Consider the following 67873-nt stretch of genomic DNA (forward strand, 5'->3'; position numbering starts at 1 on the left):
TACAGGATGTATAAAGTTGCCTTGTCCTTCACACGTGCGTCTTTCAACACTTTCAACTGGCCATTTGACCAACCTGTAGTGTTGGCTGGTTCATAGAAACCATCTTCAACCACCTCCCAATTTTCTTGGGATCCAAGAAAGGCCTTCATTTTGAGACTCCAATTGTCATAGTTGACAGCTTTTGTCAACTTGGGCAGGGAAACACTGTTTGTAAGACTGGCCATCTCACTCTCTTTGTTCTCAAACACTTAGGTCTCTAGCTCTCTTTTCTCAAACACTAAAACTCTTTAGCTCTCTCTTTTTTCCACTTGGACACTCAAGCTAACTAACTCTTGATACCACTTTGTTAGCACCTTTTAGACAACAACTCTCTAGCTTGTGAAAAAACTTTATTCACCTCTTTCTGTTGTTGTTCATTCATATAATACATAATACAATTTATAAACTCACATTTCCTGACTGTTGTACTCTCAACGACTATAAACGGCTAACTTACTAATTATCTAAACTCTAACAGCTAGTGCATTAACCACTCATAACGACTAGTTTCTTAGTTACCCATAATAGTTAATACATTTAAATTTATTAAAAATCCAAGCTACACGCTTTTAAACAAACCCTTTTGGAGAACCCAATCTTCGATCATAGCTTGAGAATGAAGAGGTTGGTCGGTGGGAAGAAGATGACCAGCTCCTAAAACGACAACATTGGTGAGAGAGGTCCAACTCTGCACATACCCAGCAAGCTCTCCATTGACCTTCCATATCTTCCTTTCAGCATTGAGAAAGTGTGGTATCCCTTCCCATTTCATCGTCTTCACCCACACCTCTGTTTGGACAACTCCATCCCTCAAATCATACTCACCTTGATACAGCAACACCCTGCTCTTCCTCACCAGGTATTCCACCATCTCTTTCACACTTTTCATCACATCACCATGTAATGCCTCCCCGACAACATCACTGCATATCTCATACACAAACGATTCCTTCACCCCCAGTGCCTTCTTCACCTCCGCAATGTTCAAGAACCGTTCAACCAGATCATCCTCGTACGGAATCTTCCTTCTATAGTCGTACAAAGTAGCCAACCCTGTCATGTCTTGCAACATTCCCAACACCTTGTTTCTCGCATCTGCTGCTTCACTCCAATTCCTCTTCTGGATCAACCCAACTGCTTCCAGTTGAGCTTTTTCCAACTCATTCTTCTGCCTCTCGTTGATCAATCCAGCATAGTAAGCATTCACAGCATGAGACAGAACTTGAGTTTCGGGGTCTGTTAACCCATCCCCAATAGCTACACCGGCCAGATTCACTCTTTCTGAACCCTCCAAGTCTGCATTTTTCTTCAATATATAGTACCCAATTGCAGGCACATACTTGCCGGCATAGCTTTCTCCAGTAATATAAATAGGGCGATGGTTGAAAAGAGGATCGAGCTGAAGAAAGTTGGTTATGGCAGCAAAGAGGTGTTTGGCAACGGTGTTTTGATCTCTTGGGATCTCTTGTGGGGTTGAGGCCACACTGAAGCCAGATCCAATGGGACTATCAAGAAAAAGAAGGCCAAAAATTCTGTTCCAAGAACCAGGGTTGAGGTGAAGGGTGAGGGATTGGGTGACTCGCCATGGTCCAAGCTCGTAGAAGTTGCCAAGCATGGAGGAGCAGCCAGGACCACCTTGGAGCCAAATCAGAAGTGGGGTTTGTGAGAGTGGCAAAGTGGTGTTTTGGGCTTCATAGAAAGCGTAGAAAATCGCAGAAGCAGATGTAGGACTGATTGGTAGGTAACCATACCTGCTGGGGAGGGCTTCTTTCGGGAATGAATCGCTTGATTGTGAAGCAGAGAGGCATAGAAATAAGCCGAAGAAGAGGAGGAGGAGAAGATTGTTTTTGACGATGTGGGACTTGTGGGTTGCTGACTCCATCATCTGGTGGCGTATATTTCAATGTGCAGTGATAGAGTTGGCAATGTACTAATAATAGCAATGGAAAAAACGTTGGTTTTGGATACGGACAGAAAGCAAAACAGAACAGAAGAAGAGAGAGATAGATAGTGGCTTCATCAAATTGCAGGCTCACAAGAAGAGTTTGGAATGACATGAGATTTTGAGTCTCTTAAACCTCTTTAGCTACACTACATAACTTGGAGTACGCGCAGATCAACAACAGGGTGAGACATAGTTTGTATAGCTCATATAAATTTAAATTACAAAATAATTATATATTTTAATATTAAATAGGAAAACAAATATTTCCATGAAACAAAAGTGATTTGTAATATTTATGTGTGTATAACAATAAAGGTGATTAATTAAACATTAACATAAATAGTAAATCTAACTATTATGATTAATAATATTCATAATTTTAATAATTAGTTTGTTTTGAATAAATATTTTATTAATTATATTTAAACTACATCTTTTTTATTCTTTAGACACAGTTTGTTAATTCAAAATAAAAAAATAAATAATTTTTCTGTAGTAATTATAATAATTCTGTTGAAACAAAGACATTAATGTAGCCTAATGCCAAAAAGGTTCCTTGCTATTTGAAGATATGAGAGAGGATAATCATAAAATGTCTTATTATTGCATCTCTAAAGAAATTGTCCAAGTTTAAAACAATTTGGTGATTGTACTTCTCCTTCATTCAAATTGGAAAATAATATTAAATAAATATATTCTCATAATATTATATATATATATATATATATATATATATAAATTAAATGGAGTATAATTTGTCAATCAATAATATTATCAATTAAATACCTTAACTGTTCATACCTACTTATAGATATGATGCATATTCTCATTTTCAATCTCATATACTCTTCTATAGACATATATTTTTATGCTCTAACTGGCTTGAGCCTTAGAGAATCTTATATAGGTCTTGACACATTGGTGATAGAAGATGTTGGAAAGATTCTTCTAATGACATACTCACCATGAAACATGCCTATGAGCTGGTTTCTGATCAATATTATCAAATGAATCCAAAATTTGTACTCCAATAGAATGTGGAAGCGTACTTGAATTTGCTATTGAAAATTATGTGGATTGTCATATTAACAATAGATATGTGATCTTCCAAATGTAGAGGGCATTAGGTATTTTATCTTGGTTGCACTAGTGTAGAATTCTCATTTTACCTCGCCTTATATGCCTCGGTTGGCCAGGAACCAAAGCATATAATGGCGCGGTGGCATTTTTGTAATTAGAGCCAAGTTTTAGGCCTCGGTTCTCCAAATACCCGAAGCCAAAAAGGGGTATAGGCCCCAGTTCGCCCAAAACCGGTGCCAAATAGTGGTATAGGCCTCGGTCCAGTAAGACCCGAAGCCAAAAAGTGGCTGGACGTTAGCTGTTTGGCCTCAGTCCAAGGAGACCCGGTGCCAAAACGGGGTCTATGGCTTCGGTTCCCCTAACAACCGAAGCCATAAGGTTTATTTAGGGTTTAAATTTCGCGAACCATTCTTCTTCCCCGCCGCTTCCGAAGCCTAGTGGCGTAAGAGAGAGTGGCGTGGCAGAGGTTCTTCGAGTCGCAGGAAGCAAGTATGGGAAAATCTCGGGTCTGAATCATGCAGGTTGACGAAGAGCACGGGATTGACGAGTAGGTGGAGGAGGCATTCGGGTTGAAAAATGGGTCGGGCATGAGTCGGTTTGTGTTTGTGTGGTTGTTGCAGTGGAGCCATGAGAGTTCGCTCCCAGTGTCAATGACCATAGAGACGTTATGTGGGGGTGTGCCAACAGTGATGGAGATTGTGAGGCTAACATTGTGGTTGAATCGTAGCTTGTTGGGTGGTCTTGGGAGATACCCAGATGGAATCACTTGTGAGTTTAGTGGCAAAGTTAGAGTCTTGGCCTCACACATGCTAAGGGAGGTTCGATTCTAATAAAACACAAACCCCATTCAGAAGTTGGGTGCCATGAATCTGCTGCAATCCCATTCAGAAGAAAGGTTTGAGGGTCCAAGAACGCGCTGCAGCACTACGTAGAACAGGCCTCGGTTCAAGCGTGACCTGAGGCAGAAAAACGCTTTACGGCTTCGGTCCACACCCGAGGCCAAAAGCCATCCCTTTTGGCCTCGCCCCAATATGCTTCGGTTCTGGAACCGGGGCAGAATATAAAAAACAACCGGGACCAAAGACCCTTATTGTACTGGTGTTGGTAGGAATTTAGAAATTTTTTTCATAAATTAAAAAGCCTAGTATAAAGGCAGAATATGTAGAACAAGATGATATAGTAATCAAACAATTTGGATCAGAAAAATACTAACACATATAAATATGAAACATAAAGTCTCATGCAAGTAATCAAGTTGCAATTGGAATAACAAATAAGCTTGTTTTAAATTAAACTAGTTTATTGCAAGACCAAAGAACAAGCATTTTTTTTTTTTACTTTTGTTTTTGTCTTAGTTATTGTGTTGTACTTCATATAATATAAGTAACAAAAAATCACAAAAGATATTATCAAATGTAAAAAATAAATAGTGCAATAATTTCATTCATTATGGTTACTCATTTATTTGATACAAAGGGATATAGGACGAGTTTCACCAAGCTCCACGATGAACACCAAATATTCTTACCAAAGGAGTGTTGGTCTTCTGAGGTGACATGAATAGTCTGGATTGTTTATATGTGAATAAAATTGGAAAAATATCCATCGAAAAAGAGCATGGGACCTCTGAGATGATGTGGAGAGATTAGATCTTTAATCTGTGAATGAAACTAGAGGAATATCTACATGTAGAAGATTTTCTGACATTCGAATCAGTACAAACATTAAAAAATATAAATATAAAAAAGTATATGAAATTGAAAGTTAATAAGTGTCATATTTATAAATAAGTGTAAATCCTTAAAGTAATTAATTGATAATATTATTTATCGACTAATTACACCTTATAATATTTTATATATATATATATATATATAATCAGATTTAATGAGATTTGTTATTGTAACATATTATGTTCAAATTGTATTTATTATGTTAATATTTTATAATATATTACAATTGTATTTATTACAAAAATAATATATATTGTAGAATATTATAAAAATATTATATTTATTTAATATTACTTTCTAGCCGGAGAACTACAGTGACATTGCTGACATAATACATATGTTATATGAGTTGAAGATGTTATGTAGAATTAAGTTTGCTTCGAAGACATTACACCTTCTTAGATTCCAATAAGCAGAAGTCCCATCACATTCCTTCTAGCCTTGTACTCAGATTTTTTTTATTTTTATTATTTGTAGTCGTAATATAAAAAATGCTATTTTATTGTGTTCTTAAAAAAAATTAAACCTGAAATTGCATTTTGAGTTATGTGATTTTGGCCCACTCATTCATAGAAATATATGTTGACTTTGCTTTTATATGTTAATCCATTTATTCATGGTTTGTTCACTGGAACCTTCAAATAGCATAATGTGTGAAATTTTTCTGGAGGGAATCGTGAATGACTTGATCTTTGAATTAATGAAGGGGAGTGAATCTAGAAGAAACAGAAGACAAAGGTGATTGCAGGCTGGACCCAATATTTATACTATATTAATCTTACATCTCAAATACATTTAAATATTAAGTACCCTATCAAGTGTTGCAGGCCTTGTGTGCTGATTCTACTACTACTTCGTTCAGTTATTTTAATGGACTATATTCCTAAAGAGAAATGATACAATGATACATTTTTTTTATCACTTCTCATATCACCTGATGTGGCGTGAAATATGTAATTTTTAACTTTTTTTAATTTAATTAAAAAATAAAATCACAATGCAGATGGTTAAAGTGTTCACTCACGCGCGTTGGACACTTACCATTCATCACAGAACCCTCCTCTCTTTTCATTTTTCTTTTCAAAAAACCTCTCTCCTCTGAACCAACTCTTCCCCAAAGCTGCCCAGAAAACCCTCTCCGCACACACCTCTCCTCCACCGTGAAAAATGAAAGACCCCTCTCTCCTTTCAATGTTGAAACCCCCAACCAGTATCAGTTATTCGAAAAAGCATATCTCCTTTTAATCCTGTAACCCCAATTCATCACAGAACCTTCCTTTTCCAAACCCCTATTTCCATTTTGATTTTTCAGAAAACCTTTCTCCTTTGAACCAACTCTTCCCCAAACCTCCCCAGAAAACCCTCCCCGCACACACCTCTCCTTTCAATGTTGAAACCCCCAACCCGTATCAGTTCTTCGAAAAACCATATCTCCTTTTAATCTTCAAACCCCAAATCCCTTTCACTTCATCACAAAAACCCTTTCCCCAAACCCCTTTCTCCGTTTTATTTTTGAAATCTCCCATACCTTCAATCTCGAACCCCCTGCAAGAAGGGCGATTTTGGAACCTACTGTAATCAAGAAGCACTCGTTTGTCCTTTCTCCTCGACGTCGTTCTGTCGATGAAGGCGACATAAATCGCGAAGAGCAAAGATTCGCACCTGCAAGAGTCGCGAAACCCACCGAACAACCATCCCATAAAGAAGCAAACACGAAAGGGTAACATTTTCTCCATTATCGGTTATGGTTTATCTGTGTGGATTTACTGGTTTGAAGACGTTCGATTGCTTGTCAATTTTGTGTTTATGGATAATTTTATTGCTTGTTGTTCTATTTTTCTTTGTTTGTTCTATTTGTCTTTGTCTATTCTATTTGTCTTTGTCGATATTGTGATTTTTGTGACTTGATGGTTGTCGGTGAACATACAATGTACAAGGAATTGAGCTACCATATGGTGTTAATTTCTCCATGTTCCAATTTTATTTTTGTTCATCTATTTCAACAGTGGCGCAAGTAATATGTTAATCAATTTGTGAAGCTAAACCGTGATGGTTGGGTAAAATAAGTTGTTTCGTTGACTATTATTACAAATTGTATATTTGTGGTTAATCGCGAAGTATTATTATGTATGTTGGAGAATTATTACCATTAAATGAATTATTTGATTTATATTTATTTTTGTGAAGTGAAGATCTGATTTGGGAATGATGAGTGATGCTAGTGAAGATGATGGTTGTACAACTGAGAAAAAGGTATGACTTTGGAAATATTTATATCAGCTTGTTCAATATATTTATTAAATAATGACTTTATGTGGTTTTTTTATGGTGGATGCAGATTTATTTCAGACATTCATGTCGGACGCAATATGTTGGTTCTTTGAATAAGAGCTTAACACCAGAACAAAGTATGAGAGGATAAATATTTCCCTCCATAATACATATATAATCAAAAGTCAAATGTTTGAATGACAACTGTCATATTCCTATCATATTTTACAATTGTTGCCAACAAAAACTATTTACTTTTATATACATCTAAAACTTAGAGCAAGTAATTCCGATGAATATTTTCGGGGTCCATAAACCAATCACATATGTAATGTTGTCTGAGTTCTTGAAATTGCTCCTGCGATATGGAATAAAGTAAATAAAATTATAACGAATGAATACCATGAGAGAAGAACGAAATTCAATAAAAGCCACTTATAGAAGTGTATGCGGGGAAGTTTTTTTCATCAAACATTGTTTCACCATCCCACAACTCAATATATCTCAAGGCCATCATGCCACAATCATATCTCAAAATATGTCAACATAAATTAAGTCAGAATATCATATCACTATACTAATATTGGATAAAATGTAAAACAAAAATTGGTACTTACAAATTGGGTTGTAGGGGGTCTTGGGTAAGGACTTCAAATTTAGGTTTATCAGCATCAAAATGATTTAAAAGGAAACCAAATAAAATCTCCATGTTACGGGCCTTAAAAAAAGCCAATACAAAATATCAACATACATTTTACACATCAATAACTGAACTTTCCAACTACGGCATTTATATTAAGAAGTAACTTACAATCGCATTGTCTATTCTTTTTCTTGCATGTCGTGTCCTCCCAAGAGAGTCAAGGACAAAAAATTGGCGTGTGCGACAGTTGATTGCATAACACCACCAATGTTGCTCATGGATTATAGGAGCAAATACCTTCCAAAAGAAAAAACAAAACACTCATTAAACATCAATAATTACTATTTAATAAATAAAACTACAAATCTTCATTCTTACAAAATCTGTTGTCAATATATCGTGTACTGAAACTAGTCCACGTGTCAAGAAATTGTTGTAGTCCCCTAAGATCCATTGACGTCTCTTTGCTTTTACCTTTCTACTATCTTCTACAACTACGCTCTATATTCAAAATATCACAATTACATTTTCATAAACCATCATCAAAAAAATCCATCAAATATAAAAACTTAAAAAATAATAAGAATTATAATATCGTATACAAAGGACCAAACACAACTCTCTTGATCAACCCATTCAATTTTCTTTGTCTATACATGAAGTTGTTGCAAGCAAACAAAATGGCCTGACAAAATTTGAAAGCAACAATGTCATTTCAGTAGGCAAAATAACAAGTTTATAAATATACATGACTTAATGCCATTACCATGTTGCAAAGTTTCCACGAGGACGAAATCCCTAACACTCAACTATGGTTAGTATTTGGTGATTTATGTCAACCACAACTTTCCTGAAAAGTGCAAATTTAGAATTAACTCTATATAACCGTGAAAATACAATAATGAAATTTATATCCACAACAGTAACCTACCTATCATTTTGTGACACAAGAATGTGATACAGTTAAGTTAAGTCTACATACAAAGAAATACCAACATTAGGACATGGGCCACATGATGATCCAGCAACAGATGTTTCAGAAGTGTCCTCATGGTAAGTAGTTGTCACAACTTTAGGTGGAGGGACCAGCTTCTTCAGTATATCGTCAACATCAAGATATTCTCCTGGGTTGTTTCGCACAACGGGCAAAGAAGCTTCAACTTCATGGTCAGTTGGTGGACTTATGTCATTCCTGAATACTTATTAATAATGAATTGAATATGAGTTCCTAATTTAAATATAAAAATCATTAAAAAGTATAAATATAAATGTAATAAAAGAAATTTACCTTCACAATGTTACAAATGGTGATGTTCAGGTAAGGAGGCACCCATGGGTTGTGACCATAAACTGAAACCTGATGAATCATATTTAAGATTTTAGATTTATATTTCATAAAAATTATGAAAACCAAATGAGGTCAAAACGCATGAGGCGGTGAAAATACATTTTTCAAAATCATGGATGCTCCAACAGCAATATGGAAACCAAACTCAGGATCCATGACAGCTTTTCTATGGACGCTTGCCTTTGTTGTAGTTGAAGGGTCCTGAACCAATTAAAGAACAAAATATGAGATGCATTTCAAAATAATTACACACAACCCTTAATGGCATTTTACCTTAATTACTATGGACATGTCACCCAACCCGTTGGGGTAACATTCTTTCACCATACAGACAACCAAAGGTATCTTTTCCATTGATTTCCTAGAAGAGAGTAAAATCATATTTTTGATGTCCCCTTCAGCAACTAAACCTGAAAGCATGGATGATTATTATTTTTAAATGTAATGATGTGTTTAATGTAACCCTACTATTAGTGGTCCACATGCTTACCATGGTATTGAACAAACCTGCAAGCCCATTTCCAAGCATTTGAGTTGAAGTCTCGTGCATCACCTGCAGCAGTCATTTCCTTCATTAATTGTTGTGTATTTTGAGGTTCGTCCGATTCTCTGTTTAGCATAAGTACTTGTGTATTTCCTGCAGGGCCGGGAATGAATTCTGTGTTGGAATTGCATCTTTGGATGAATACATCACGTCAAACTCATCAATGTCAAGGCCCTCCCACGCTTCCATTAGTTCAACCTACATATTTGTTGTAGCCGGAAAAAAATTTCATGAGATTGAAAAAATGTTAGAGAAAGTGAACAAAGTAGTTGAAAATAATTAGTAGTGGGTATAAGAACATAGAAAAAGTCGTACACACCAAAAAATTGGATTGGGGATAAGTAGAAAGCACAACGTGATTAGGCGGACAAAGACGAAGTTTGCTTTGGTTGAGGTAAAGGTTTAGACCTTTAGGTTTAATTTATAATTGAAAAAAGTTGCAACTAACTATCTAATTAATTTCCCTGTTACATTGGAAGGCACAATCTACTTTTCCATCACCAACCAAATCTCATTCATTTAATGCAATTGATGGCTTAAACCAACCCATCCTCCATGGACAACGTCTCTTTTTTCTCCGCGCACAACGCATACACGATTACTCTTTAGGAATCGACCTACTTTGCTTAGTGGTGCATTCATCAAGTAAGTTGAGTAATAAATGGTTTCATTGATTATCCATTCAACTTATATGCAGCATTAATGGCTACCTCCAGCATGTGTGTTATTGTACTTTAAGTTTTAGGGTTTCTTAACTTTTCAATAAAATGCGAAATTAATTTGTCTTGGATTCTTATCGTTAACGACAGTAAAATGTTCATTGCATATTAATTTTGTTCACAAAGCAACAGACGTCCTTACCCATATAAATGTATTATAGGCGTTATTTTATTTTGTTCAACATTGTATTTACAGTAAGACTTATGAACTGCATTGAATGTTTATACAAGGAAAAAACATGGAAGAAACACATGCTCTGGGTTTGGATAGCATTACTCTAGTGGAAGATGATATCCCTGAAAACAACTGTAACACCATTGGCTCTATTTCAACCAACATCGACTCTGTTGAATCCCACTTGGGTTTCTTTCCAAAGGTGGGGATGACTTTTGAAAATGTGGATGAACTAAAGAAATTTTATAAACAACATGCAATCATAAGTGGTTTCGGTGTCCGAATCAGAACATCAAAGAAAGACGATGATAATGAGTTGTGCTACGTCAAACCATGTGTCCAACATCCCCCTAGAAAGAAAAATAATCCCGACACAAAGAAAGGCTTGCCCTGCACGTGTTACTGCTGTTAAAAAGGAATGTGAATGGTTGATTAAAAGTGTGGTGGAGGAACATAATCACCATTAAGTCCACACAAATCAAGGCTTGTGCGCGGTAATAGGAAGATAAATATGCAGGCAAAAAGAGTAATCGATATCAATGATCAAGCGGGAATATGTTTGAACAAAAGTTTTTGGTCTTTGGTATTTGATGCTGAGGTTATGAAAACTTGGATTTTTTGGAAAGTGATGTCAGGAACTATATTGTTCAGCAGAGACAAGTGCTGGTTAAGGATGACGATTGGCAAGCATTGTTTAATCATTTCTCGAGGTTGAGGGAATTAAATAAGGATTTCTTCTGTGAAATCAACTTCGATAAGGAGAACATAATTACTAATGTGTTTTGGGCGGATAGTAGGAGTAGAGCGGCATGTGTAGATTTTGGGGATGTGGTGTCATTTGACACAACATACTTGACTAATAAGTATGACATGCCTTTTGCCTCATTTGTAGGTGTAAATCATCATGGTCAATCCATTTTATTAGGTTGTGGGTTGTTATCATCAGAGGACACTAGAACATTTATATGACTATTTACATGCTAGTTGCATTGCATGTCAAATAAGGCACCACTTGGAATCGTGACCGACCAATGCAAGGCCATGAAAAATGCAATTGAAATTGTCTTTCCCAATACAAGACACAGATGGTGCCTTTGGCACATCATGAAAAAAGTGCCTGAGAAGTTGCAAAGGTATTCAAGTTACAAGCAAATTAAGCATGACATGAAGCAGTTGGTGTATGAGTTAGTGAGTGTTGATGGTTTTGTGTGTGGTTGGGATAAGTTCATCACAGAAAATGGATTACATGAAAATGAATGGCTTATAACACTTTATGAAGATAGACATCGCTGGGTACCATGTTATTTGAAGAATAACTTTTGGGCTGGCATGTCGACTACACAACGAAGTGAGAGCATGAACGCATTCTTCGACGGTTTCATCAATTCGACAACCACATTGCAACAATTCGTGGTTCAATACGATAATGCCATTAGGCAAAAGGCTGAGAAGGAGTGTGAAGCTGACTTTGCATCCTTGAATACCACTATTCCTTATGGGTCACACTCCATTATTGAGAGACAATTTTAGGCTGAATACACTCATGCTAAGTTTGTTGAGGTTCAACACAAATTTAGGTGTAAAATTAATTGTATGATTAAACACGTTTTAGTTGAAGCGGGAACCTCAAAATACCATGTTAAGGAAGAATTTATGTGGAAAGGTCAATGCGCAGACAAGTATCATGATTTATTGTTTGATCATCACACGCTTGACATACAATGCACTTGCCTTCTCTTTAAGTTCAGAGGAATACTTTGTAGGCACTACTTAGTCGTGTATGGGCAAGAGGGCGTTAAAAGTGTGCCAGACAAATATGTTTTAGAAAGATGGAGCAAGTTGATGCGTAGAAGGCACACGTAGATAAGGGTTGCATGCAATTCTGAAAAGGAAAAAACTAATTTCAAAAGGTATGATGCACTTTGTAAGCGTTTCTATGAGATTGTCGAGGTGGCATGCGAGTCAGACAACGGAACAGAATGTTTGTTTAAGAAATTGGACTCCATTGCATATGATCATGGATTGTCATATTTTGATAATCCGAAAAAGGGGGTTGAATTCGTGACTGAAAATCATTGTCCTCTACAGACCGTGTCATCCAACAAAAGTGTCCACAATCCTATTTCTATTAAGAGAAAGGGAAGACCCTGATCGACGAGATTGAAATCCATTGTGGAGAAGGTTTGTTAAAGGTGAAACTCTACGGGTGCTAAAAATAAAGACTGTAGGGCTGAAATGGTATGTGCAATTAATGAAATTCAATAACTCAAAATTTGAATTCAATTTTTTTTTACAATATGATCACAATTTTTTTTATTTTTTGTTATCCTTTATAGGGATGCACTTTGGATACGGATTTAATCTCATCTACGGATTTATTCTCTCTTGCATTATCATTTAAAGTTTGAAGAATTTGGATTTAAACCATCTTTTTTATATTCTTGAGTATTTTGGTGGCATCTGCAACATTGAGCATGTTTGTATAACTCATTGCAACCTGTCTTGATTGATCTTTTACATTGCTCTTGCTTTAAATCACAAATTTGCATTTCTGTATTTTTCCCAGTATTTTAGTTGACTATTTTTATGATTCAATCGATTGATTATACCAGTACAAAATCTGTTTAGTAAAATCAATCGACTAACTCTATTTTTGATTGGTTGAAAGTGTGTTGTCTAGAGGTGTTTGCATCTAAACTTGGTGATCGAATTGATTTAATTTAAAACAGTTTTAAACCTTCAAAAGACATCCTATTTTTTAACTAGCCAATTCAACCCCCTCGTCTTCTTGCCATTTCAACCATTTCAAAACTTTTATTCTCAACCCTCAAGTCTACACATATACATGTGACTTTACATCTTCATGTAATAAGTTCAGAACTTCCTTTGCTAAGAGTCTTCTAGTGAATGCCTCGAGGAATACCACTCGTCTACTAGCTTGAGGTCATCAAACAGACTTAGATTGACTAATAGCCTGAGGTCATCAGGTACCCCACTGGACAATTACTCATGTAAAAGTTGCAGGTCGTCTAATCGACCAAGGTTGCATGGTAGGAACATCGTCTAGTACCCCTTTGGACTACCACTCGTCTAGTAGACTACTCATCTAATCGTAAGGTATTTGGTTTGGTTTCACTCACTAGTCTTGGACTCACCCAATCTCTTTCTCTCTAGTATTCCCCTTAAAACCCTACCTTGCGGATTTTGACTAGAACCATCCATAGCTCACCATTGTGACTCAAAATCACCAGTGCATAACATGGTGGTAACCATGATCCATGTTCATCTCATCCACAATATTAACATTCAAGCAACATGATGACAAATGCCCCAACCTTGGCCTAGTGCAGACAAGAAAAGTGGGTCTCAATTGCTAAGGGGGCCCAAAGTCTTATCTTTTAGACCAACATTTAAATATATTACACTAGGGTTTAATTTTGGGCTCTATATTCCAGGCCTAGTAGTATAGGATTTTCTTTGGGTAATGTAATTGGACCAAGATGGGTTTGTGGGCCTAAGAAGTCTTTTGGACCAAAAAGAGACGGTCCTTGGAGTGGAACACATAAGAATTAGGGTTTTAACACTAAAACCAAGCTTGGAGATCAAGCTTCTCCTTATGGGCACCAAGGCAAGGAGCATGTGACTTGTTTTGGTGGCAAGTCACCTTGTGCATGTACTCTTTTTGGCTCCAAATACAACATTTTAGACCATTTTTCCCTTCCAATTTTGGAGACACATAACTCTCATTTTCTCGTATAAATAGAACACATTGGTCATGTAAAATCATTCAAGAATATATTAGAGAAACTATGTTGAGAAGACTCTAGACACTTCTTTTGTGAATTAAATTAGGCTAGAGTTCGCCCCAGTGGCTTCCTCTAGCCTCCTTGCTTGATTGTTGGCTTAACCTTACTTGAGAGCCTCTCTAATTCACCATCACCGAACCATATACTCTCCATTTCTCCTTGCTTCCGCGCCTTCAACCTCCATAAACTCTCTCATCGTATGTGCATTGCTTTATGGCTTGAAAATCAAAGTTCTTGACTACGTTAATGCTTATTAGTGGAGACCGTTTACAACTTGATCATATTCTAGCACTTGATAATTCTCGTCGATTGCAAGGAACTTATAGGTCTATCCTCCTTAGACCAAAGACAAAGCCTTTGAAATTTTCAAAATTTGTAAATGTCTAGTGGAGAACCTGTTGAGACGAGACAAGCACTTTTAAGATGAAGGTATGAAAGTGTTTTGATAATAACAAAACATCAGACAATAATGGATAGACAAAACAAATCATTAAACGATATAAGATACAATGTTAAAATACACTAATTAGATGATATACGAAGTGATTACATCTGGTGTATATATATAATTAAACTCTTGTTGAATTATATGAATTTGAAACTTGTTGAATTTAATTAAACTCTTGTTGCACTTCCTATGATGATTATAATTTATGTACTTCCTTTTAAATTTGTTGAAAAATAAAGAGTTTAAAATTTGAATTAGTTTAAAAAAACTTGTTACGACTTTACTATTGGCTTACTTGAAGCCTTAAATTAATTTTTGTAGACATTGTGTTATTTTCTTGATGAAATTGACACTTTAAAATTATAATGAATTTTTTTTTTCAAAAATTTAACCCAATCCAACTTGCTCAATAATGTATCGGTTTGGATTGGATTTAACATAAGTGCAAAAATCCAATTTGACTTGATATTTTTAGGTGGGTTGGGTAATGGATTTGTCCAAATCCTATCTCACCCAGCCTACAAACACATTTATTTATTAATCTCTAATACCCAACAAATTGGTATGAAAGTTCTAATTTTGATTTGTTTCAAAGCTTTAATTTTGATTTGTTTCACATTCATAAATGGTCAATTCTTAATCAAGATTAGTCCCATTTATTTGTATTTGTTCCTTTATCGTGAGGGATATTTTCAATAACAATTTAAGGAAGATGGTTAGCACAATCTAGATTGAGAAGTTTAAGGAAAAGAACAAATTCAATATGGAATATCGAGATGGTTATCAAAACAAGATTACAGAAGAAAATGGAAGATGATTTTCTTGCCGACAATATGATTATTTACATTGAAAAAGAAATAATTAAAATTTTTAGTTATGATTCAATTTTGATGAGTTCAAGAATCTAAAGGAACGAATGACGATTCTTTATATATGTGTGTTTTTTTTATAATTACAATTATACTAAACTATGAACTCATTTTTATTGTAATAGTGACAATAATTAAATATATAAATTTTGAGTGTATTAGTTTGGCTGCCTCAAAAATATTAGTCAAGATCCACCCTTGTAGATATGTTTAAATGGTCTCATCTCCAAACTCTTACTAGTGCAAATATATGCTTTCATTGACAATCCATTTCAATTTGAATGGATGATGTATCAAACGGTTTCTCTAGCATGTAGATAGTTACATCACCTACCTCCACTTATTGGCCCTTTACTTCAGACTTACTTAAACTCCCTTTATATTTTAAAGGGAATTGCTTTTTCTTTTCTTTTATTTTTTATCAGAAGTTACATTACTAGCTAAAATCACTAATCTTGTATGGGACAACATGTTTCTTGCTCTATCAAGTTAGGCTCTTTTTTTCATCCATTTAGCCATCTTATTCCTTCCTTTCTTGTTCTTTTTTCCTCTTTGCACCAATATGCATCTTAAATTTTGAAGAAAGTAATCTCTCTCTTACTTTTCTCATACACATTGAATATATATATATATATATATATATATAAATCCTTCTGAACAATTTTAAAAATAAAAGTAAAATACAGATAATTTAAACCCAATAAAAGCATAATTATAATTAATAAAAATAATATAAAAGAGTTCCTAAAATATCTCAATAAGAATCAAATCTAAAACTTCCTAAAATATCTTAACACTCCCTTAGTGAATATGTGTTTTGCGTTTCCATCTTGGATATAACTCTCTTAAAGTTTATCGTCATTTGGTTCGCTATTATTATTTTTTAATTGAAGAACATACATGTGTTACTAATTTATGAAAGCATTGGATTCCATAACCATGCCATGATCATGAAGTCTTCTTCATCTCGTGACTTGAGTTTAGTATCATCTTCCACAAGGGCGTCATTAATTAAATGGCTAGCCTTTCCTTTTCCTCTCAAAATGGTCCTATTGAGTTGTGATTACTTGAGATAATTTTTCCCATTCAACAAATTGGTTGAATGAACATTCTACAATTCTCCTACATTGTGGGGCTTGTCTCTATTTTCTGTTTCAGCCATTACAAATATATGCAATTAAGGCACAAAGAGAGAAGAATGAATCTGGACACATAATGGACTTGGATGAAAAATAAATCTGGACATGGATCACAATAAATCTAGACATAAAATGAATTTTGATGCAAGATGAATCTGGACATAAAATGAATAGTGTGGTAATGGAAGTTGAAATATAGCAATAAAGATTGTGTTGACACTTATTTTTCTATATTTTTCTCTTTTAAAATAATATTTTTTGAGTTGTTTAATTTCTATATTCCTCTAATTAGAGTAATTTTCGGTTTTAGATACAAAAGTAGAGTTATGTAGAGATTGTTGTAAAAATTGTGTTTTTAAATAATAATTGTGTCTAATAAATAAAATGTTTTCTTTTCTTTAAGAAATTTTAATTAAAAAGGGTATATGAATCCCTTCTAGCAATCACTTATGTAGAGCTTGACGAGTGGAACATGGTAATGTATAGGGAATATGAATGCCTTCTAAGAATGAAACTTAGAATTAGGTGGAGCTACCTAAAGACATAGGATTATAGGATACAAGTGAGTCTATAAGAAAAACTTCAGAGTTTTGTAAACTCCACTCGTAAGTTCAAATCATAAACTCATAAAATTTTACTTCATATTAAAAAATATATATTTAAGTACCTATAAATGGCATAATAATTCAACATTTTAATCCATAATAAACAAACTAGTTACAAATTACATTTAAATAATTTGAAACTACACCAAATTAGAATAAAATATAAATCTTTCTTAATGGCATAAGGTCATACCTTTGAATAAAAAAGTGAGATTTACACGTATTGTGACAAAACTTAATGTTAATCACACATGTACAAAATATAAATATGAAGCAAAGTTTAATTAATTTAACATGCATAAGTGGAAGTATGAGCAAGGAATAAAAGAATTTATAAGATTCGCGTAACATATCAAGTTTATGCAATTTTGAACGTACAACTCATTTATTTATTGGACAACACGAAAATTGAAACTCAAACATACATCACAACTTCTTGGTTATGGGGAAACAAATACATTTAGTATCATATAGTATCATATATTCATAATTTGAGATAACCAAACTAAACTTTACAATTATTTAAATGAATTAAACCACATTGTTTCATAGTTTTAAAGAAATGAATTAAATTAAATTACTCTAAATGATTTGAAGTAAATGAATTGTTTGAATTATTACCAATGAATATCTAATTTTAAAATATATTCTCCAATATTATAAGTTATAATTCAATTCGAGTAGTCCTATGTAGGAGTAATTTAATTTTTAAATACTAAATTAATATACCAATTCAATGTAGATATTTTAACAACTTAACCTTTTATACAATTCAAGCTCAATCTAATTAGTTCAAATATTTTTTTTTCAATCCCAAAATATATTCCATACATGAACACATTATTTTGTGATTTTACTCCATGCAAAAAAAAAAAACTACAAATACTTTGTTTAAATAGTAAATGAATGAAAATATCTTTTTGCATTTATTACAATAGATAAAGTTATATAATTCTATGTTAACTGGTTTTTTAGTGCCTATTCTATATATATCATTTCGAAGACTTACTTTTATATGCAATTTAATGTATTAATTATATTTTATTATTAAATTGTAGTGTAAAAATAATGTAAGTTTTGCTTTCAATTACGGTAAACATTCATTTAAGTCAAATATATAAAATATACGACGACAGATATAAGAAATATGTTACAAAAAGAAAAATTTATTATATATATATATATATATATATATATATATATATATATATATATATATACACACGTGTGTCAAGTGACTTAACGAAATTTTTTTCTGAAAATAAAATCACAAAATTATTCATCTAATAATTTTTCATTTTTAAATGGTTTTAGACAAGATGCAAAATTAAATGAAACAAATGTTTAATGTACTATATGTGATCTTTTGGACTTTATAATTGATTAGTTTAATTTTTTTCAATACATTTTTTTCCTTTTTACAACAATTAATCATTGCAATCCTTGTTGAGAATTATTTTTTATACTTTTACATAAGACAATTTTGTGTTATAAAAGAATATAAAATAAAACTAGTATTAAATAAATAGTAGAAAACAATAATGATCATGACAACCATTTTAATATCGTCTTATAGAAAATTGATTAAAAAAAAGACATAATGTAAATGACATTTCACATTTCAACATCTACTTTTGTGTTCCTCATGTAACATGACATTTGACATTTCAACGTCTACTTTTGTGTTCCTCATGTAACATGTTCAAAATTGTCATTGAAAACCTCTTCCCAATAACAAGCTCAAACCATTGTTAAGGAATTTTTAACTATCTTCAAAATCTCATTTTCTGGCGGTGGATAAAAATGAAAAACAATAAAATAAAATACACCGATTATGTAGATTTTCCTGTGTCAGGAGATAGAAACCACCCAGGATGAATAATAACATTTCAAAAACTCCTGAGAATTAATGGAATACATCATCAATCAGGACTCCTGAGAATTAATGGAATACATCATCAATCAAAACACATCTTACTATTGATGGAATACTTTAGTATGAGGGAGGGGTCTACAAGTAGAAGGCAAAATTCATTTATACAAAACAAAATTTAGCATGCTCCTACAACCACACGATCTTGTGACTGCCCATCAAAACACGTACCTATCTTTTTGTCAATAAGACTCCTCATCAGCTTTATTGTTCTCCATAACAAATAGGGGAATTATCGTGTTTGTAGATAGATAGGTTCATCCAAAAGCCAAAGAACTGGTATGACATGATATAGAGACAGATGTTTAAAAATATTACTCCCATTATCATAGACATAGAGAAGAGAGAAACAGAAAGACTTGCATCTATCATGGGTTAAATTACCTGGTTTTTTATGCTTCCCTTAGCATTGAGGAAGTAGAGTGAATTAGGAGACCCTGTACTCATGCATGCTTCCAGTAATAATACTCTCTATTTCTGAGATTGACTAAGTGGCCAGCATCCATCAATACCTTGAACTTTACGTTGGACTGGCATTAACCGCCATGGGTTATCTTTTTCTTCCCCTTTTGACCGGGAAACCTCACCCGACCCATATTTTGGTTCCGATTCTTGCCTTAGTTCATCAGGTGACTTTGCCTCTTCTGAGGCTAATTCATGACTTTGGTTATCAGCTTGAGATTGCAATTGGTCCTCACATACATTTGTATGTTGATTTGGTTTAGGAAGCCATCCACGGCCTCTAGCTCGAACATGCCGTTCTTTATGCTGACGTTGATCGTCTTGCTTTTCATATGGGATTGGATTTTCATTCAGTTTTGGTGGCCTGCCACGACGACCTCTACCTCTACCTCTACCCCTCCCTCTATTTCGATGGGTAGATTGTCCATGTTGTAACTGCTCATCACATTGCTCATCACATTGATTAGCTTTTCTACTTAATGTAGGAGGTCTGCCCCTACCTCTCCCTTGACCAAATCTCCCTAAACCTCTGCTCCCGCCGCCGCCGCCATACTGATCCTGCTTCTTCATTTCGTTTATATTTGGCTTATGTTCGTGAAGATTGCCATCATCTGAAGGCAACAATGACACTACTGGACAATTTGCTACCGTCTGTAATTTTCGAGGCCTTCCTCTGAGACGTTTTGGAGGCCTCTGCTCAAAATCCCAGGACATAGTGTCCTCGTCTTGGGTCCCTTTAGATCTTTCTTCAGTATAATGCTGGAGTTCATCGTGAACATTTACTAAAGTTGATGAAGCTTTTCTTCTGGACAATCTACCTAAATCAATATCTGAAGAAACTTCATGTTGCATCTGTGTTGGAGGTAACTTTATTTCTGTTGATACTGTGCCATCCGGAACCGACAATTGACCACACTCCAATTCTTTTGGCGGCGGGGAGGAACAAGTTGTATCCATTTGCAAACTGCAATCCTGTTTTGACATTAACAATTTTAGAATGTATTAATTTATAATACAGAATCAAATAGAACGGACAAAGATTCAACAAAAAAAATTAATAAAAATTAATAAAGTATTGACATCAATGAAACACGATTACGAGGAAGCATAACATGGAATATGTTTTAGGAGGCATTTTCTCTTAATTTGTGTTTATTATATCATGACTGTTAGCTAGCCATTATAGCAAGCCAGTATAGCAAGCTCGCCATTATAGCAAGCTCGCCATTATAACTTAAGTAGCTAAATTGAGTAAAATAGATTGAAAACTGAAAAAAAGATATGGAGAGGGTTTGAAACAAAGGTTTATTGACATGTGATGGACCATGTAGGGACAAAAAGTCAAGAGTTTCAAATCCTCAATCTGTCTACTACTACTCATAAGGTCAACAAGTACTAAAAGATTATCATTTGAGAGTCTACCATTCATGTCATAAACACAGAGTAGGTCAAACTGTAAACCCTCCCAATACAAACAAAACAACCACATCAAAATCAAGATTTTACCAAATGTTGCATCACCTGATTTTTTGACTCTACAAAACCCCTTTGCGGTTCTACTTCCTGGTGTTGTTGACTTTGTTTTCCAAGCTCTAGTACCCGTCCCTTTTTGCATTCTTCTTCAGCACTCTCTGCCTCGCCACGTTTATTACTTCTCCGTTTGCCCCTCTTCTTCTTCTCGCTACCCTCACATTGTTCCTTCACTTCATCCTCAGCCTTTAGCACATACCTCCAACCGGAAACGCGGGCAATCTCCCCTATCTCACAAAGCTTCTCCAATTGCAGACCTAGAATCCTGTCATGAGCCCACGGTAAATCACTGTACTCCTTCTTAATGAACTCCGATATCGCTTCTTCCGTCGACCCCGCCTCATCCTCTAACCCTAATATCGCACTACGTATCATCTACAAAACAAAAAAGAAAAAAATAAAACACCGCACGCATACATACAATAACGTAAATGCACAGCATTACGAATCCAAAATCCGAAAAACAAAACGAAAAAAGAAACGATAACGATACCAAGGCATAAGGAGGGTGCGTGGGGGTGATGAACGCGGGAAAAAGGTCGCGGAGGCGGTGTTCGATGAGGGAGGAGTGGCGCGCGTGGAGGGAAAGCGAAGGGTCGACATTTTTGAGTTGAGAAACGAGAGAGTCTCTGAGGTGAGCCATGACGCGCGTGGTTCTGGAACCTTCTTGGTGGTCTGGTCGGGGATTTGTTCGCGTCCTCATGAGTGTCTCCTTCGAGAATTGTGTTGGTCCCAAGTTTCGGTGACACTTCACGTAAAGTGGCTTGCAGGTGCAATATATCTTCAGCTGAAAAGGCACATTTTCAACGCGACTTCTACGAAGACGTTCCAAAATAAGTGGTACAGCCGCGGTGGTGGACCACTAGCGTATGACGGCGCATTGGAATTCGTAGGTTTTGCAGATACTACCCTCACTTCTTCGGTGCTATGTTCATTTCTCATGCTTCTTTTATAAATTATTTCATTATAAATCATTTTTAAATTAAACAAATAATAACTAAAATATTACCCTAACACCTACACGACTTTTATCTATTATCTCTAAAAAAAACGTAATGTAAATAAGAAGTAATACATTATGTACCAGAAGTGGAAGTTTAATGTTTATATGTTGTGTCTTTAAACTATGATGCTGATTTTAAAATATATTAATTTTTTTTTAAGTACTAGCATTAACATCAATGTATTTTATAAAAGAAACTAATTATTTAAAAAACAAAATTTTGATAAATAAACCCTTGACAAACTCTCTTCCTTGACTTTCACTTTCGAAACTTTTGTAGGTCTCGTTGTGTCGCCATTCCTTCTCAAGCTCTTTTTGGTGTCTTGTTGCTTCTCCTCCATAATTTGTTGCTGCATACGTTCATCTCAATCCTTCTCTCGGAAGGTTGCTTCCATATTTAGGGTTTGGTACGTTCTTATTTGCACATTGCTTTCATCCTCATTGTTTATGTTTTCGTTTCCATTACTTTTGTTGTTCCAGCGTTGAAGTTCGACGACATTGTAGGTAAGTTTTCCATCTTCCTGTATTTTGTTATTTTCGAGGTCTTGTTATTTTTCTTTTTCTGGGTTTAGATTTTTCTTTTTCTGGGTTTAGGATTTTTTTTAAGCCTATGTGTTTGCATCCCTACTCTCCATCCCCTATTTTCGTGTGCTATGTGTTGTTGAATGTTTTCATTTTGTAGTTTTGGAGATATTTTTTATATTTTGGGAAAAGTAATCATTTTTCTCTTAAATGGTGATCTTGAGACAATAATGATTCCATAACAATAAACTTAAATGACGTCGGGTTATTATTTGAAATATTTTAATATAATTAAAATATTATTCTACAGTTATTAATATTTTTATTAATATTTTTATGGATTTTTACTTTTATAATAAATGTTAGTTAATTTATATTTTTTTTGTTACAAATTAATATTTTATTTAATCGTGTTTATCTTTTATCAATTTTCCACCCAACTTAAAAGGACTTTTTTATTTTTTACTTTCATTATTATTAACTTTTAAGTCATTTTTATACTATTTGTAATTATTTTGTATCTCCACAAACTAGTAATACATACATCTTCTTTCGTTGTTATCCATTTGATATATCTAACCTTAATACTACAATCACAAAATCAAAATTATAAATCATTTCTTGCCTAATGTTAGAGGTCATTCTAGTACCGAATACCAACAAAGCATACCACAACTTTATATTTAATTCAACAAATACAACTTCATAACTACTAATGTGCACGTAACGTTTACCATATATGTTGTAAACACATTACTATAATCTTATGAGCTATGTTCATTACCAAATTCATTAGAAGATACAATATATTCCATATCAACATCATCTTCACTCGCAGACACCTTAACACCATCAAAATCATTTTCAATAAGAATTCATCCATTTTTTTTTTGCCTTAAAATTTTTAGGAAAATACAAAACAAATATTTTTTTATTTTCATAAAATAATTTCTAAAATAAGGGTGTGTTCTAGAAAAAGCAATCTAGAAGCATAAATGTACTTTTCAAAAAGACCATTCCAGAAATGTCAAATTTAATTCTAAACAAAGAATTTTGAAATGAAGAATTTTACACTTTTGAAACGAACTTCCTAGAAAGCACATTTATGCATCTGAATTACTTTTTTTTTTTTAAAAAAAAGGTTAAATATGTTTTGAGTCTCTCAAGTTTTGGTGAATTTTGGAATTAGTCCCTCTTCGAAATTTTGTATGAATTTAGTCCTTCGTCTTTAGAAATGTGTGGATTTAGTGCTTCTTACCAAATTTTGTTAAGTTTATTTGATATTTTAAACGCATTTTATGATAATATTTGAGTTAGCAGCGAGAAAATGTGTCAAACAGTGTAAATGATTCAAATACTATCATGAAATGCGCTTGAAATGTCAGATAAACTTAAAAAAATTTGGTTAAAAGGACTAAATTCACGTATTTTTAAAGATGAAGGACTAAATTGGTCAAAAGTTTTGAAGAGGGACTAATTCCAAATTTCACTAAAACTTGAGTGATCAAAAACATATTTAACCAAGAAAAAAAACACACTACCCTTATTTTGAAACTATTTTTCCATAACATAAATTCAACCCTACTATAACAAAATTATATTTTCAAAAGTGTTATGGTTTTTTCATCTACTACTTCCAAAATGATATCTCCATATTGCTACATTACTCGTTTGGAAACACGAATCTTGAAGCATATTTCCCACCTTTCACACCAATTTTGGATTATGTTTTCTAGAAGGATAATGATACTTTAACCCACTTTTTTTGACCAATTTTTAATCCATCACTCTTATCACCATTAGATCATCACATCACTACAAAAAATTAAAATAGATGACCTAAGGGTGATGAGAATGGTGGGTTAAAAGTGGGTCAAAAAAAGTATGTTAAAATATCATTATCCTTTCTGGAAACGTGTGTCTGACTTTCCATAACTTCAACTTCACCATTTTACCCTCTACCTATCTATCTATACATTACAAAAACCACATTCTACATCCTAATGTACCTACCAGGGTCCGTCTAAGTTTCACAAATTAGCAACAAACATTTCTTCTTGCACCCCCAATTTTTTTTCCTACACCTCCATAAAATATTATAAAATATATGGATTAAATATGTTTTTATTAATGGTCATTCTGGATTGCCTAATCTGTAATATAGTACCAAATTCCATTGTGCATTCCGAATTGCTGATTTCTGGATTGGCTAATAAAAATATATTGTGTGTTCCGGTCTCAAATCTAAGGGAGACGAAAACCAAGAACAAATTACTCCTCTAGCTCTTATATTGATAGATATACGTTTTCCCTTTTCTAGAGTTCATTAGTTCTGGTTCCAGAAAGGTCCTCTATCTCTTCCTCTCTTCTCCTTTATATAGGACTCCTACCTACCTTATTCGTAGGAAGACGTGTTAGTGTGGCAAAATATTAGTAACTAATTCCTATTTTTCCGCTGGATATTAAATTTCTTCCTTTTAGGAATGAACTAACCACCTTGGCCCAAATCTTGTTCGACCCACATTGTACTTGGTCCAAATCCTGCTCGTCACCTCGGCCACCTTGGCCACCTCGGCCCAAGTGCTCGTCACCTCGGCCCAAATGCTCGTCACCTCGGCCCAAATGTTTGTGACCTCGGCCTGTGACTGAAACTCGTTGTTTTATGATAAATATTTATCGAGTCGGAATCCAAATGAGCATGTTGAAGTCGACCATTTCTTGGACCGACCATTCCCTGAACGGTACACTATGGGATTCGAGAATGCATTCCAAATTAATCAATTTGAAATTCATGTGTGATTTCTGAAATAAGCCATTATGTATTGAATCAAGAGTAGTTTCATTTTCTTCTTTTTCATGCAGGGATACAGCTCTTCTCCCCCAATTTCTTCTCCTTCAGCAACCAACACAAACCCACTTCACTCAACACTCATGTAGAGAGGAGTGACACAAGGAGCAACACCACACGCACCAGTCTCGCTCAAAAGGGCAAAAAATCTTCCCATCCCCATTCGTGCTCAGTACCAAGGGCCATTTTCTTCTCTAGCAGCAACCATAAGATTCATGCATCACCCACTTCATCTTTAATCTCTAGTTCTGGCTGTTAGTAATTTTAGGTCATGCATATATATGACACATAATTAAATGTGTTACGGCCATTATTTATTAAGCCAAATCATAAAGTGGTATGACTAAATTAAAGTTTTGGCTAAAGGCATATGTCATGAAAATAAATATTGTGTAAAGACCATAAAGTAATTTCTAATTTGATGAAGGGCCAAATTAGAAATACTAAAACTTAAGTAATTAACAGTTTATAAATGGTCGTGGTATGTAAGACCCGGGATAATTAATTAATTAATGTGGGTAGAAGGAACCTTTATGGCATTAATTGTTGTTTGATGTGATGTGGAAAAGTACTTGCTCAAATGGTTGAAAGAACTTTGATTGTGTGAGAGGACTTGGGTTTGAGTCCTATGTATGCCAATTATGTGTTGTTGTTTTATGATTTATTTTAATAATTAGTAAGAGTGTGGAATTTGAAATGTAAACATATGTTGATTGTGTATATCACCAAATGTGAATTGGCATGGTGGTGGTGCTTGGCATTGTGGGTGGAAAGTCACGGGTTCAAACCGTGATGAGAGTAAATTAATCTCTTTATTTTTGCTATAATGCTTGTGGTCTGAATGTGAAAGGGTGGGAAAGCCCTAGAGAAAGCGGGCAACCAAGGGAGTTGGAAAAACGGTAAATTTCGAGTTGAGGTATCTCTAATGGGCATAATGCATGTTATATGAGTTTAGTGTTGCATTAGAGTGAAGGGGAATGTTATACATTGTTTTGGAATGCTCTCGCCTAAGCGAGTTCTCGAAGTGTGTTCTTGTGTGTTTTGTTGAATACTCGTCCAAGCAAGGTTTTGTTGTGGTTTTGGGCAAACGTGTGGCTCGCCTAGGCGAGCACATCTCGTCTAAGTGAGATAACTTGATGATATTGTTGTTTAAAACTCGCTCAGGCGAGGTGTGCTAGCTTAAGCGAGGCTGAGGGCTTAACCTGGGCGAGGGGTCCCTAGCTTAAGCGAGTTTAAGTGGATTGCTATGTTTTTCATGCCTTTAAGAGTGCGTTGGCTATTTTATGCTAAGGATAGGATGTGTTTGCATGTGATTGGTGTTTGGGCTTGAAGGACTAAGTCCAATAGGGGTCTGGGATGTGCTCGGTGGTTGGACACATGATGGGCATGGAACTGGTTGAGTTCCCGTCGGTTAATATTGGGCGAGGAGTCCTTAGTATGGTGATTGCATGTGTCGAGCGCACGATGGGCAAGGAACTGTGATGTTCCCGTCGGCTACTATTGGGCGAGGAGTCCATAGTATGGTGATTGCGTGCGTGCCAGGGTCCAAGTGTGAGACTTGGATGTTTATACTATAGGCGAGGATTCTGTAGGGCAGGACTATGAGCGGGATAGGCTCATAGGGTTGGACCACGGATGAGTCAGTTTCGTGGGAGCACAGGGAAGTCCTAAAACCTAGTTCATGCATATGACTCATGAAGGACTATGAGGTCATGGTTGAGTGATTTGGAAATTGTGGGTTTTGTACTTATATGATTTGGGTAGGGAAGCATATTTATTTCAGATATATCTGTTTATGTTTTATTGTGCATAGCTCACCCTATCTGTGTGTGTGGCGATGATCAGATATCTTGTTATCCGGGAGCAGATGATTTGACAGGTGAGCCAGGAGACGCTTAGACTCGGAGCATGGGCTAGCTTGGGGATTTTTGTACATGTATTATTATCTTGGTTTTTGAGAGAATTATGTAATCATTTCGGGAGCCATTGGATTTTATTTCAGTTTTATATGTATGGACTCCTGGTTTATGACAGTTATTTTAAAGTTTTAAATTTCCCGCGTTTTTAGGAAATAGTTATAATCAATGCGGTATTTATTTTGATTGGAATTTTATTTATAAAAAAAAATTAGTAATATTCCTTAAGGATGTTACAATTGGTATCAGAGCAAAAGTTTTGAAAATATTTTTAAAATATTTTGGGGTTAGTGGGGAGTGAGCTTATCGATGTATTGTTTGTGGTATGCTGTGTGTTCAATGTGAAAGGTGTGTGATTTTGTTTGACTAAATGACTGATTTTTAACAATTGTAATGTGGCGTATCCAGGCTATGGCTGCTAACAGGAGGAGGAGGAGTAGTGACGCTGATGACATCGCGGAGGCGATTCACCGCATGGTGGATGCGATGTAGCCACCCGTAGCCGCACAGCCTAGGACAACGATTGCACCAGTCAGGGTGCCGACTGTGGAGGACTTCTTGCGCCACAAGCCAGCTGAGTTCACTGGCAAGGTCTCCCGTGATGAAGCGGATGCATGGCTCCGCAAGTGTGAGAAGATTTTCAGGGTGATGAACTGTGAGGATGAGCAGAAGCTGCTCTTTGTTACCTATCTGCTGAATGAGGATGCAGAGTATTGGTGGACAGGTATGCAACAACAGATGGAGACTCGGGAGGAGCCGGCTACCTGGGAAAACTTCAGGATTCGTTTCTTGGAGAAATATTTTCCAGATACTGCTAGACAGGATCGGGAGGCAGAGTTCCTTGCGCTGCAGTAGGGAGATATGTCGGTACAGGAGTACGTCAACAAATTTGAACACTTGGCGAGATGTTCCTCACAAAATATGACTGAGGAGTGGAGGTGCTTGAAGTTTGAGCGAGGACTCAAACATGAGTTGAAGAAGGTGGTGACACCTCTGGGAGAGAGGAGATTCTCGGTCTTAGTGGAACAGGCCAAGAGTGCTGAACATTTAGAGAAGGGCCTTGGTCCTATGGTGAGCCGACATCAAAATAATGTCGCGGAGGCTAGGCAGATGAAAAAGCCGTATAGCCGACCTCAAACATCTCAGGGTCCCAGTTGCTACCAGTGTGGCGGATCCCACCTGAAGAGGAACTGCCCTCAGTTGGCAGGCGGAGTAGGAGGTTCAGGCGACCGTCGCAAATGCTTCATATGCGACAAACCGGGGCACTTCGCCAATAACTGCCAAGAAAAGAAGAGTATTGGCACGAAAGAAACCTGCAGCATCGCCAGCAGAGCGAGTTAGGGCAGTGGGCAGAGTCTTTGCCTTGACCACCACAGAGGCTACACGGTCGGGTAATCTTATCCTTGAACCTTGTATATTGTTTGGTAATGTAGTGCTTGTGTTGTTTGATTCCGGGGCAACCCATTCTTTTATTTCTAATGTGTGCGTGGGGAGATTGCAATTGGTGACACGTGATTTGGGATGTGAGTTGCTTGTTTCAACTCCCTCCTCAGGTCAAGTGGTTACTAGTTCAGTTTGCGTTGGGTGTTCTATGGAGGTGGCAGGTCGCAGATTCAAGGTGAACCTGGTGTGCTTGCCTTTGGAGGGACTGGACGTAATCTTGGGGATGGACTGGCTGGCTAACAATCACGTCATAATTGATTGTGGACGGCGCAATTTGGTATTCCCAGAGCATGAAGGACTAGAGTTAATCTCGGCTCAAAGGGCGATAAACGAAGTAGAAGCCGGAGCTACCTGCTTTATGATAGTGGCTCATGCAGAAAAGAATAGTACCGCCGAGAAGATCAGTGTGATTCCAGTCGTGGAGGAGTATGTCGACGTATTTCCAGATGAAATACCCGAGTTGCCACCGAGTAGGGATGTGGATTTCTCCATTGATCTCATCCTTGGGGCTGGCCCAGTATCCATGACGCCTTATAGAATGGCACCCGCAGAGTTGGTAGAGTTGAAGAAGCAAATAGAAGATTTGCTTGAGAAGAAGTTCATTCGGTCGAGCGCATCACCTTGGGGAGCACCGGTACTGCTAGTGAAGAAAAAGGATAGCAGTTCGAGGTTGTGTGTTGACTACTGTCAGTTGAATAAGCTGACCATAAAGAATAAGTATCCGCTGCCGAGGATAAATGATTTGTTGGATCAACTGAGGGGAGCCGCAGTGTTCTCTAAGATTGACTTGAGGTCTGGATACCATCAGATCTTAGTCAAACCGGAGGATGTGTAGAAGACGGCGTTCAGGTCACGATACGGCCATTACGAGTATGTAGTGATGCCGTTTGGGGTGACCAATGCTCTTGCTATTTTCATGGACTACATGAACAGAATATTTCGACCGTACCTTGATCAGTTTGTTGTCGTGTTTATTGACGACATATTGATATACTCGGAGGATCGGGATGTACATGCAGATCATCTGAGAGTGGTGCTAGGAATTCTCAGAGAGCATAAACTATATGGGAAGCTGTCAAAGTGTGAGTTTTGGCTGGATAAGGTACAATTTTTGGGTCATGTCATCTCAGCTCAAGGTATAGCGGTGGATCCAACAAAGATTGAAACAGTGGTGAAGTGGGAAAGGCCACAGACTGTGACTGAGGTGAGGAGTTTCTTGGGCTTGGCAGGTTATTATAGACGGTTTGTGGAGGGGTTCTCGAAGCTGGTGAGTCTCTTAACTCAACTTACTAGGAAGGACCAGTCTTTCTCTTGGACTGAAGAGTGTGAGGCCTGCTTTGAGGATATAAAGAGGAGATTGACTACTGCACCCATATTGGCTATTCCTGACACTGCCAAGACATTTGAGGTATACTGTGATGCTTCATACCAGGGTCTGGGTTGTGTGTTGATGCAGGAGAAACGGCTCATTGCTTATGCATCTCATCAGCTGAAGGTGCATGAGAAAAACTATCCTACACATGATTTAGAATTGGCGGCGGTGGTTTTTGCCCTCAAAACATGGAGGCACTACTTGTATGGGGCACAGTTTCAGGTATTTAGTGATCATAATAGCTTGAAATACTTGTTTGATCAGAAGGAATTGAATATGAGGCAGAAGCGCTGGATGGAATACCTGAAGGACTATGACTTTGAGCTATTATACCACCCTGGTAAGGCTAATGTTGTAGTAGACGCTTTGAGCAGAAAGAAATCTCATGTGTCGGCCATGATGATTAAGGAGTTAGAGTTAATCGAGAAGCTGCGAGATATGAATCTGAGATTGGATATGGAGACAGATCACATACGGTGCAGCATGTTGAGGATCACTAATGAATTCTTGGATGAGGTTCGGGTGGAACAGGGCAAGGACTAGGAATTGCAGCATATCATTAGTGAGTTGGGCACAGAGAAGAGGAAAGACTTCAGGATGGGTAGAGATGGCATCCTGCGATTCAGAGAGAGGGTGTGTATACCCAGCAGTCGGGTATTGAGGAAAATGCTCTTGGATGAAGGGCATAAGAGTCGTCTTAGCATACACCCAGGTATGACTAAGATGTACAAGGACTTGAAGGCGACTTTCTGGTGGACTGGTATGAAAATTGATGTGGCAAACTATGTGGCATCTTGTCTAGTGTGTCAGAAAGTGAAAATAGAGCATCCGAGGCCAGATGGTATGTTAGAGCCTCTTGAGATTCCCCAGTGGAAATGGGACAGCATTTCCATGGATTTTGTTACTCATCTACCGAGGTCAGTGAGGGGGCATGATTCTATATGGGTAATAGTGGATCGACTGACGAAGTGCGCTCACTTTCTACCTATTAATCAGAAGATGTCCCTAGATAAGCTGGTAGAGTTGTACGTCAGGGAGATAGTCAGATTACATGGTGTGCCTGAGAGTATCATATCGGATAGAGATCCGAGGTTTACCTCGAGGTTCTGGCAATCGTTGCAGAACACTTTGGGTACTCAGTTGAAGATGAGCTCGACATATCATCCTCAGACGGATGGCCAGTCTGAGAGAACCATACAGTCTCTGGAGGACTTATTGAGAACGTGTGTTCTGGATCACCTAGGGACTTGGAGTGATGTGCTACCACTAGTGGAGTTCACTTATAATAACAGCTACCATTCCAGCATCGGGATGGCACCGTACGAGGCCTTGTATGGCAAGAGGTGTCGAACACCTTTGTGTTGGCAGCAGGATGGGGAAGCTGTGGTACTTGGTCCAGAGTTCTTACAACAGACCATTGAGAAGGTAAGGGTAATACAGGAACGGATGCGTGCAACTCAGAGTCGGCAGAAATCTTACGCAGATAAGAGGAGGAGGCCACTCGAGTTTGAGGCTGGTGACCACGTATTTCTCAGAGTTACACCTACAGCATGTATTGGGAGAGCATTGAAGTCGAGGAAGTTGACCCCTCGATTCATCGGTCCATATCAGATTACGAGACAAATTGGACCGGTGGCGTATGAGATTGCATTGCCACCTCACTTGGGAAACTTGCAAAATATTTTCCACGTATCACAGTTGAGGAAGTACGTGACGGATCCTACTCATGTGCTGGAGCATGATGATGTTCAGGTACGCGAGAACCTGACTCTTGGAGTCGGACCGGTGAGGATTCTGGATTCTCAAGTCAAACAGCTCAGAGGGAAGGAGATACGGACCGTGAAGGTTCTCTAGGATGAGGCAACCCAAGAGATGACTTGGGAGATGGAAGATCTCATGAGGAAGTCCTATCCTCACCTCTTTACTGGTAAGTTTTATTTTCAAGGACGAAAACTTTTAAAGGTGGAGGAATTGTAAGACTCGGAAAAATTAATTAATTAATTAATAAATGCGGGTAGAAGGCGTCTTTATGGCATTAATTGCTGTTTGATGTGATGTGGAAAAGTACTAGCTCAAATGGTTGAGAGTACTTTGATTGTGTGAGAGGACTTGGGTTCGAGTCCTATGTATGCCAATTATGTGTTGTTGTTTTATGATTTATTTTAATAATATGTAAGAGTGTAGAATTTGAAATGTAAACATATGTTGATTGTGTATATCACCAAATGTGAATTAGCATGGTGGTGGTGATTAGCATTGTGGGTGGAAGGTCACGGGTTCAAACCGTGATGAGAGTAAATTAATCTCTTTATTTTTGCTATAATGCTTGTGGTCTGAATGTGAAAGGGTGGGAAAGCCCACTAGAGAAAGTGGGCAGCCAAGGGAGTTGGAAAAATAGTCCATAATAGCTTATGAAAGTTAATAATAGGCATTAAAAAGGTCAATTTTCGTTTTATTCTTTTTACCACAATTGGGAGTCATATAAAAAGGGAGAATTAGGCCATTAGAAGGGTTTTGGAAGTCTAAAAATTGGAGTGAGAAAGGATTACGAGTTGCGAAAGCTAAGCGGGATTGAGAGCAAAGCGGTGGTGGTTGAGAGAGCAAAAAGGGAGGGTTCTAGCAATCACAAAGTCAAGGATTAGGCGACCTTTGGAAGCAAAGATTCACAGGTTAGGGGTGCTGAAATTAATTGTATATGAATTTTTTGTGTGTTCCCGAATTGCTGTGGTCAAATGAATACTCTGTGGTATGAATTGATCTTATACGTGTATTGAGATTGAGAATTTGATACTTGATGTTGTTATCGAGTCCTTATTGTTTAGCAAGTGTTGGATGAGGGTTTTGGGGTATGGTGTGGTTCGTTTGGGTAAATTTTGAGTTGAGGTATCTCTAATGGGCACAATGCATGTTATATAAGTTTAGTGTTGCATTAGAGTGAAGGGGAATGTTATACATTATTTTGGAATGCTTGTACTGTGTTTTGGTATGGTTGTGCAATATTAGAGTGAACTGTGCGCGTGATCAGACTTGAAACCCTGCAAGTCTCGCCCAAGCGGGTCCATCTCGCCTAAGCGAGAGTTGTAGAGTCACACATTGAGTTTTGGTTCGTGATTCTCGTCTAGGCGACCAAGGAGGGGTTTGAGCGACATGGTCTCTCACTTAGGCGAGAGGCTTTGGAGTTTTGAGCGATTGACACTCTCGCCTAGGCGAGAGTGGCTCGCCTAAGCGAGTTCTCGAAGTGTGTTCTTGTGTGTTTTGTTGAATACTCGTCTAGGCGAGGTTTTGTTGTGGTTTTGGGCAAACGTGTGGCTCGCCCAGGCGAGCGCATCTCGCCTAAGCGAGATAACTTGATGTTATTATTGTTTAAAACTCGCTCAGCCTGGGCGAGGGGTCCCTAGCTTAAGCGAGTTTAAGTGGATTGCTATGTTTTTCATGCCTTTAAGAGTGTGTTGGCTGTTTTATGCTAAGGATAGGATGTGTTTGCATGTGATTGGTGTTTGGGCTTGAAGGACTAAGTCCAATAGGGGTCTGGGATGTGCTCGGTGGTTGGACACATGATGGGCATGGAACTAGTTGAGTTCCCGTCGGCTAATATTGGGCGAGGAGTCCTTAGTATGGTGATTGCATGTGTCGGGCGCACGATTGGCAAGGAACTGTGATGTTCCCGTCGGCTACTATTGGGAGAGGAGTCCATAGTATGATGATTGTGCGCGTGCTAGGGTCCAAGTGTGAGACTTGGATGTTTATACTACAGGCGAGGAGTCTGTAGGGCAAGACTATGAGCCGGATAGGCTCATAGGGTTGGACCACAGATGAGTCAGTTTTGTGGGAGCACAGGGAAGTCCTAAGACCTAGTTCATGCATATGACTCATGAAGGACTATGAAGTCATGGTTGAGTGATTTGGAAATTGTGGGTTTTGTACTTATATGATTTGGGTGGGGAAGCATATTTATTTCAGATATATCTATTTATGTTTTATTGTGCATAGCTCACCCTATTTGTGTGTGTGTGGCGATGATCAGATATCTTGTTATCCGGGAGCAGATGATTTGACAGGTGAGCCAGGAGACGCTTAGACTCGGAGCGTGGGCTAGCTTGGGGATTTTTGTACATGTATTATTATCTTGGTTTTTGAGAGAATTATGTAATCATTTCGGGAGCCATTGGATTTTATTTCAGTTTTATATGTATGGACTCCTGGTTTATGACAGTTATTTTAAAGTTTTAAATTTCTCGCGTTTTTGGGAAATAGTTATAATCAATGCGGTATTTATTTTGATTGGAATTTTATTTATAAAAAAAATTAGTAATATTCCTTAAGGATGTTACATGGTCCCCTTTTGAGAGTACACAGAGTCATAACGTACTTTTCAAGTTCCTGTTCCTTTCTCTCTTTCCCCATCAAGAGAGAAAACTAAAGGGAAATAAAGGTGCTCTACAGGAGGAAGATCACTGGATCAGTAGTGCTCTAAAGAAGGAACATCATCGTTATGGCTAATTCAGGTACGCTTTTGTTTACTATTTACAACATGATTATGAGTATGGGATATTGTTTATGATTGATTGTTAGAATCAATATTAGGATCATATTCTGCTTATGCTAACATTTGGTATCAAAGCTACCCATACTTGATTCATGTTTGTCTTTGGGAATTATTTTTATAGATTCAGATTCTTTTTATTTTAAAGAACTCTTAATCCCAATTATGTGAAATTAAATCCTAATTTTGTCGATCCCCAAATCTGTTTTTCGAGGGTTTCAAAAAAACCCTAAATTCCCAATTTCTTAACCTCCCGTCTCTTGCGTGGGTTTCAAACCCTCTTCTTCATCAAACACGGCCAATCACAAGGAAGAAGATTGAACCCCTTTCTTGAAGTTGCATTCTTGTCTAGGGCGTTATTGTTGGGTTCTTCTTGTGTTTGGAACGACAATGCATCACGGCGGTTCATGATGGTTTCCGTTTGCGTTTGTTTGGCCAATGTTTCCTCCGTTGTTTGCGCGCACCAGGGTCTTGAAGGAAGAGCGTCGGAGGAGACGACTGTTGCGCGAGGGTTTCGCGCTTTGGTTCTTGTTCTGGTGGTGGCGAGGTGCCTGTGACGCTGATCTGGCTCGCGACAACCTCATGGTGATGGTTCACGGCTGCAGCGGAGGTGGTTCACGTGGGATGAGGGGTTTATGGTTGTTTTCACAGTGGCTGCGTGGTGGCCAGCGTTGATCTGGTTAACGACGGCGGCTTCACAGGTCATGGCGGCTAGGGTTCAGGGTTCCCATATGGTTCTCTGTGTGTGAGGAGAAGGAGATCGAATAAAAAACCCTAATTGAAGTAATTTCAATTAATTTGAATTTTGGGTTCAAATATAATAATTAATTAAGATATTTGAACATAAGTATTTATATTTGGAATATAAATAATTTTATTTATTTTATATATTTTTTGGTTGTTTAATATATAAAATAAATATATTTGGTTTTGGAATAAATAAATAATCAAATTCTGGTTTCATTTAACATTTTAAATGAGTTAATTGAATCAAGAAGTCACCAAAGTGACCTCTCTTAAGTAGATAGTTCATGAAAAATGTTAAATGTTGGTGTTTATGTACGTTCATGCAGGTATTGATCGGTCCAAAAGAAGATTAATATTTGATTGGATTGCATACACACTTATGATGATAAACATGTGATAATTATAAGGATTTGCTTTGTCGATGATAAATTAATCCAAAGATTAGTTTGTTGTTGGACGTGCTTTATTATCAATGTTTGATCATTACAACAAGATACCCCTTGCAGTTAATATTACTGTCCAAAAACTTTATATTAATGATGCATTGGGTGTTTTGGGATGGGTTAAACCATTATTTGAATATATTTATAATGACTATATTTTATTATGTGAGCATAATAAGTTAATTCCTCTTGTTTTATATACAGCTACAATTGCTTCTGTATCTGCCAATGTGAATTTTGTTCCGATCCTCAATGGAACAAATTTTAAGGACTAGAAGGAGAACATTGAGATTATCATTGGCTGCATGGATCTGGATCTTGCGTTAAGGACTGAGCAACCCCCTACTCCTACGGCGTCTAGTATTCCTGAAGATAGGAGGGATCATGAGAAGTGGGTTCGTTTAAACTGCATGAGCATAATGATCATTAAGCGTGGCATCCCAGAGGTGTTTAGGGGCACTGTTTCTGAAGACATTACAATTGCCAAAGAATTCCTTGCTGAGATTGAGAAGCGCTTTGCAAAAAGCGAAAAGGCGGAGGCAAGCACTCTTCTTCAGAACTTGATCTCCATGAAATATCAGGGCAAAGGAAATATCAGGGAATACATTATGAGCATGTCTAATATTATTTTCAAACTCAAGGCACTAAAGCTTGAAATCTTAGAAGACTTACTCATTCATTTGATGCTGATTTCTCTTCGTGCACAGTTTAATCAATTTAAAGTATCTTATAACTGTTAGAAGGATAAATGGTCTCTTAATGAGCTCATTTCATACTGTGTGCAAGAAGAGGAAAGACTAAAGCAAGACAAGACAGAAAGTGCTCATTTTGCAAGCACCTCAAAGGCTAAGGGCAAAAGAAAGAGATTGGAGGATCCCAAGAAGGAATCTACTAAGGGTCCAGAACAAAAGAAACAATTTCAGAAAAGCAAATGTTTCTTTTGCAATAAGACTGGACACATAAAGAAGAAATGTGCCAAATATCATGCTTGACGTGCAAAGAAAGGTATGTTTCTTACTTTGGTATGTTCTGAGGTCAATTTAGCGTCAGTACCTAGTAACACTTGGTGGTTAGACTCAGGTGCAACTACTAACATCAGTGTTTCTGTGAAGGGTTGCCTAAATTACCGGAAGCCAACTGATTCTAAAAGATGGATATACGTTGGAGATGGCAAATCGGTGGATGTGGAGGTTATTGGGCATTTTAGATTATTGTTATGTAATGGTTTTTATTTGGATTTGAAAGACACTTTTGTTGTGTCGTCATTTAGACGAAATTTAATTTCAGTTTCTTATTTGGACAAATCAGGTTATTCTTGTTCATTTGGAAACAATGAATTCAATTTGTCTTTTAATTCAAATATTGTTGGAACTGGTTCACTTTTGGCTTATGATAATCTATATTTGCTTAATACTGTGACCACCTATAATGAAACCCTCAATACAGAATCTCATGGTACTAAATGTAAAATTGACAATACTCAATCAAGAGCATTCTGGCACAAGCACTTAAGTCACATCTCTAAAATTAGAGTTGAACGACTTGTGTCAAATGAAATCTTAGAGTCCATTGACTTCACAAACTTTGATGTTTGTGTTGAATGCATTAAGGGCAAACAGACCAAAGCGAAGAGATTAGGTGCATATAGAGCTTCAGACGTCTTAGAGTTGATACATACGGATATTTGTGGGTCATTTCCTACACCTTCTTGGAATGGTCAACAATACTTTATATCATTCATAGATGGTTACTCAAGATATGCATACTTATTTCTTATACATGAAAAGTCACAGTCTTTGGATGTGTTCAAATCTTTTAAAGTTGAAGTTGAAAATCAACTCAACAAAAGAATTAAGTCTGTTAGATCTAATCGTGGTGGTGAGTACTATGGCAGATATGATGGATCAGGTAAACATCGTCCAGGACCTTTTGCCAGGTACCTAGAAGAGTGTAGAATTGTCCCACAATACACCATGTTGGGATCACCCAGTATGAATGGTGTAGCTGAGAGACGAAACCAGACTCATAAGGATATGGTAAGGAGTATGATTTGTCATTCCACCTTACCAGAGTACCAACTAAAGCAGCTATCAAAACACCTTATGAGCTTTCGATTGAGCGAAAGCCTAGTCTAAAGCATTTCCATATGTGGGGTTGTCTAGCTGAGGCAAGGCCTTATAAGCCAAATGAAAAGAAATTGGACTCCCGAACAGTAAGTAGTTACTTTAATAGTTATTCTGAGAGATCCAGGGGATATAAATTTTATGATCCCATATTAAAGACAATTTTTGAGACAGAGACTGCTACATTCTTTGAGGATATTAAGTTTCGGGGGGAAGAATAAGATTAGGAAATTTGTTTTGGAGGAAGAATCGGTAAAAATTCCAGAACCGATTCAAACAGTTACTTTTGATGAAGTAAGTTCGGAACCTCCACAAAACATTGCTGATGAACCCCATACTCAAGGTGATTTGGGTTGTTTGTGAAGAACAAACTCAAGATCCTCAACCACCTATGCTTCATGAGCCATCACCTTTGCGGAGATCCATGAGAGAAAGGAGAAGTGTCATGTTAGATGATTATGTTGTATTTCTCCAAGAAAATGAAGATCCTAACAATGGTGTGATGGAAGATGACCCAATCACCGTCCGTCAAGCCATACATGATCCTAATTCAGAAAAATGGATTGAAGTAATGAGGGAAGAGTATAAATCCATGCAAGACAATAAGGTTTGAGAACTTGTCCCATTACCAGAAGGTGTGAAACCCATTGGTTGTAAATGGTTATTCAAGACCAAACGGAATTCTAGAGGTAATGTGGAGAGGTATAAGGCTCGTCTTGTAGCTAAAGATTTACTCAAAAAGAAGGGATTGACTTTAAAAAGACTTTTTCTTCAGTTTCATCAAAAGACTCTTTTAGGACAATTATGACTCTTGTTGCACATTATGATTTGGAGCTTCATCAAATGGATGTCAAAACAGCGTTTCTCAATGGTGACATTGACAAGACGATCTATATGGTGCAACCAGAAAATTGTGTCAGGAGACCCAAAGAATATGGTTTGCAAATTGACTAAATCCATTTATGGACTAAAACAAGCATCTCGTCAATGGTACCATAAATTTCATCAAGTAATTCTCTCATTTGACTTTGAGGTGAATCTTGTTGATGATTATATGTATCACAAGTTTAAGGGGAGCACGTTTATTTTCCTGATCTTGTATGTTGATGACATTCTGCTTGCCACTAATGATATAGGCATATTGCACGAAACCAAGAAATTTTTGTCAAAGAATTTTGAAATGAAAGATCTTGGTGACGCCTCCTTTGTATTAGGAATTCAGATACACTGAGATCGATCTCGGGGTATTCTAGGATTATCACAAAGGAGCTATATCGATAAAATTCTTAAAAGGTTTAGCATGCATGAATGTAAATATGGGATACTCCAGTTGCTAAGGGAGACAAGTTCAGTCTTAATCAGTGCCCAAAGGGGAATTTGGAAATTGAGGAAATGTAGAAGATTCCTTATGCGTCAGCTATAGAAAGTTTGATGTATGCCCAAGTATGTATGCGTCCAGACATAGCATACATAGTTGGGGTTCTAGGCAGATACTTAAGCAATCCAGGTATGTACCATTGGAAAGCAGCAAAGAGGGTCATGAGATATTTAAAGAGAACAAAAGGTTATATGCTCACATACAGGAGGTCAAACCAGTTGGCGATCACTAGGTTTTCTGACTCGGATTTTGCAGGATGTCAAGATAGCTTAAAATCTACTTCAGGTTACATTTTTTATGTTGGCTGGTGGTGTGGTTTCTTGGCGCAGTGTCAAGCAAACCCTTATAGCTTCATCCACCATGGCAGCAGAATTTGTAGCATGCTCTGAGGCATCTAATCACGGAATATGGCTGAGAAATTTTGTCACAGGGCTGAAAATTGTGAAAGGCATCGAAAGACCACTTAAGTTATATTGTGACAACAAATCAGTTGTATTGTATTCCAACAACAATAGGAGCTCGACTAAGTCAAAGCACATCGACATTAAGTTCCTAGTTGTTAAAGAAAGAGTACAGAGTGGGCAGATTTCCATAGAACATTTAGGGACAAACTCCATGATTGCAGATCCTCTAACCAAAGGACTTCCACCCAAGGTCTTTCATGAGCATGTTGCTCACATGGGTGTTGTACAGTTTGAGGAATCTGATGTTTAGTGGGAGATAATCATTTTCATATGTTTTATGTTCTATGTTTAATTTCTTGTATGCATACATTGAACTTTCAGACATATTTGATTATTTATATATATATGTGGTTTTAATTATTATACTTTGTACCTTAAGATTATTATATCGATCTCATTAAGTTAAAAGTTTGGGCCAGTTGAAAATAGATATGTGTGTACAGATCACCTTCACATTTTTTATGCTACACATTTCATGATGAATCCATGTCATTTGGTTGTGTGAGGATTAGTGATCATTGCTGGTTTTAGTTGCGATTGATGCAATGAAAAACTAGTTTGGTTCTACATGCTGATATAATCAATGGACAGGACTTTTGGAGTATGCTCGAGTAATATAATGGCAATTTTGAGCTCATAAAGTCTAACACATTTATAAGGTTGTAAGGACGTATATATTTGTGACTGGTGGGAGATTGTTAGTAATTTTGGGTCATGCATATATATGACACATAATTAAATGTGTTAGGGCCATTATTTCTTAAGCAAAATAATAAAGTGATCTGACTAAATTAAAGTTTTGGCTAAAGGCATATGTCATGAAAATAAATATTGTGTAAAGACTAGTAATTTCTAATTTGATGAGGGGCCAAATTAGAAATACTAAAACATAAGTAATTAACAGTTTATAAAATGGTCGTGGTCCCCTTTTGAGAGTACACAAAGTCATAATGTACTTTTCAAGTTCCTGTTCCTTTTTCTCTATCCCCATCAAGAGAGAAAACTAAAGGAAAATAAAGGTGTTCTACCGGAGGAAAATCACTGGATCAGTAGTGCTCTAAAGAAGGGAACATCATTCTTATGGCTAATTCAAGTACGCTTCCGTTTACTGTTTATAGCATAATTATAAGTATGAAATATTGTTTATAATTGATTGTTAAAATCAATATTAAGATCATATTCTGCTTATGCTAACCCTGGCAAGCTTCGTCCCCTTACGATTCACACCTTCCAACATCGGTGAAGCTCTCTCTTTCTCTGATTCTAGAGAGAGGACCGAAACCCCATCACCGACATCAACAAGAATCACCGCTGGCCATTCTGCCTTCCATCTTGATCCTACCCCAGCCTAGAGACGGAAAACCTTCGATGCATGCAACAGGTTGTGCATTGCGTTCAAGGCCCTGGGTGTGACTATCTAGGAGCGTGAGGATGGAGCATGAGCCTGGGGAAGGAGAATAAATTATAGGGATAAAATGGAAATATTGAAAATTATGAGAGTGCAGTAAGGAAAATGGGGGTGGAGGAAGAAATGGCTCCACCGATACTTATAGGAGTAACCACACCAAATCAGTCTCCAAGAAGGAGACAACTTTCAAATAAAACAACCGAGGGCAAAGTTGAAATTCGAGTAGATGAAGCACAGGAATTAATGGACTCCCTAAAACAATTGTCGAAATTTTATTATGCTATAGAAAAAAAATTCCCTTTTCCGTTATTCTTATAGTGATAAATAAACAAAATATTAGAGAGAAATATGTTTTAAAATGCATTTGCGTACTACTTATACATTTTTCAATAACTTATGAACTATAAAAAGCCATCTCTAATATAACTATTTACTGATTATTTATAGAAGATCTCAGCTTAAGCAACATCGTTTAACAGACTTTATTTCTAAAACAAAGACATTGTTCATGCAACCATTGCTTAAGAAAATCTTTCTTTGAATAAGAGAAATAAATAGAACGAGTGTTTTAAGCATTTATCCAAGAGGTTAATCTTAAAATTTATAAAATCAATTAAATTAATTATTCACAAATTTGTGAATTTTTTTTACAAATTAAATAACATTATAAAACTTACAAGTTCAAGTACAATAAAAAAGTTCCGTTATTTATTTTTCTTTGCATCCGTTTCTTTATCAAAGGAACCGTGAAAGAGAAAATAAAGCAAAAGAGGACAAAGAAACGAATCAGAAAGAAAAAAAAAAATAAAAAAACAAACAAGCATGTTGTTGAGACGCGAGTGAAGCAAGAACATAAAACTGAATTTTTCAGCAAGTGCAGTGAAAATAAAAATTAAAAAAAAGCGTGCACGAAGGGAAAGACGTGCATTAGGTGAGAACTGGGTGGTGCAAGGCACATACACCCACTCTCACGAAAACTGAAAATTCCAAATTAATTGTATATTTTTATTTTTCCGGCACCAACCGAAAAACAATAACAATAAAAATAAGAATTCGTATTCTCCTTTTCCGATAGATTCCATCGCAATACACACTCCACCGTACCAAAGATTGATTCCTCTCTCTCACACTCACAAGCAGCAAGCTGCCGAAAGAAAGAGACAGGGTTGTTGATTGATCGAGAACAGAACGAAAATGGATGATGAAGTTGTTCAGCGAGTGTTCCATGAAGGAGGACGCGATTACTTCCAACAACAGCCTTCGACTTCTTCGTCTTCCATCCTCCAATCTCTCCCTCTCCATGTGGTATATGTAGCATGCAGCAATCTCATCTCCTTTTTTATTCTTGCTTTCTCCATTTTCTCTCTCATTATAGCTTTTGTTCGAAATTGTTTGCAATTTGGATTAACCGAGTTTGGCGTATGCATATTTGTCCCTTGAAATTTATGTTTTCCCTCCCTGACATAATTTTAGGGTTCGAAACTTCATTTTTTAGGCTGTGTTTTTTATTTTTAATCACCTGATAGTTTTAGTATCAGCAAACACATAAGTGCTGAAAAGTAGAATTGGTATCATTTTTACATAATCACTCCACTTCACTGTCATCTTATTTTAGACGAGACAGAAAGACAGAGTTTTGCTTATTATTGTGACGAAATTTATATTTTGAATGGTATTGGTGTTAATGTGTGTTGAACTTTTACATATCGGTGAGGATGCATTGGTAAAATTGATTTTAATGATGGTACCAGTTTACTGTTATCATGTGTTTATTTATTGTTTGTAACATTTGAAGTTTGAATGGTATTGCTATTCATGTATATTGAGCTTTTTTTGCGTGCTTAATTTTTCATGATTAATGAAATTTGTGGTAAGTGTTGCTAATACGTGGATGTGGTGCAGTCTTTTGATCATGGATGTTATTTGTTGGTAAAATCTATTCAAGAACTCCGAGAGAAAAAGGATGGCCTTGTTACTGTTGGCATTGGTGGTCCAAGTGGATCTGGTAAAACAAGGTAAGGTGTTGATAGTGTTGTCAATGCATTATTTTGAATATGTTTTGCTAAAGTATGTATGCTCAGCTGCCTTAGTTATCCTCATTTGTTTTTTCGATTTTGTGGTTCCTGAAGCTTAGCAGAAAAGGTGGCATCTGTTATTGGTTGTACCGTTATTTCAATGGGGAATTACCGTCATGGGGTTGATGAAGGGAATGATGTGGATTCTATAGATTTTGATACGCTGATCAAGAATCTTGAGGTTTGAATTTGCTTCTGTTACTTTACCATGCCTTAAATGCTGATCTGGCTATCCTTTATATACTTGAGAAAAATGTAAAGAGAGAAAATATATTTCAGAGTGCTTTTCAAGACTCTCTTAGGTTCTCACATTTATATGTATAATTTGTAGATTAATTTGAGATACAATGAGAGAGAAAACAGTAGAAAACAAGTAAAAACACATCTAGGACCCTAGGTACAGACAGGTACAACGTAGAACAACATTTAAGTAAGCCTATTCTAACAGGTCCTGATGTGTTTGCAAGGCCGATCTTATGATGGCTTTGAATGCTTTACTTTTTGGCCTTTTGTAGCTTTATATGTTGGTAAAATTCAGCAGTCCTATGAGCTGATTCTGACTGAAACAAAGAACACCAAAAGATGAAAAAAAAAAAATAAAGATTGTTGGTTAAGTAATTATTTTCATGTTTGTCTTTTTGGAATGAAACAAATTAGATCATGTGTCAATATAACATGTACTGCCCAGGATTAGCTTATGGTTTTGGTAAGCAATGCAAACGAGTCTTGTTTGTTGCTTTTGTTTATTTTTTTTTTCTTTTTATTTCATGGTTTGTTAATGAGCTTCTGTTATAATTAGGATTTGACTAAAGGCAAGGATACATTAATCCCAAAGTTTGACTATCAGCAAAAGAAGCGTGTTGGCTATAAAGCAATAAAGAGCGCTTCATCTGGGGTGGTAGCCTATGCTAATTGAAGTTTTGGAGGAGTTCCGTGTTTCACTTTTTTATTCCTTTTTATACAATTGGTTTCAGGTAATAGTTGACGGCACATATGCATTGCATGCAAAACTGCGGTCTTTACTGGACATTCGAGTTGCTGTGGTAAGTTGTTCTTTTCTTTTCTTAATATTGCAATGACTTTGTTCCCATCATTATGTTATCAATTGCTTAGAAGTTTCAAAATAATACAGAGCATGCATTTCTGATAAATCAGGTTGGTGGTGTACATTTTAGCTTGCTTTCTAAAGTTCGCTACGACATTGGAGATTCTTGTTCACTGGATTACCTTATAGATAGCATTTTTCCACTGTTTAGGAAACACATTGAGCCAGATCTTCATCATGCACAGGTTAGTCCTGTTTTTATTCTCAACTCTAGATTTCATCGCTAATATTTTAATTTCCTCTGCCCTTCTTTGGCAGATCAGAATTAATAACAGCTTTGTCTCATCATTCAGAGAGGCAATCTACAAGGTCAAATGCAGAAGTGAGGTGTGTCTGTGACCTATACATTAGTACTAATGATTATAATTCCTACAAGTGGACTTTATTTTCCATTAGTTGTCTATTGCTAAAGGTTCAAACAAGTCTGTCTAGCTAAGTTGAGCACTTGAAGCTCAAGTTTGGTTTGTTCATGCTTAATTCATTTAAATGAGCTAAATTAAAAATTTGAGCATGACCTGTTTAAATAATATGAAATTTTAAGCTTTACTCTTTCATGGCTTGAATATTTTTTTCCCTTTATCAAATTTCTTCTTGAATTAGTTTTTAAAGTTTAATAAAATGAATGAAAAGGATAGTTTTTCTTTTTTTGAAATTTTTACACAATAACAAAAATAACTTTATCTTACTTGGTGAGGTCAGTTAAATGAAATTCCTTTTAATTATTTTCTCCAATGTCCATGCTCTCTTGTTTCCTACACTTTTCACAACATTAGAAACGATGCAGTGTATTCTTTTCACTTGTGCATCTGGTGATCTTCCTTGCACATGTCCAAAACATCTGAATTGATTTCCTGTCATCTTTTGTGGATAGATAACACATTAATATTTCCCCAACTACATTAATTCCGTATCTTGTCCTTTGTAGTGTGATGATGCATCTTTCTTAACATTCTCATTTATGCTGCTTGTACTATTTTCTCGTCCCTTTAAAGCCTAACATTCGAAATCTGAGTATAATTGGTTATTTGGTAGTAAAATAATATACCCTTTGAGCATGATGTTATTTTTTTTTTTTTTTTATCAAATATAACTTTTTCTTCCTTCTCCATTTTAACCACCCAACAGTATAAATAAGTCAGATTTCTTCTTAAAACCAATTGGCGTTAAGTGAAGTTGTTCAACACAAGCATGCGCACATCCACACACACAAGTTGCACCCCAAGATTTATGTAGGCGATGTGGGACTTTGCAACACTCCCTCCATAGATGTTTTCTAGAATAGATAAGTCTACCAGAATAGGTGACTGACTAAGAGGAACTACAGGCTTTGATATAATGTTAAATTTCATCGCAACCAATTAGCATCAAGTGAAGTTTTCCAACAAGTACATAAGCTACACCCTACCCCTCCATAGGTATTTGCCAAACAGATGGGCCTACCAGAATAGGTGATTTACCATGATGAGGCTTAGGCTCTGATATCAAGTTAGATTTCATTTCAAAACCAATTGGCCTTAACCAAAGTTGTCCAACAAATATATAAGCTACACCCCAAGATCTGAGGTAGGGGGTGTGAGACTTCTCAACAGTATATCTTAGAATGGTCATCCTTTGGCTGTTAAGTCTATGCTATTCATTCTTTGCCTCTCCATTGTCTGTTATTAGATTATCTGCTTTGCTTTTCTGGTTTTTTTCACTGGTTATTGTGTCACAAACTCATAATTTTGCATGTTAGATTATTAGAGATCAGTAAAAAAAGGGAATGTTTAACTTAGAGTTCCCTGATAGTTGTTAATATAAAGCAAGCATGGATGCATCTGCGTGTCCTTTTATTGTTAATATAATCTCCTGTCTCAATTTAGAATAACTTTTGCAAATATCTTTTCAGTCTTATTTTTCTAGTATTTGTGTGTCCACCTTTGTGTTTGACTCAAAGACTCGTTTTTAACTTAAATGTTTTGTGACAGTCTACAGATGGACATTCAGGTTCCGCTTTTCAAGGAAATGAAGCCCAAACAGACAAGTTAGTATTTTGATTGTGGAAAGAATGAGTTTGGTGGTAACTGGTTAATTTTATATTTAGATGTTTCTAACAACTGTTCTAATATGTGGGACTTAAAATTTTTTCACTGGAAATTTGCGTTGTTTTCAGTTTTATTGAAATGTACCTTAGACCGCCTTCATCTAGTGAAGAAGCAAGGATAAATGATTGGATCAAAGTGCGGCAGTCTGGAATTAGATATTATCTATCACTTGGTGACCAGAGGATTGTCGACAAGAATTTCATTATCAGGCCTAAAGCTGAATTTGAGGTATGGATGTTTTCCGTTTCCTTTCTAATGAAAACAAAATATTAGCAAGATGAGTGAGATGTGCCCTTCAAGCTCGATAGGCAACATTAAAACAGTTAGCAGTTGACATGTTGTTAGGAACCAATAATTGAATGAGAAAGAAAAGAAATATTTTATTAAGAAGAACAGAACAGGAAATAGGAGAGAAATATCGTGCAAGGATTTCCTCTTTACGAATGATTTTTCCTTTCAAAAAGAGCCAATGCTCAATCTACAAATGAACATATATCCATCCCCCTTTCCCTTTACTTCCTCCTATATATTTAACTCATTAACTCCTCCTTGCCCATGACTTAGATGCTGCCCCTTTCAATAATTCTAGGAAGTTTGAACTTCAATCCTTCCTAAAGAGCACTATTTAGAATTTAAATTTTGGATAACTTCTTCGTTTTGTACCAATATATCAATGTTATGACTGCAATTTGAATAGTGAGGAAAAGGCAAAACATAATGGTATACCGTTTCAGTTTTCCAAGATATATTTGTTCTGTCAAGCTGAAGTTACAAGATATACATGATACTAATTGATCCTGATTACCAAAGATAATTGCTGACACTTCTTTTGACATTTTATTCCTTTAAACTTGTTATCCATCATGAAAAAAATGAACTTACTCCTTTTAGCTGATATTTTTTTGCTTTTTATGATTTTATATTGAAAAAGGTTGGTCGAATGACATTGGGTGGGCTGTTGGCTCTTGGGTATACTGTTGTGGTTAGTTATAAGCGTGCATCGACAACTGTCAATAATGGCAAGGTTACCATCTCTTTTGAGACCATTGATGTTCTTGGTGAGACATTTATGGTGATGAGAGGAACTAATAGAAAGGTATAGTTTTTTCTGATCCCATTAGACATGTTCTATGTAAAATGCAATCGTTTTGAGGACTCACCAGTCACCATGTATTTTATGTAAAGCATCTTATTGTAGATTTCATTATACTTATTGTTGTTTCTTTTTTTTTATCAAGGGTCTAGTCATAGTAGTATAAATAAGGGTTAATCCTTATATCACATTTAAAATACCTTGTTTTCTCATTTTTGAGGATTTTTTATCCTTGCACTGTGAACTCTTTTTTGTTTTTACAATTTCTTATATGAAAGACTTTCCATGGTTTCTTCCATTTTGTTAAATAGTATTTTTTTTTTTTTTTACTTTCTGCTCAGTCTGATTAAGCCTTGTCTGGTTGATAATATGGTGAGTTACTTATCTGAAAAATGGAAAAAAAAATCTCAGACTGTTGGAACGGAAGCATCAAGGATGGGTATTGATGGACCTTGGATTACCAAATCATATCTGGAAATGATTCTGGAGAGAAAAGGTAGGGATTGGGATGCTCTCCCTTTAATATAGTTTATGCACATTTAGTTAATTCAGTTGTTTTCCTTACAAGTGATGATAACTGCTACAACATGAAAATAGTGTTTTGAAGAGTGTGAGGACAACATATGGCCAATTACCTTCATGACTACTTGAATTGTTTATTTCCAGTAGATTATCTTAATTGTCTAGACTAGTGCAAAGACAGGAACATCTGTACACATATGTAATCTTTTTTAAAACAGTTCAATATAATTAATTTGACAAGAGGCTATAAAAGAAGCAAATATTGTGCAGTGAATGGTTTAGAGAATTGTCAAAGCATAAAGGGTCCAATAAAATGTGGAGAGCAGAAAGGGATATTCGCTTTGTTGTAGTTATAGATTTACATTATAGATATATTATAGTTATAGATTACAAATTGGAGAGAAGTTGCATTTACTTGTATTCAACTTCTCACTTCCATTTGCAGGTGTACCTCGTCTTAGTACTCCACCACTTGTGTCTAATACTACTGTGGCTGGTAGTCAAGAAACAGCGATCATTGCCCCAAAGCCAATCCGCGTTACTCCTAATGTTGTTACTGGGCTTGAGGATTTACCCCAGCCATGGACTCGATCCCCAACAAAATCTAAAATGGAACCTGTTGTGGCTGCATGGCAGTTCATATCTTCAGATTCCTCCCAGCCTGACAATTCAGTCCTAGGTATTTTTCCTTGAATTGGAGGATGCAAATAATTTTGTAGATAATTTTCTACATGTTTATTTAAAATTTCCTTTATATTAAGACTTCTCTCATGAAGCAACCACAGATCCTTCATCTTTCAGGGATAGTATTAGGCTTGCTCCAATGCCTGATTCATTTGACTTGGACAGGGGATTGCTTTTGGCTGTTCAAGCAATACAAGTAAGGAGCAAAAGGCTTGGAAATTTCTTCTTTGTCTTATGTTTTGAAGATTACAATTCCATAGGACATTCATATTTATGTGTTTGATGGAATCCTATTTGCTTATTTTCCAGGCATTGTTGGAGAATAAAGGTTTCCCAGTCATAGTTGGAATTGGTAATATGGACATTTCTTGATACAGCGTCCTCCTTCGGTTGTTTGTAGTTGTTGCCTATCCCCATTAGCGCACAAATATTTAAGAGGAAAAGACTTCACACTGATATAATTTATATAAGGAGGCATTTAAAGATAAATGAAAGTCACTTTAGCTATTATCGTTTTAGAAATACCAGGTTGGTTCTTCACATGCTTGCTGATAAAGCTGGAAACTAATTGAGCTGAATCAAAATATTGCTATCTCAAATTTCTTAACAGGAAATGGAGTCGATAACTTGACTCAAGTGCAGATCACCTTAAGCCCCATGTCCCACTCCTGTTTCATAAGCCAAAATTGAGCCTTTTATTAATAAATATTTTAGTCTAATGATTTCGACATGAATGTGGATGTAAAAGTCATATCGGGCCTTTTCTTTTGATTACTGCTGTACTGAATAATGCTGAATCAATTTTGCTTCATCTCAGTCTCAGCATGCATTTTTAACAGCAGTAGTTCTGATAGAATCACTTATCATGGAGAAGTTGTGCTTTTCAGGAGGTCCAAGTGGGTCTGGGAAGACTAGTTTGGCTCATAAAATGGCAAATATAATTGGTTGTGAAGTAGTTTCCCTGGAAAGCTATTATAAACAAGTAAAGGATTTTAAATATGATGACTTCAACGCACTTGATTTATCTTTGCTATCTAAGGTAAGGTAATTGAGCAGTTTAGATGCATTTGATTGGGTCACTCTGCATAATATTGATTGATGTCACACGTTCACACACATTACTTTTTATGAATAAAAATGGTTTTATTTCTTCTGAGGAATCGATCTCTTTTAGTAATTATTTTTACCATGATATGTTAATTTAGTGTCACTATTTTTAGTTCCCATTAATTACCCTACTTCATGGTTTGAAGTAATGAACAACTTAATATGAAGCATTTGCTTTAGAAGATGTAAACCTTTGCATGGTTGGGGACAAACTCTCGTTAGACTTGATCTACTTATGAGCTTTGTGTGTGTAATTTGACAGAGTCTACATGTCGTAGCGATTGCTCCAAAACTTGTCCTGTCAATTGCCCAAAACTCTTATCCCCGAATAATATAACAATCCAACTCTGTAATACAATGCCATTAATTACATCTAAAAATCAGTGGAAGTTAAGGATTTGAAGCAAAGGAAAGACTCTTTTTAAAAAAGTTGTTTTTTAATTTTGAATAATTTTCTCACTGTTTATTTTATATTTGTAAGTTTGAAACCTTATATAAATATTTGATTGATACTTAGTGCTAATTTGGAGTTATTAAGGTTCATAGAGTTTCAGAGAATTGAAGCTTGATTTTACTCCTGGGGGAAAGAATTATTACAACAACATTGATTGTTGTAATATAGATATATATAGCTAAGAAAGGAAACTAACTCCCAGGAGACTTCAAACAACTACCACTCATAGCTTTCAGTTAGATAGATGAACAGCCAACTGACTTAAAAACTGAAAATACAGAGATTCTAAGAAAAACTACAGGGGGTAAAACTCTATACTCTAGTAAGAGTACCACATCATTTGAGATAAGCATTTTAGTCGTGACTTCCTTCATGGTTGCATTACACTGATAAAAATTGTGGCATTAGAAAGGATCTGCTAGTTGTAGGATAGAAATTATGGTCCCTGTCTGCTATCCTTGTTCTTCTGCTGTAGTTATAACAGTGAAGCTTTATCCCACTAGAAGTGAGCAAACTATATGGATAAAAATTTACACTGTTCTATTAAAAATAAAATTTCTAATAAATTCATTACTATGAAATTTTATTGTGGTCCAAGGTCAAGAATGACAAGTGTTATAAAAAGGCTCCATTTTTCATCTACAAAGCACAAGAATGACACATATACTTTATAATATATAGCGCAAAATTGGATGGACATGAGTACATAGCAAAATAAAAATACATAAGACATGAGAACACGACACACACATGTGTGTGTATGTATATGACAACAAGATTATATGTTGATATGGTAATAACTAAGTCTAAATTACTAAGGTATCACATTTCATCAGTTGGCATCTGTTTGTGGTATTGAAATCAAAATAAGACTCCTTTAAACTAATAAAAAAAGTCATAAAACTATGGAGAGGCAGTGGAAGGGAAATAAAATAAAATAATTCAATTGGAGTGCAGCGAGAGGATAAAAATGAAAGTTGATTACAGGAGTGGAGAGAAAAGGCGTCACAATAAACACTACAATTGTCACCACGAAGCACTGTTTGGCTGTGTGGAATTGCTCACTACTTGCCAGGATGGAATGGTGTGAATCATTTTGGTTTCTTTCTTGCGTGAAGGTGAAGAGGGAAGAGAGAATGTTTCTCTCTTTTCTTTCTTTTTGTAACATGATTTATTTATTTTTTTTTGTAAAAACCAAATGAGGGACGGTCCTGTCATTGGTGTTTCCCGTGAGTCGGCAATGCTGAGGTTTGGTGGGCTGTGTTGGGCACTGCTGGCATGCCACATTTGCATCCTACTGGGTTCTCACACATGGAACCGCCTATTCTGGGCCACATTTGAGCTTCACAGTTTATAAATCATGGGCACAAGGTGATGATAAACCAAGGGTAGGACCGGTCTGATATTTAGTTTCGAGAAGGATTTTGACGTCACATTCAAGAAAAATGAGAATGTGAGTGATAAGTCATGGGATTAATCACCACAAGTTACCTTGATAAGATCAAAATTAGGGTTCTTATAACTCATATCTCCAAATGGTTTTCCCAAAGAGAAACCTCATTTTACTGATAAATTCATATATCTCCATATATTACAAATGCATCCTTTTATAGGATGACTTAGGCAAGACTCGAATTTCACATTAATTCTCAATAACTAATATTTAATACCCTCTAATACTGCATTTAATCTCCATTATATAAATTATTATTTTCTATATTTAATAAAAGATAAAAACTACAAAGAAAATTTAAAAGACTCTTCAAGATCGTATCACAAGGATATGACAAATGTGAATCTTCTATGATGCAACACAGTTATTGTGCATTCTATTAAATAACATGAAATAAATCTTAAATTAAAAGAGAGAATTGATGTTTTAGAACTTGGCATGATTCAATGTAGACACAATAAAATGCCACAGGTTATCTAATTATTGCGATATTCTGATATTTGTTGGTATAGAAGTTCAATCATTATAAGTTAAATTTTATCAATGAAGCTCGGAGAGTCTAACATGAATGTGAAGCTAGGGGTTTCTAATATGAATGTGTCTAACAATGGGTATGATTGTCATTTTACATTGCTTCTACTGCTTTCTTGTTTCCATACACTAAAAATATTTTCTTCTAAAATAACTACAAAGAATCTTTATCCTAGTAAATTTAGATAAATTTCCTTACAAACACTTGAAAATAATAATATTTTAAGTTAAAATGAAAAATAAATCAAACTTCTTCCCAAAGATAAAATCAACTTGCACAACTTTTATTTTATCTTATAGAAATGCTCAATTCAATTTACTTTCTTATTTTCTTCACCTATAAGTGTTCATAGACAAATTTATTCATATGGACACCTGAATGAAGCTAGTGTTTGGATGAAAAGGTATTTTGGAGCACTATCAAAAACCAAAACTATAATAAATTCATTTAGTGATTAAAGTGTTATTCTCGTGCAGAGGCTCTATTTGTCACTGTCCAAAAACTTTTTGGACGTCTCTTTTGTTATTCCTGCTTCAAAGTTTGTTGTTAGTAGTTACTTATTTCCTAATTGTGTCTTGAAACTGTTTAACATTTTTTTTTTGCATTATTGAAAAATTCTTTATTTCTTTGCTTTCTCCATTTGTTGCCCAAATAAGATGGTGGTAATATCTATATTCACCAGGAAAGAAGTTGATGGTAATATCTCTTTGCCTTAAACTTACTAAACTTTCTTGTTCTCGGTTCCCTTGCAGAACATTGATGACATAAGAAATGGCCAAAGAACAAAAGTACCTATATTTGATTTGGAAAGTGGTGCTCGGAATGGTTTCAAGGAGCTTGAGGTTTCTGAAGATTGTGGAGTGGTCAGTTATTAACTAGCGCCCCAAGGGCCTAAGATTTTGTCTCTGTACTGACTTTTCTTGTGAGATTTAATTATATAGCCTAAAGTTGAAAAGTAATTTCTTCATTGCACTTTTTGTTTTCATGAAAAGATATCTTAGTAGATTTTGAATTAAGTGCTCCTTGACCTTAAAGTTCGAACAAAATGAAAGCTTGCTTAAACCTTTTGCTGATATATATTTTATGTAGAACACTGGAAAGCAAAATTTTAACTTCAGATCACTTGGTCAGAGAAGTTTATGTCAATAGCTGCTAAGGAGTTTCCATATGGTGTTAGCGCTTAACGCTTCATAGCTTGCAGGCTTTTGTGCTTGTGCTAAAAGTGCCTCCGTAGAATGAAGTCACTATTGATCTGGTAAATGGAGTCATTCACCATAGTACTGACTGCAGTACAGTGTGCTTTCTGCTTCTTTTACATCCCACGTCAAACTGGGGTAGGGGATATAGCAATTGATTTGCCCACCATTTACACTTCATATACAAAGTTGTCTCCCCCCACTACCCACTTTTACTTGTTTCTTAGTTTTTTCAGAAATCAAGGACACCAAAAACATGTATGTATGATAGCTTGACATTATATATAGTTTATCTGTATGCTGAAATCCTGATATAGTTTGCTAGTCCTGTTATGGTAGTTCTTTATGTAATTGTTTCAATGTGGTTCTTGAGAGTCCATTTGTTAATTTTGACCAGATTATATTTGAAGGCGTCTTTGCTTTGCATCCTGATATCCGAATATCGCTTGACTTGTGGATTGCTGTTGTAAGAATGAGTCCTCGATGAAGGCCCTTTTCTGTTTCATTTATATTTTATTATTGTGGAGCTAAGAAGGCCTCTTACTTTGATTTTCTTATTTGGAACAGGTTGGAGGTGTTCATTCACATTTGATTTCCCGAGTTCAAAGGGATAAGAGTAGAGTGGGATGCTTTATTTCTCAAAATGAGATCATGATGACAGTGTTTCCCATGTTCCAGCAGCTTATCGAACCTCATCTTGTTCATGCACATGTTAGTGGATCGTATGCATTTCCCCCGATATTTTAAAACTGCTTTTGAACTAATGGTTAAACCATTATCGATTTCATGTAAACTGACAAGTTTTTATATTTTAAAGCCTTGGTTATTTTAGATTTTTCAGTTTAACCATCAACGTTTCCATGTAAACAAGAAGTACACTTCCTTGCCTTTTACAATGCTCTCTAACTATGCCTACTTAAAAAATTTGTATCTCTGTTAATTTTGTGAAAAACTTCGGCTTCATCCATGATGACTGTCCTGTCTCCCTATATGTATATGTGAATAATAATGTATAGGTTGGTTATTTTAATTGATATTTGCAGTCCACTCTTTCTATTTGCTGCACTCACCAGTCACCCTTTTGTTGTAGTAGTGTCTCAGTTTTCATTTTATCATGATTAGCGAATTGTTTCCTTTTGGATAATCGATAAGTATATGACACGTTATTTAATGTTGTCTTGTTGCAGCTTAAAATTCGAAATGATTTTGACCCTGTGCTTTCTCCTGAGAGTTCATTATTTGTATTAAAGAGTAACAAAAAAGTAAGTTTTAACTCTACACACACATATATTGTGTGACAAGGTTTTGTTCAATATGTTTGCTGAAAATATAGTAATAAATTACAGGTAGCATATCAAGATATTGTTGCAATTCTTGATTCAGCAAAATTTTGCAGTTCGGTGCAGAAATTTATTGACATCTATATTAGGCTTCCTGGGATCCCTTCTAATGGACAGTTGAGAGACAGTGACTGTATTCGAGTCAGAATATGTGAAGGCAGATTTGCGTTGCTGATACGAGAGGTTGGGAACATTATTTTCTTGTTGATGATAGCTTAACATAAATTATACACATAGCTGATACTATGGCATTTTCATGATGTATTCTACTAAACAAATTTTGTTATCTTGTTCACGTGTCAGCCCATCAAAGAAGGGAACTTTATCATTCAGCCCAAAGTGGATTTTGATATTAGCATTAGTACGGTTGCTGGCCTTCTTAATCTTGGGTAAGCCAAAATTCAATGCAAAATATATTATATATACATTTCCAATAAATGTATGACTACTATGTTTGATGGATTAAGTTTTTGTGTTAATAGAGTGTGAATAGTCTGCTAGTAGCATGTCTAGATTTTTATTGATGTTGTCCTGATTCTATGTTTCTATATTAAAAGAAAGGGAATCTGATTAACATTGCTGTTAGTCACTTGCATGATTTAAGCATTGGGAAAAGATAAAATTCCCTATGCTGCCATCAACTTGGTAGGCAGAAGGAAAAAGTAATTCACGGTAGTAAGGGAGGATAAAACACCAATGGTAAATGATATCTCTATATGCTATGAGAACTGTGAACAGACTAGGCCTTACACAACCACAAAAGCTAGCTCAGGAGGGAAGGGTTACTCAAGTCATGATTTGCAGTACAGCTGTATTTCCATGTTCCTAATTAATGTGAGATTGATAGTACACTCCTTTTATGCCTAATATAGGATATATGGAGTGTGAAATTTGTAGTAGGAAGTTATAATAAGTGACCTGACTGACACAAAGTCTTAATTATGACCTACTAATAGCATATTCTAAGTGAGAATGTACTAGAAGGGACTTTGATGACATGTTACTATATTGAACTAAGAACAAAGTTGCCTAACTTAAGCTCAAAAGTTAGTTCTACGGAATGATTCCCCAAGTCATTATAAGGAGTACTTAATGTTAATAACACACTCAACAATTTGGCACCATTCACAGGCTCCTCCTGCGCCCCACTCACACCTACACCCTTTCAAAGTGGAGTTATGAGAGAGAACACCATCACAGAGTGGGACTTTGCCTCGCCCTCCTATCCCATGCCTCTTATCCTAAAATTTTGGGACCAATTCTTTCTCACAGCTACGTACCTTTCATAAACTCAAGTCGTATCAAGTTTTCAAACAAAACTAAGTTCTCTCTTAAACACAATGTAGTAAATAGGCTAACCAAGGTCTAATCCTGAGAACACATCTGAATTGCGTTCATTATATGATATTCTTTCTTTGACAAATTAGGATTGGGAGGAAATTCGGTTTAATGCAATAGAAAATGGAATTAAAGTAACAAACTAAAGAATAGATGATGTAAAAACTGAATGGCAGGAAATGTAACAGGTAGACAACTGGAAATGTAGGGATTAGAATATTGAAATTGTAAAGACTAGATGACTAAACATATAAAAGCTAGATGACTAAACTATTACAACTAATTGTTTCTCTACTCGTATCTCCCTATTGATTCCTTTTTCTGACTAACTCAAGCCTATATATAATGTTCTGAACACAGGGAAACTAATGGACCCGAAGTTGAATCAATTTGCCTTTTTACATAGTCAAAGAAAAAAAGAATTTCTAAACAAAAAAGCTACAACTTCTGACAAGTCATTTACTGATGTTTTTTATAGCTCTGCACTCCAAATGTTGTGTGTTCCATATATCCAAATTAAAGTCCTGTAAGCAAGGAATCCAATAAAAAAAGAAACAGCTTAAATGGACATCTACCTAAAAAGATATGAACAAAACAGTAGACAAAGGTCAGAGTAGACTGCTTATAAAAATACAGAAAATAGCTAGTATTTAGAAAAATTTCAATTTATTGCAGAAAATACATATACATGCTAAAAAATAGAAATAAGAAAAGAAGGGACGCTTAGAAGATGCAATGAGACTATAAATGTGAGTACAAAATATGAGTTATCAACATTTTACCTACCTCTCCCCTTAAATTTGCAATTCCCTACATGAAGCTCTTTAGTCTTCACCATGACTAGCAATATAAAAAATACAACGAGGAGTTCCAATCGCAAGCTATTCTACATAACATAAGGGCTATGAGTGTTTAAATCTCCTGGATAAGTTCACCATTTCAAAAGATGTCAATTTCAATGAGTTTGATCCTCTCATGGAAGCTAAGATTAGAGAAAATAATATGAAGAGCAACCTGATTGTTACATATAAGTTTCCTTTGAGTAACATCTCCAAATTGTAACTCTTTAAGTAATTGTTTAAGCTAAATAAATTCACAAGTGGCTAAGGCCATAGCTTTATATTTTGCTTCTATACTTCGATTTTGCCACAACATTTTGTTTCTTCCTCTTCCAAGAGATCAAGTTACCATCATTGGAGACAATATCTAGAAGTGGACCTTATATTAGAAGGAGATCTTGTCCAATCAGCATCTGAATAACCGACAACTTTAGTATGATATTGTGACCATATATCAAACCTTTTCCAGAAGATCCTTTAATGTACTTTAATATAGGAATGATTGCATTCCAATGATTTGCGCATGGGGAGTTGAGAACTTGACTCACCACACTGACTGCAAAGGAAATGCTAGTTCGATTTTTCAACTAATCTTATGTACTTCTCAGGATCTGAGAATGGTTGCTCCTAATTAGGTAGGAGTTTGGTATTGGGATATAAGTCGGTCAAACCTTACCCTACAAACCGATTTTTGTGAGATTAAGTTAGGTTTAAAGTCAACTTGTTAACTTGGTATCATATATATTGAGTCTATCCAAGTTAAGTTCATTGGGGCTGTTGTGCCTCTACTATTGGACTCTTGTTAGACTACCAACAAATATTTAATCACATGCTTGAGATGTTCATTCTTCAGTGTAAAAGGGTGTGTTAGAGATCTCACATTGACTAAAATTAAGGCGAAATTATAAATATTAGGGGATGCAAACCTCATCTTACAAATTGGTTTTGTAGGGTTGAGTTAAGTTTAAAGCCCACTTCCAAATATTTCAAATTACTTGATATTGTAATATGTAGCAAATAGAAAATAGTGCCTATAAATAGTTATGACTACTGCCCTCCTGTACTAATCTTGTATATTATCACACAATTCTTGGATACTATTTTTCACTCCATCACTTGTTTCTGTTTATTTGTTTGACAGTTAGTATATTTATTTACTATCGATGATTTATTGATCAGTAGCATTTTCTGTCAGGTATCAAGCAGTTGCTTATATTGAAGCGTCTGCATTCATCTATCAGGATGGAAAGGTCAGTTGATTTATCTTATGACTTACATTTGACTGAATACACATGTTTCCATTAATTATTTGATAGAATTTACAGTGCTGAGATGAACTTGTTCCTGATTTCCTTTTCTCCCAAACTTGACTGAATTTTGTTATTGTGATTATGTATTCTTTAACTGTTATTGGTATTTAATTGCTCTGCATGGAGTAAGCATTGTGAATGTCAATCAGGCAACTGAAGATTGTGTCAATATATCCAAGTATATATGAACATCATTCTCTTATAATAGAACTGGGTTTTAATGTAAAATTTATCCTTGGAAAACAAGAGAGATACAAGATTCAGCGGGACAGCCCTAATTACTTCAGAATGGTTATAGCAGTTAGACCTCTATTTTATAAATGCTATGACTGAACAGTGGCCCTTATTTTCCCATTACTTTTGGTTCCTGCGTACAAATTTTGGGGGTTTCCTAGTTGTTCAGCAAGTTGGCAATACTACTATATTATATTTCTTAGCATAAATTATAAAAAAATATTCACCAAGCTCTCACTACTTGATGGTGAGAACTAATGAATTTTAATTTAAAAATTGACAAATGCTCTTAGTTATAACTAAGTGTTCTGTTAAAGATGTTGGGAAGGAGAGAGTACAAACTAAGAGTGTATTATTTTCTAGATTGTTGATTACAGAAAATTCCCTTTACATATAGCTGGGTACAAGGAGGTAACAGACTAGCTGAAATTCTAACAAACTATACAACTGTCAGATAGTGACAGGTGTAAACTAATTACAGTAGCCTATTGCACTATACTGGACTTGCGTTATATATGCGTACACACATCCATGTAATAGATGAGCATGATGCAACTACAAAAGTAACTGTGGTTGTTGCTGTATGGCTTCTTTTACTTCTGTTTGCCGTCCTAAAGTTTGCTGCTTATGCATATTGGAATATTTTTTGTTTTAATTTGGTAGATTTTAATTGAGGTTGATCACCTTCAAGATGTACCTGGGCCATACATTCAGATAAAGGGTGTTAATAAAGATGCAGTAGCCGCAGCTGGTTCAATGCTTAAATTGGATAATTCATATACGACCAAGGTATTAAATTTCTTGCTTTATTGTAATTAATCTTTTGTTTCTGGTGCATATTGTAGGTCCTGGATCAATTAAGTATTAAGTATGTCATGGATGTTTATATAATGGTTACTTTCTACTGTTCTAATTTTTAACTTTGGTAGAGTTACCTTGAAATAATTTTGGAAAGACTACCGGGGATTGAAAGAACTTCTGGTGGGATTCATTCTCAACAACCAGCAAGGCTGCTAGAGATTGTTGAATTTATTCAATCTCAGGTAGGCCTTTACTCAACAGGTTTTAGTCTTATTTATTTATTTATGGCTTCATCAACTACTAGCCATCTAATTTTAAGTATTTCAAGCATGAAATATCAGTTTTAGGCATTATCATATAGCGGTATTATGTTGACACAAACAGGGCAGTAGCTCTGCTTCAGAATCCTCATCAGGTAGAGTAGTCTCTCCAATTGAAGGGGTTATTGAGGAGATGCAATCAAGGATTAGAAGGCTTGAAAAGTGGCTAGCGATAAATACGGTACTCCCAAAGCTCTATTTTTCAAACTATTTTCTGATTTTTTTTTCTTTGAATTCACTGTACTTATCTTGTTTTATTTTAATTATTTTGTTTACTTTGATACTGTGGGCAGGTCCTATGGACAGTTCTGATGTCTGCCCTTGTTGGTTATTCACTGTATCAAAGAAGGAAGGCATAATGGTCTTGTGGAAATTTTCTGCATGATGTCTATAAACTAACTATTGCCACTAATCCATCGATTTTAGGTTACATTTTATCAAAGGTTAATTGTTGATTAATCCATACGTACATAATTTGGTGACAAAAATGAGGGAACAATGGAAGAATTATGATTCTACACACCTAAAGACGTTAATGACCACAAGCAAGAGGATCATCTGGCATTCAGCAAATGGCTCTACTGGTATTAGCAGACACATGACAGATTGTGGACTGTTCGTTGTTTGCTGGAAAATTATTGAGGTATCTGGCCTGTAGAACTGCGAATGCTCATAGATCAAAGATAAGAATTTTTAAAACTTAAATTTACTTGTAAAATAATTTGAGATATTTCTTAAGAAGTTACCTGCCTTTTTTTAAATCGGAGTTCTGATAAATTTAATAATCAGTTTTTTTTTTTCACATTGGAAGGCCTATTATAAAAAATAAAAAAAATTTAAGAATAGCTACTCCTTATTTTTGTCTTCTCTTTTATCTTGAATCTAATTGTTAAAATGCTATATATTATAATCATTATTAGATTAAGAGAAAAAATTAGTGTTACATCTAGAGTACATTGATCCTTATCATATATATGAAGAAATTTTATTTTAACAATCTAAATATTTGTTTACAATATAGAATTACTCAAAAGTCCCTACCTTTTATCTCACACTCTTCGACTAGTTAAGTGAGAATTAATATATTTTTTACAATAATCGAAAATTTTACTTAATATTTTGCACGTGCAAGTAAGGATTCCTGTAAAAAATAATAGGAAGTATCAATTAACACACTTTATCCTGTCATTCTTTATAAATATTAGTTTATAGAGTATTTCATCAAATAAATTAAATGATTTAGAATTATGAAGATCTCACGAATGATCGTAATTGGTGGGGAGAATGTGACATCTCATTTAAATAGAATAATTCTATTAAATAAAATATTGCATAATTATAAGTAAATAGAACATGTGACTAAGAGTATACATGTATCAACCATGTTAACCTAAGATTTGTTCACTAGACTGCTACATTCACATCATCTTGATGATCATCAAGGGTTTTCACCTGTGTTCATATCAATTAATTGATGATTATTGCAAAAGAAAAAATCACTAATTAATGGATGATCATTGTAAAAAAAAAAAATCACGCAAGAAAATAAACACAAGCAAAAGGGTAAACTAGAATAATTTTTTTTTTGAATATGTTATAGCAAGTAGATAATTAAAATAGATTATAAGCATGCAAAACAGTAGGCATTCAATCATGTGATAGCAACCAAACAGAACTCCATGACTCAATTATCTGGATACATATAATAAGATCGGATTCACTAGATACTTGCACTTATGGTGACCTCTACTGCTCTACAAAACCATTGTCAATGGGTTTCACCCTACCACGCACAAGGTTAGTCCATGATCATCCATGGCCATTACACTGTCAAAGACTAGGGCCTTCTGCTACTCTCACCACTTGAATCAGACCGTTCTATGTGAGACTAACTAATTCTTTAGAGTTTTAGGATGCAACCTTATTTGAATCCTTATCTAGTTATATACACTACAACACCACCATGACTTATCACCAAGAGGCTCATGGAATTACGTCTACTCATGCCATGTTCATGTTTCTCACACCAAATCCTTAATTCATCTTAAGCATTAATATTTCATGCTAATGAACAACCAACCAACCAATTCGTTATTCATTCCATACCAAATACAGTGAATCACATAAATATACAGGGCATCATACTTCATACTTATAATCTTTTAATGTAAATCATTCAATCATGGAGAAAATCAACCATAACAAAAGAGAATTGTACCAGTGCACACCCTTGCACCACTCTCGTTCAAGCTAGAAGTCCTCGCTTAGGTGAAAGAGGTTTTCTCGCTCAAGCGAGCTCTTCTCACCTAGGCGAGAGCTTGAGTACTGCAAGGTTTCAGCGAGTTCTTGGTTAGGCGAGACCTCCTCCTCTAGGCGAGATTATTCTCGCTCAAAACTGGAGCTCATCGCCTGAACAACAACTCGAGTTGAAACCAGTGGTGAGTTCCTGCTACTCTCGCTTAGGCGAGGGCCATTCGCTTGGGCGAGATTAACATGTTTCTCACCTACTCACACATGCAACACCAGATATCAAACAATAAGCACACAATATATTTTCACATGATCAACAACATTATTCAAGCACCAATAACATAAAACATACCAAAAATAGGTAAAATAACTTAAAAACATGAAACTCTAGCTTCTCTTACTTGGAAAAAGAGAAGTGCAGTGGAAAAGAGTCCTAACAGAAACTCACTACAATACAACGACAACTTAAGAAGTTACAAACAAACACATGAGTACGGAAAATAAGACCTTGATAGTAGTCACACAAAACTAAAGCTTAGGAATAGAAACAAACGAAAAAGAGACAGATTTTATTCGATTTACATGGAGGAATTACTTTCTACTAGCTCAAGGGGTGGAAGAGACTTATGCCCTATCATAACTTTCAGTATGGAGAGTTGAGTGAGAACATAAGTGGAGAAAGTAATGATACAAAATGAGAAAGTGAAATGTAAAGAGCTAAAAAAGTTTTCTAAAACAGTCAAAATGTTAGAGAACTGACTTAGGACTTAATACTTGGTTGACCCATCTCATAAGGCAGAAAAGGGGGTTTAGAGAGAGGACCTCAATCTGCCATGCACATGTTTTACTACTATCTTTAGATTCTTGATCTTTTAATATTAATGATAAGGCAAGTTGTCTTTACAGTAGATCATGGATCTTTAATATAAACCCTAAATTATTATTACACTCTCTTTCTCGAAACACGCAGATGCCTCACTCACTGCACACACGGTGACACGCACTCAACTTGTCATGGAAGATTTAGAGGATACACAAAAATTAACATTTTTCATTCATATTCCAAAACATTTGAAAGGACCTCTTCTATACAACCGTCTATGTTTGAAAGAAAAACTAAAAAGAACCTAATTCTAAAAACAGGTTATAACATAAATCCTAAAAGTAATAAAAATCACTAGTTAATTACTGTAATATTTTATATTAGTTACAAAAATTACACATTAACATGTAAAATTAAATAAATAAAATGACAAAGATAACAATAAAATATTTAACTAAAAAAATCAATTAAAAATATACAATTTTTTAGCACATAAAAAAATATAGAAAACATCAATGAAAAATAATCAAATTTAGAAAACTTAATTAAGAATAGAATGTTTATAACGAAATTGTTTAATATTTATACTTGACAGTTATTTAAGATTGATTACAAAAACGATTTTCTGACAAATAGTTTACATTATTAATAGATCAATAAAAATACATTTATTTACTGTAAATTAAGAATATAAAAATGAAAATGTTCTTTATTCTCTCTTTGCGTTCTTCGTACTCTTTTGCTTTACGAAATTGTGAATATCGGATAAGCGAACTTTGTTTAACGTACTCGCAAAGAAAATTGTACCACCGTCATCATAAATTTTTAACAACATCCAAGTACAAGTAAATAATTTACCAACAATAACATATAAATAAGAAAATGTATGCTTTCATTAAAATTAGAAGTTGCAGTAAAAACTCAGCCTTGAAGTCGTTGAACCATTTCGCAGAACTGGTCATCAGTAATCACACACCTTATAGCAAATATTTATAACTAGTTTATGGACTATTCTACACACGTGCCCTCGGGGCATTTCTCACTGAAAAGCTATATAAATAACATCAAAATAGCGAGAAGTAATGAATAACTACTCCATTCTACAAGGAAAAATTGCACAAAACATGTAAGGTTACGATACAAGCCATGTTACAAGGCATTTTAGAGAGAGGGTTGTCCAAGAACAACTGTTCATGAAGATGCCAATACAAAAAAAAAAAAAAAAAAAGTATCAGAAAACCCCTCAAAATGAAAATGCATCTGAACTAAGCAGTGGCATTCACAAAGTTGCTAAATGTTTCATATTGAAATAAGAAAAATCTTGAACCTTCATTTTTCAAGTCCTTGCTGGTGAAAGTAAGCAGCAATAGCAAGTAGGATGATAAATACTGCAATCCACAAGCTCAGCCCTCCTTGAAACAAGTAGAGAAAAAGTGAGTCGAGTGCAAAATTTGCCTTCTACTTGATAACATGATCAAACACAACATCCATTTAGTAAAGTAAATCATATATTTTATTGAACGATAAGTCTCTAATTTCTTTTGTACGGTTGGTCAAATTTAGAAGTTGTTACCTTCGACCCTTTAGCCAAATCCAGAACGTTTTTGGATAAGATATTTGAACAGAACTTTCAGTACACACAACTGAAACATGGAAAGGGGGACCTATGGAACGTGAATGATAAATATCCAACCAACCACGCTACAATACTATATTAGATTACTTATTTTTTTCCAATTTATGCTTAATATGACCCAATTTCACTTTGCGGAAATTGAAAATTTAGACTGGTCAGATGTTTAAACACGTGCTTTCGATACCTGACAGTCTAATACCGAGTGTTATTGACAAGACAGCATTGTAGCCATGCACAAAATTAGTTATATAAATCTTCACTAGCAGGAAGAAGACATCCTTCACACGCAGCGTGCTAAACTTTCTAACTTTTCAAAAACATTTGTCTTTTCAACCAAAATCTTGGGCCCCTAATGTTTCCAGGTTAATTAACTTACAGATGGATAGGCTGAAAGGACTATATATACACTATATACAGAGAGTTCCGCAAAAACAATTATGTATATGTACAGCAAGAACATGTAGAGTTAATCTGTGAACAAATTATGAAACATACACGTACCATTTGTCTTCTTCTCTTCAATTATTGTTACCCTTGCACTTGAATCCATAGATACCGAAGCCAAAGCCCTAAATACAGAAGCACAACTATGACTACCCTTAAACATGGCATAAGACAGAAAAAGGGTAAATGACCATTTTGATATTTCAATGTGTAACTTGGTCACTGAGAAAACAAAAATTATGATTTAGCCCTGAATGTGTAAAATTTACAACAATTGTGTTTTGTCATTAAGTTGTAATGTTTAAGGACCAATTTGACCCTGAGTGATATTTTTTGAATGTCAATTTGGCATTAAGTTGTAAACTTCAAGAATCAATTTCTTAATATAATTGTCACACTTTTTATACATTTTGAGATTAAATAAGAACAGTCTGTCTTTGAGGAACTAAATTGTTACCAGTTACCTATTTAGGAACCAAAATTGTCATTTATCGAACATAAAAAAATTTCTAAGAAAAATTATGTAATACATAGTTCAAACCTTGAATCAGGGGAGAATGCTAAAGCAGTTACAATGCCAAGGTGAGCCTTTTTTATCATTGTTTGAATCCGCATATTTGTTGAATTTACAATTACAATGTCTCCTGAAGGTGTTCCACTGCATGGAAAATCATCAAAACAGAAGAAATAAGTTATTGTCAAAGTGCTCCCCGAGGTCTGAAAATCACAAAAGTCAAGGCACTATTTTCTTCAAGGTAGCATAAGATTGGGGTACCATCTTAAGTAGTAGGAAAAATACAGATCACAAAATGTACCATGCAAGAATCTTTCCATCAGCTGAGACATTAAATGCAGAGATTGCATCACGAATAATATGCTTTGAGCCCATCCTTTCCCATGTTTGTGTATTCCAGGTAAGGATGCTTCCACCTTTATCTATATACAACAATAAAAACTTCGTTCAGTTAAAAGATACAAAAGGGAGATAAGATAACTTTTCTCTGCAAAATTATTTACCTGTCATGGCAGCCATATACAAGACCTGAGTCTTGTCATTTGTTTGAGAAAATCTGCAAGAGCTAAAAGTTTCACGCTGCATAAATCCAACAAAATATGATTAGAATACATAACTATTGACAAAGCAATCACCAAACCAAACATGAGAATAATAGGCGCACCGATATTCCATGTTTAACCCTGGTATTAGAAAGCAGCCTTAATTATGGTCACCCCCCCTAAAACTGCATTAGTTGCAATCTATGTGGTGGTTTCCTTCATAGAAGTCTTAAGGAAAATATTTAGTCACATATCTACTAGAGATATAATTTAAATAGAGTTTATAGAATTTGAACAGTCCTCATATTACAAGTTGATTTTATGGGATTGAGTTAAATCCAAAACCTAAATCCAAAATTGATATCAAAATCTATCTTAAATTCATTGTTGGGCAGTTTTCACTGCCATGCTTGCTGCCCTCCTACCCTGCCTTAGTTGCAACCTATTTAGACGTTGTCTTAATGGTGATATCAAATGTAGTCTTTAGTCTAACAATCCTCGAAAACTAACTTTTAAAGTGAGAATTGTCCAAGCTTTAATTTAAGTCATATCTCTCATTAATGTGGGACTAAACACCACCCTTGAGGCCAACAGCTAAGGTGGGCAATGGGTAGCTACCATTAAGGTGACACTAGGCAATATAGAATTTTCCCCACTAGATGTTAAATGCTAGATTTACTTCACACAACATGGTGGTTATGCCTTTAAGATTATAACTAATTTCTACTTCAGATAAAGGTAACCTATTTGCCAATAATGACTGGAATGAGATCAGGACATATGGAGTTATGATATATGGTGAACAAAGTTTCAAGAATAGTTATTATTTTGGATTTCTAATTACTCTTCTAGAATATATGCTGTTGGTTTTAAAATTTTTGATCCTAACCTCCTATTGTTCGTCTCCTTTATTTTTTCCATTAGTAGCCTCTCTACAAGGAAACCAATTCATCTTGTTTTCTTTGAGGTTGCTTTAGGATCCACTCAGCCTATTATCACAAAACTAGTAAATTTTGAGACCAAAAGTAATCTGGTCATTAAATCTGTCAAACTGCAAACCTCCCATAAACACAGGTCTCATCACTGAGTAAATCAGAATTATTAATGATCATTCATAATAGGTCAACATCAGCACAAAGCCATTGGTTGACAGTGATGCTCTCTGACCACTGGTTCAACATGAACCAACCTAAATCTCATAAAAAGAACATTTAATTATAAAAATATATATTAAACTGGGCCAAGAGATATATTACTTGAGAGGGAAGGGCACATGTAATCTTATACTATGCTCTGAAACAAATGTTTTTATTTTTTTTCTCCCCTTACTTTAAGTAATAGATGAATAATCATGTAGGTCCTGGATATTAATTGATACAGGAAAATTGTAACCAAATGAGTATTATACAATATATAATAAATAAAAAGGTTTTAACACGAATGTATGAAAAAAAAAATATTATGTATCATCTAGAGTCTAGACAAATAAAAATTAAATCTAACTTTTACTAGTTAATTGTGATTTATAAAATTTTCATATCTCTAAATATTATGACAGTATAGAGCAAATCCATGACATAACCAAATTTCATTCAATTATCAAGAAGAGAAAAATTTTAAAAATGCACATAAAGCTATCAAGCCCATGCAAAGTTTATCCAGTAAGATGTAATCAATT

General features: G+C 35.4%; 5 protein-coding genes across 9 annotated transcripts in view; 2 read left to right on the plus strand and 3 right to left on the minus strand.

Annotated features, from left to right (window-relative positions):
• Positions 1-372: 372 nt before the first annotated feature.
• SCPL50 (serine carboxypeptidase-like 50) lies at positions 373-2096 on the minus strand. The gene has a single exon (XM_028060529.2). It carries the CDS (start codon positions 1922-1924, stop codon positions 599-601), a length of 1326 nt encoding a protein of 441 aa, XP_027916330.1. The 5' UTR covers positions 1925-2096; the 3' UTR covers positions 373-598.
• An 8465-nt stretch (positions 2097-10561) lies between these two features.
• LOC146887657 (protein FAR1-RELATED SEQUENCE 5-like) lies at positions 10562-12027 on the plus strand. Its single transcript, XM_085670326.1, has 3 exons — positions 10562-10815; positions 11124-11385; positions 11482-12027. Exons 1-3 carry the CDS (start codon positions 10562-10564, stop codon positions 12025-12027), a joined length of 1062 nt encoding a protein of 353 aa, XP_085526452.1.
• A 7139-nt stretch (positions 12028-19166) lies between these two features.
• Positions 19167-22018, minus strand: LOC114175236 (uncharacterized). 2 transcript variants are annotated; one of them, XR_014993268.1, is made up of 4 exons: positions 21783-22018; positions 21281-21664; positions 19682-20731; positions 19168-19573 (listed from the first exon to the last, which is right to left on the minus strand). XR_014993268.1 is itself a non-coding variant. In XM_028060006.2 (3 exons), exons 1-3 carry the CDS (start codon positions 21990-21992, stop codon positions 19769-19771), a joined length of 1557 nt encoding a protein of 518 aa, XP_027915807.2. In that variant the 5' UTR covers positions 21993-22018; the 3' UTR covers positions 19167-19768. The 2 variants fall into 2 exon arrangements, 1 of the variants encoding a protein (XP_027915807.2); XM_028060006.2 differs by having other exon boundaries at positions 19167-20731.
• A 20377-nt stretch (positions 22019-42395) lies between these two features.
• Positions 42396-60747, plus strand: LOC114178239 (P-loop containing nucleoside triphosphate hydrolases superfamily protein). 3 transcript variants are annotated; one of them, XM_028064035.2, is made up of 26 exons: positions 42396-42804; positions 43402-43514; positions 43629-43755; positions 44374-44472; positions 44549-44617; positions 44730-44864; positions 44938-45006; positions 46647-46702; positions 46832-46991; positions 47695-47859; positions 48268-48352; positions 48824-49057; positions 49164-49258; positions 49372-49414; positions 49950-50101; positions 53361-53471; positions 54202-54270; positions 54372-54515; positions 54992-55066; positions 55151-55327; positions 55448-55533; positions 58517-58571; positions 59529-59654; positions 59795-59908; positions 60051-60167; positions 60280-60747. In XM_028064035.2, exons 1-26 carry the CDS (start codon positions 42694-42696, stop codon positions 60343-60345), a joined length of 2853 nt encoding a protein of 950 aa, XP_027919836.1. In that variant the 5' UTR covers positions 42396-42693; the 3' UTR covers positions 60346-60747. The 3 variants fall into 3 exon arrangements, with proteins under 3 accessions (XP_027919836.1, XP_027919837.1, XP_027919838.1); XM_028064036.2 differs by having other exon boundaries at positions 44374-44469; XM_028064037.2 differs by having other exon boundaries at positions 43634-43755.
• A 3183-nt stretch (positions 60748-63930) lies between these two features.
• The window catches only part of LOC114179036 (SEC12-like protein 2), a 7961-nt gene continuing 4018 nt past the window's right edge, over positions 63931-67873 (minus strand). The window contains exons 6-11 of one of the 2 annotated variants that reach the window (XM_028065228.2): positions 66157-66232; positions 65955-66075; positions 65681-65797; positions 65197-65264; positions 64387-64471; positions 63931-64246 (exon numbers count right to left, since the gene is read on the minus strand). In XM_028065228.2, coding sequence (XP_027921029.1) covers positions 64389-64471; positions 65197-65264; positions 65681-65797; positions 65955-66075; positions 66157-66232 — 465 coding nt within the window. In that variant the 3' untranslated portion in view covers positions 63931-64246; positions 64387-64388. Of the gene's footprint in view, positions 64472-65196; positions 65265-65680; positions 65798-65954; positions 66076-66156; positions 66233-67873 lie in introns of both variants that reach the window. The other variant, XM_028065229.2, reaches the window with a different exon arrangement.

Source organism: Vigna unguiculata, chromosome 3 (assembly GCF_037176805.1).
Source record: "Vigna unguiculata cultivar grain cowpea cultivar isolate G323 ecotype 2 chromosome 3, ASM3717680v1, whole genome shotgun sequence".
NCBI classification, from domain to species: Eukaryota; Viridiplantae; Streptophyta; class Magnoliopsida; order Fabales; family Fabaceae; genus Vigna; species Vigna unguiculata.

What these genes read in the sequence shown, in the direction of transcription:
- SCPL50 (XM_028060529.2), bottom strand. Translation starts at nt 1,924, where the DNA reads ATGATGGAGTCAGCAACCCACAAGTCCCACATCGTCAAAAACAATCTT.
- LOC114178239 (XM_028064035.2), top strand. Translation starts at nt 42,694, where the DNA reads ATGGATGATGAAGTTGTTCAGCGAGTGTTCCATGAAGGAGGACGCGAT. An exon ending in CGCTGATCAAGAATCTTGAG is followed by an intron (nt 43,756 to 44,373) that starts GTTTGAATTTGC and finishes TGTTATAATTAG; the next exon opens with GATTTGACTAAAGGCAAGGA. An exon ending in TGGCTGTTCAAGCAATACAA is followed by an intron (nt 49,259 to 49,371) that starts GTAAGGAGCAAA and finishes CTTATTTTCCAG; the next exon opens with GCATTGTTGGAGAATAAAGG.
- LOC114175236 (XM_028060006.2), bottom strand. Translation starts at nt 21,992, where the DNA reads ATGAGGACGCGAACAAATCCCCGACCAGACCACCAAGAAGGTTCCAGA. An exon ending in CGCACCCTCCTTATGCCTTG is followed by an intron (nt 21,665 to 21,782) that starts GTATCGTTATCG and finishes TTTGTTTTGTAG; the next exon opens with ATGATACGTAGTGCGATATT. An exon ending in TTGTAGAGTCAAAAAATCAG is followed by an intron (nt 20,732 to 21,280) that starts GTGATGCAACAT and finishes ATGTCAAAACAG; the next exon opens with GATTGCAGTTTGCAAATGGA.
- LOC146887657 (XM_085670326.1), top strand. Translation starts at nt 10,562, where the DNA reads ATGGAAGAAACACATGCTCTGGGTTTGGATAGCATTACTCTAGTGGAA. An exon ending in AAAGACGATGATAATGAGTT is followed by an intron (nt 10,816 to 11,123) that starts GTGCTACGTCAA and finishes TTTTTTGGAAAG; the next exon opens with TGATGTCAGGAACTATATTG. An exon ending in ACATGCCTTTTGCCTCATTT is followed by an intron (nt 11,386 to 11,481) that starts GTAGGTGTAAAT and finishes TTTACATGCTAG; the next exon opens with TTGCATTGCATGTCAAATAA.